At 33.7% G+C, this 72,089-nt stretch overlaps 3 protein-coding genes across 3 annotated transcripts; 2 read left to right on the top strand and 1 right to left on the bottom strand.

Moving 5' to 3' along the window:
- Window positions 1-9,389: 9,389 nt before the first annotated feature.
- LOC120080001 (Endomembrane protein 70 protein family) lies at window positions 9,390-12,240 on the bottom strand. Its single transcript, XM_039034512.2, has 2 exons — window positions 12,010-12,240; window positions 9,390-11,795 (listed from the first exon to the last, which is right to left on the bottom strand). Exon 2 carries the CDS (start codon window positions 11,775-11,777, stop codon window positions 9,789-9,791), a length of 1,989 nt encoding a protein of 662 aa, XP_038890440.1. The 5' UTR covers window positions 11,778-11,795; window positions 12,010-12,240; the 3' UTR covers window positions 9,390-9,788.
- Window positions 12,241-33,169: 20,929 nt separating this feature from the next.
- On the top strand, window positions 33,170-34,040 carry LOC120079294 (uncharacterized). Its single transcript, XM_039033448.2, has one exon. The coding sequence runs from the start codon at window positions 33,375-33,377 to the stop codon at window positions 33,699-33,701; it is 327 nt and encodes a 108-aa protein (XP_038889376.1). The 5' UTR covers window positions 33,170-33,374; the 3' UTR covers window positions 33,702-34,040.
- A 10,055-nt stretch (window positions 34,041-44,095) lies between these two features.
- Window positions 44,096-46,554, top strand: LOC120079376 (Cyclophilin-like peptidyl-prolyl cis-trans isomerase family protein). Its single transcript, XM_039033539.2, has 2 exons — window positions 44,096-44,991; window positions 46,080-46,554. Exons 1-2 carry the CDS (start codon window positions 44,136-44,138, stop codon window positions 46,286-46,288), a joined length of 1,065 nt encoding a protein of 354 aa, XP_038889467.2. The 5' UTR covers window positions 44,096-44,135; the 3' UTR covers window positions 46,289-46,554.
- Window positions 46,555-72,089: the final 25,535 nt, after the last annotated feature.

Genomic DNA, 72,089 nt, shown 5'->3' with positions numbered 1-72,089 from the left:
CATCAAGCTCAATGTGCTTCGTTCGAGCATGAAACACCGGGTTTGAGGCTAAGGCTCCAGCACTGATGTTGTCACACCACAGGATTGGTTTGTAGGTTGTTTAAATCTGTAGTTCGCTTAGTAGTTGTTTAAGCCAGATGATCTCAGTTGTGGTATGAGCAAATGCTCGATATTCAGACTCAGTGCTGGATCTTGCAACTGCTATTTGCTTTTTAGAAGACCAAGAGACCAAATTGTTGCCAACATACACACAATACGCTGCAATAGACTTTCTGTCATCAACATTGGAGGCCTAATCAGCATCCGAGTAAGCTGTGAGTTGTAAATCAGTGCTTGGTTGAAAAAGAAGTCCATGATGTCTGGTGGCACTGAAATACCTGAGTACCCGCTTAGTTGCTTGCCAATGGACATCTGTAGGTGCCTTAAAGAATTGACTCAAGTGATTAACTATGTATGTTATATCTGGTCTTGTGTTTGTCAAGTATTGAAGGGCGCTAATGGTGCTTCGAAACAAATAGGGATCAGGCAATAGTTGTCCATCAGTTAGAGATAGGTGTTTACCTACTGTGCAGGGGGAAGATACTGGTTTAAGATCAGTGAGTCCAAGTTTGTGGAGTAAGTCTTCCACATACTTTGCTTGATTAAGTATGAATCCGGACCTAAGATAGTGTACTTGGATTCCCAAAAAATATGTGAGACGACCAAGATCCTTCAGTGCAAACTTGTTGTCAAAGAGGTTGATGAGTTGAGATATGACTTGAGTATTATTGCCTGTTATTATCATATCATCTACATACACCAGCAGAAATATGACAGCTTCCCGAGTGTGAAATGTGAACAAGAAGTTGTCTGCCTTTGATGCTTTGAACCCCCAAATGATTAAGGCACTGCCAAGTGTGTTGCTCCATGCCCGAGGGGCTTGTTTCTAGCCATAAATTGCTTTGTTTAACCTGTATACATAGTCCGGATGGTTAGTGCTAACATATCCAGTAGGTTGTTTCATATATACTTCTTCTTGTAAGCTGCCGTTTAGGAATGCGTTATTAAAGTCAAGTTGGCAGATTTCTCATCCCCTTGAGACAGCGATGCTAAACAAAACTCTAATGGTAGAGACCTTGACAACAGGACTGAACGTCTCAAAGAAGTTTATCCCTTGACGCTGATGGAATCCCTTTGCTACTAAACGAGCTTTGTACCTGTCAATAGAGCCATCAGGATGTTTCTTTAGCCAGAAGATCCACTTGTTACCTAAAACATTGTATGAGTCAGATGGTGGTACGAGCTGCCAAGTGTTTCTTTGAACTAGTGCTTGATACTCATTGTCCATAGTTGCTTTCCATTGAAGTGTACAGAGTGTTTCTTTGACTCTTGTTGGTTTTGTGATGGTCCAATCAGTTTTGTTGGTTGGGAGTAGAATTTTGGGCTTAAAAATTCCAGCCTTTGCTTTAGTGATCATTGGATGCGTTGGTTGTATTGGAGTTGTGGGTTGCTGGTGTTCAATAAGAGTAGTGTTTTGCTGCAGGGGTGTGATGGAAAAAAAGGCATGCGCAACGGAAATGAGAATCGATTTTACTCTAATTACACAAATTAAACATGCAACCCTAAATAAATTAATTAGGGTTATTTTGAAATATTACCTTTGAAGCTCCTGAAACTCCTCTATCTCCACTCGAACACAAACTGGACAACCACTAGAGCTGACCTACTATCCTCTAGAATCAGAACCGGGTTGTGGGACTTGATGGATGAAGAACCCGAGAGAGAGAAAGAGATGGAAATAGAAGAATGAATTTTGGGTTGGGCAATTTTTAAAACTAATTTTTGCAAAATATCCAAAAGTTTTTTATCCAAATTCAAAAGCCCATATTTATAGAAAAAGGTCATGCAAAATTGCATGAAACAACTTCATAAAAACCCAACACCTAGAATCCACTATCTAAGTAGGCTTAATGTCTCCACTACAAGACAACACCTAGCCCACTATTTTGTTAGTGGAATTATCCAACAAAAGCTTGGATTTTCCTACTAACTTTAGTCAAAGAGCAAAATAGTCATTTGGTCAAAGTCAAACTTTGACCGAAAAGTCAATATTTTGACTTTTTATGATTTTTTCGTGTTGACTAATTTTGACCTCCCAAGCATGAATCCGCATTCATTTTCTCAAAATTCAAATCACATTTGAATATAAGGTCGGTCAAAGTTTGACCATTTCCAAAGTCAAAAGTCAACTCTTTGACTTTTTATATCTTTGACCATTTCCATTATTTTCGAGCTTCCAAATATGAATGTATTCATATTCTTGATATTTAAATCACATTTAAGTATTAAAATTGTATCTCTAAACTGAAAAACTGACCACTATATCACATATACTTGTCAGTTTTTCTCTCTTCACCTAATTCAAATAATTCAAATTATTCTATCATACTGTTCTAAGTTTATTCCATATGAGCTAGTAGGGGAACCTAATGAACCTATAGATCATGGGCTCCAAAGATCCAAGATTAGCTGGCTAAACTCTTTAGATTGAGCTAATCAACATTCGTTAACTCACAGGTCATTCCACTATAGTCCCGTAGTTGCACTCCCTTCACTATAGATATATTTGTGTCCATATGATATAACCATGATTAGTAAATTAATCCTTCACAGGTTGTTCGTAATCTCGGCTAGGTCATAAAAACCGTTTTACCCCCGAGACTACATCTTATTCCTTAAGTTCTACTGATCTTCTAATGAACAATTGGTTTAAGGTCCAACCTATAAACCAAACCCTTCTTGGGCCAAGGAGAGGGTGGGGCCCCTTGTTCAAGACCTGGATTCAGTACTAAAGGGAACAACCTATCTACTATCCCTATAACGGGTAGGAGTGAATTCCGTCTTGCACCCTATGTTCCCAACTATCCACCTGATCTTACCTCTGAAATGGGAGGCTTATTGGGCCAGCGATAATGAACTGCCCTCACCTATGCAGATCTAAAGATAATTCCGAGTGAAGAATAGTTCATAGTTAGCTCAAGATTAAGTTTAAGTTACCTAGGTCATCAATTAACGAAATAGTCAGTTTTATACATTAGACGGCATTTAGAACGTAAAAAGTATTTTATGATTCAGTCTTATGTAAACTCTTTACATAGGATGCCCCCATTTTCATGTCTCCACATGAACGGTTTAGGATCACATCATTTGTACTAACTACAAAATGGTCCGCATCCATAGTTTCCCCATAATAAGGCGCCCAACCTTATTCATATACTATAGACCATTTTGACTATATATTTGAACTTGATCTACATTTATGTCACTAATAAAGTTCAAACTTAAACTTAATAGCCTCGGATCCTTAGTTTATTGGATTCATGAATATAGAATTTAAATTTACTAAAGATTTTCAATAACAGCTTTATTGAACAAGAATATGATATTACAAACTGCAAGTTTTAGGATATAAAATTCAACAAATCCCACTTGGACTAAAACTCCTAGTAGGATCAAACGATGATGAATTTAACTGTGAGAAATTAATATTACATATGAGTACAATAAACATATGAATACAATAAACTAGGGCATATACCCAAAATTTCTCCCACTTGTTCTAGTTTACAAACACCGTAGACCTAAACTCTATAGGTGACCCTAAAAAATTTTAGCCATGAGGGTTTTTGTAAAATGATCAGCAATGTTTTGCCCAGAAGGTATTTGGGTCACTACAACGTCACCATGGTGTACGATTTTCCAGATAAAGTGGTACTTGCGTTCAATGTGTTTTCCCCGTTTATGGCTTCGAGATTCTTTTGAGTTTGCAACCGCACCGCTATTGTCACAATATAAGGTGATGGGTAGATGCATATTTGGAACAACTTCCAAATCTGTCAAGAATTTCCTCAACCATACTGCTTCACAAGCAGCTATGTATTCAGCTTCCATTGTGGAGTCAGCTATACAGGTCTGTTTTACGTTTCTCTACACTATTGTTCCTCCGTTAAGAGTGAACACCGATCCAGATGTAGACTTTCTAGCATCTTTATCAGTTTGGAAATCAGAGTCAGTGTATCCAGTAAGGATCAGATCCTTAGTACTATACACGAGCATGTAGTCCCTAGTTCTCCTGAGATACATTAAGATGTTCTTAACGGAAGTCCAATGATCACATCCAGGATTAGACTGGTACCTACTGACGATCCCTACTAAGTAGCATATATCAGGTCTAGTACATAACATTGCATACATCAGGCTTCCAACAATGAAAGCATAGGGAATATTTCTCATATCCTCAACTTCTTGAGGCGTCTTAGGACATTGTTCATTTGACAGATGAATTCCATGTCTGAAAGACAACAGACCCTTTTTGAAATTCTGCATTTTATATCTAGACAACATTTTATCTATCTAAGATACTTGAGACATGGCTAGTGTCCTATTCTTGCTATTTCGAACAATTTGGATCCCCAGAATATACTGCGCATTTCCTAAATCTTTCATTTGGAATTGTGTATCTAGTCATTGCTTGACGTCAGTAAGATATCCTACATCATTCCCAATGAGCAGAATATCATCGACATATAAAACCAAGAACACTACAATAGAATTAACGATCTTTTTGTAAACACAAGGCTCGTTCACATTCTGTTCAAAGCCATAAGATTTGATTGCAGTATCAAACCTTATATTCCAAGATCTAGAAGCTTACTTGAGGGACTGGTTGATGGTTCTGGCAAGATAGACTGATTAGTAGGGTTGGGAAATAGGGTTGAAAGAGGATTGATGTTGGATGTAGTAGGATTGGTTTGCAACAGTTCAGGTAGGGCTTGGACAAGCAGAGGGGGACTTTGGATAGGCAGCGATGGAGAGTTGGTTTTGGAATAGTCATTGGTCACCTCAAAACTAGCAGAGAAAGGAAATTCAGTTTCATTAAACATAACATTTCGAGATATGTATATTTTTACCTGACTTTGCTTGGCACCAATGTCCTTTATGAAGTATACTTGGGCTAGATACACACACTTTTCAGAGTGATACTGAAATTTGCGATGTTGATATGGTCGAATATAGGGGAAGCAGGCACACCCAAACGTTCTCAGCTTTGTTATATCAAGTACTCGTTTAAATAACATTTGAGTTGGAGACTGTCCTTGGGGGTGAGTAATCCATTGATCAAAATGTTGGCATTGACAAACGCATCCCACCAGTACTGGTACGGTATGAAGGCTTGGGCTAGGAGAGTGAGTCCCATTTCAACTAAGTGTCTATGCTTTCTCTCCACTCTTCCATTCTGTGCTGAAATGTATGGACAAGAGTATCGACTTAGGATCCCAAGAGAGGAGCACAACTGATGAATCTTTGTAAACTTATTGCCATTGTCTGATTGAAACATTTTAATTGTGGTATCAAACTGGTTTTTAATCACTTGAATGAAGTGCTGGAAGGCTGCAAGTGCATCAGACTTTTGCTTAAGAGGATATGTCCACAGAAATCTGCTATGATCATCTAAGAATGAAATGTAATAACGAAAGTCTGAAGTAGATTATATTGGAGTTGGTTCCCATACATCAGAATGAATTAAGTCAAAGCTAGTTTTAGCCCTTAATTCAGATTGAGGAAAAGGGAGAGAGTGTGATTTGCCCAACTGACATGAGTCACAAAATAACTATTTTTCGTTAACTTTGATGGACTGTTTACACTGATTTAGTATGGATTTCAAAACTTTGGGGGAGGGATGGCCTAATCTTCTATGCCACAGATCGGTTGCCTCAACAACATTTACACTGATATTGGACAGGAATAGTGATTTTGAGTCATTATTTTTGTCCAAGGATCTGGGGTTGTCTGATCTTCTATACTTTGAAATATCATATAGTTGAACTGTTGTCTCCCCAAGCTGATAGAGGCCATCTTTAAGTGTGCCTTTCATCAGAGTGTTGCCCAAACGCTTGTCCTTTATCAAACAGCAAGTTCCATGAAATTCCAAAAATATATTACTGTCTTGAGTTAGTTTAGAGATGCTTACTAAGTTCTTTGCAATCGATGGTACATAAAAGACATCTTCTAAACTAAGTACATATTGTCCTGATTTTAGACTTGAGTTACCTACAATAGAGATGCATAACTGATCACCATTATCAATTGTCACAAGAGTAGTACCTGAATAGTCGGTTGGATTGGCAATGTGAGTTGGATCTGCTGTGACATGATTAGTAGCACCACTATCAACATACCAGTTGACATCAGCTGGGTTCTCAAGTGTAGCAGTGAACGGATTGTTGGGGTATGAAGTCATAAAGGTTGATGGAATGTTGTTGGGTGGTTGCTGATGTCCAGATCCCCTTCTTTGACTTACATTGGGTACATATTCCCTATTGAAACGTTGGTAATATACATCAACTGAGTGACCATATTTGGAACACACTTGACATGTTGGGCGATTGCCCCTACCACGACCTCTGCCTCGATTACCTTCTCCATTGTTGGAGTAGTTAGGTTTGGAGTTGTTGTGTTGGTACTTCCCATTGCCTTGGTTTACATTGTGATTATTAGGTTTGACAGTGCCACTCCTCCTACCAAACGTTACATTCACTGAAGGATTTCCTACAGAGGCAACAAAAGACTTGGCAGAATTTTGATGCTCCAACATTTTCTCAAAGGAAAGAAGCTCTGACTAAACCAAGTAACACTTATGAGATTAAGTTTCGAGATGATATCAGACTTCCTACTTGAGCCAAATTGTCTGAGTGTAGGTTCATGAGTTTGAGGTATTCGGACATGGTTGAGTTTCCTTTACGTGTTTTTTGAAACACTTGTCGAAGATAGTTCTCCTCAGCTCGTAATTGGACACCAAAGAGGGCATGGATGGTATCCCATAGAGCCTTAGCATTTTCAAATCTCATGAGCTGCACGGAAACCTGTGGTGCCATCGAATTGTAGAGCCACCCTAACAATAGTTGATCTGCTGTGATCCATGCCTCATAGAGAGGATTCAGCATTTGCTCACCTGTGGAGCTAGACGAACTACCGAAGGATTGAAGACAGTGGTTCCTACCTCATGAACAGGTAGACTTTCAACTATGAGGGAAACAAACATGGTAGGGCAGACTTTTGTACCTGAGAGATGGCCTTCTAGTCGATACCCTGAGAGAATCAGCAATGCCAGTATCTTCCAAAGCATAAAATTCCCTTGTTCGAGCTTAGTACTTGTGATTTGGTTAAGAATTTGATTCAAGGGCGGCATGCTAAATTTGGTGGTTTCAGTCCTTATGGTTGTCATCCCTGAGCGAGCGGCATTGGCTATTTAAAAGCTCTGATACCAAGTTTGAAATAATGAAGAAGACAAAGAAGGGCAGCTGAAGAGTTTTTCTCTTTTCTTGTGTATTTTCTCACTGATACAGAGGCATATTAATGGTGTTTTTATATAGATAAACCCTTAGGGTTTATACCACAAAAAAAGGGGAAAGAATAAAGAATAATTATCTAACAAACAATGGACAAGTGTCAGCTTTATACAGGTTACCAAATAAACCGAATTTGATCGGCATAATGGATCTTTTCTTCCTTTTATATTCTTCAAATCCTAGTTGGATTTTGTGACTTGGTAGGGCCTTGCTTAGTTGTCTGAATGCTTTTGTCTGATTGGTTCTTGCATTCCTCTATTCTAACAGCTTTAGACCAAGCCCGACTACCTAAACCCTGTTGTCCAGTCGTCCTACTCCTAACATGCCAGTCAACCTATATTGGCCTTATTAATTTAATATTTAATATTAATAAATAAATAAATATATATATATATATATATTATTATAATAGAAAAATAATATAACTTTTTATTATATTTTCAAAATTAATCATTACCTATTAAATTATTTTTAAAAATTTTCTTTTCATTACAAATTACCATTTTTATATTGTTTCATTTCCTTCCTCTCCTATCTCTTCCTTCGATTTCCTCCCTCATTTCCACCATCTTCATTTTCCCTTTCTTCTACTCTTTTCTCTTTTTCCTCCTCTCTCTCACTCTAAGTTAAATACCCTGAAATATTCATCACGTCGGTAACTCGAAAATATTCATTTTTAATTTTTAAGTTTAACAGTCAAAGGTCCCTTTTAAATACTACCCGAAACCGACTGTTCGCCCGAGTGTTTGGCTGACCGGCATCCCCATCCACTCTAAATCCGACAGAAGCCGACCTATGCAGTGTCGGCGATGGTTTTTGTCCAAAATCGATGTCGCTAGACTAATGCTCACCCCTAGCCATAAGTGGTGGGTGATGGAGAGAAAAAAATGTGGTAATTGAGGAGTGAGAAAAATAAATAATTTTGGAAAAAAAATCAATTTAATGTACATGTTTTCCATATTTTTCCATATTTGTGTATTTTCGATTTTTAAATGGTCAAAAATTAATGAAGTATTATGGACTTTTGGACTTTATTTTTTATGTAATATTGTAACTAATTAGTCCATTCATGGAAAAAAATGATAGATTTGAGACATTCTTGTAATTTGGTCTACAATAAAACTAGAAAAGAATGAGAACCAAATTAAAATTATGTCTCAACCCTGAGTTCTTTTTCCTCGCTAAATACTATTTTTGTAATTGTACTTGTGGGTCCTATTTTATTTTAACCCACACACTTTTAAAGGTAAGAAATTAGTTTTCGATGGTCTCATTTCATAACTAGCATTTGCTATCTACTTTTGAAACATTTATTTTGGTTCATTTATTTAATTAGGAGTATTGTTTTCAATTCTCTGTTTCCTTTAATCATCATTTCAACAAAACACTACGATACAATCAATAAATTTCTTAAAATGTTATCATAGTTTCATATTAAATGTGTGTAAATTTATTGTTACAATCTTCTGAATATGACCAACCTACTCATTTTTAAAGAGTACAAACCAAAATGAAGATTTTAGCATTACAATGACATACGGACAAAAGATAAAATTATATAGTCAAAACGAATATCTCAAAAGTAACCAAAATGACCAATAGTCGAGGAATCAAAATAAGATTTAAACCTAAGTTTTCCCCTCTGTTCAAAACATTGACAACCTTGTTCTCCATTTTCAATTGATATTGAATCCGTACATATAAGATTGTATTCTAGCAATTTTTTTTAAATTAAAAAAAATCACTTCGATCACTTAAATCACTCAAAAAATAATTATGTTCTTTCCAAATCAATTTTAATCCTATGAAGTATGTGTTAAACGTGTAAAAATTAAATATTGAATTTATTTTTTAGTATGAAATGTGTGTTTAGGGATGTTTTTAAATGTGACGAATAATTAACACAAAGCATATAAATATATGTGTGTCTATTTTAAGGTAAAGATTCTCAACCAAAAAAAAAAAAAAGAAAAAGAAAAAAAAAGATGTAAGCAGACCAAGGAATCAGAATGAATGAAATATTATATAAAAGGGCAGATAAAATTGTACCTTTTTTTGCATTCAACCATACAGATAGATCTCAGCAATTAAAAGTACAAACTAAAACCCACATAAATGTGTTACATACTACCATTAAAATTAAAACATCTATAAGTATGAGAGCCTAATGTGCCAAAATGTAAATGAGAATCTGTTGTATCATAATCCAGGCAACAATCTCCCTTAAAACACAAAGAAAATACATCAAAACTGGATGGTATTATTGTTGTCGTCTCGTTGAAATGAATCGACGAAAACTAATATATCATATCATAGTAATAAAACAATCCATACAATTGTATTCTTTGATCACCCTCCTCCCCTAAACTGCCACAGATCTTCAGTTTCTAAGAAACTCCATCAATCCAACTTCACTGAAGAGAATAAGTAATGCACAAACCAGAATGAAGACAGAAACCCGATTGTTCCAGTTGCGAGCATGATTGCAAACACCATTAGAAGGGAGTATCCAAGGTAAAGGGTGGAAGAGACCGGTCCGCTCAAGCTCTTGAGATCAAAGATTAGATAGTTGATGGAATACAAAAAGATGTATATGGCAACAGAACCGGATGCAAAGAAGGACTTCCACCACCATTTCCAATCCTCCACACAGAGATGCATATAGGTAAGAACCAAAGATACTTCAGCACAAACGACCACGAGAAGGATCAAAACAATGAAGAGAAACCCAAAAACGTAGTAGACACGGCCCATCCAGATACTAGACATGATGAAGAACAGCTCAATGAATAGGGTTCCAAAAGGAAGAGTGCCAGCACCAAGAACTAACAACCAAGATGGGTATTTTTGAGCAGGAATTTCGCGAGGAATTTGATTAGTACGAACTGGATACTCGATATGAGGTGCTTTGGCACCAAGATAACCGCCGACAAGTGTTAGTGGAACCGAGATGCAGAACCAAAGCAAGAGCAAAATAACAAAAAGGGAAAATGGAATGGCTCCAGTGCTGTGACTACCCCATAAAAGGAAGTTCAGAGTGGTTAAGATCAGAAAAGCAATACCAGGAAAGAAGCATGAGACCTTCCATGAGACAGAAATCCAACCTTTGTTGTCACCACAACCGATTGTCCTCCATAAACGAACAGCGAAATATCCAGCTGCAACACCAAGAATCATATAGAAAAATAGCATACCAGTAATAAGGGTTCCACGAGAGGCTGGCGACATGAATCCTAGAGCAGCAAATAATATGGTCACCACTGCCATTCCAAGAATCTGAACACCATTACCAACCATAATACACAAGAGTGCAGGATTTGAAGGAGCTCTAAAAACATCTCCAACAACAAGCTTCCAGCCAGATAACTCCTCATTCATCTGTGCTTGGGCCTCCTTGTCGAGCTCCTCATACCGGGTCAGATCCCGCCTGACAGTCCTCAAGAAGATAACAAAAACAATACCAGCAAGAAAAGTGATCACCATCATAGAATTCATGATTGAGAACCAGTGAACTTTGGATCCTTCCATCTTAAGATAAGCATCCCACCTAGATGGCCATTTGATATCACTCTCCTCGAACATAACTTCATAAGTAAAAACAATAGGCTGGCCTTCCTTGATAGGCATCGACACAGTAGTGGGATCACACTGTATCGTGCTAGGATACGTTTGGTACATGTTCAAGTTCTTCACCTGATCCACATTGTGCACAATGCTACAAGGTACAACCTCAAACCCAACAACCATATATCCAGGCACATCAGATCCCTCTTTCCCAATCGTCGGGATCAACTCAGCAGCATCACCGGTCCCCATTACACGTGCCATATTGGCCTCCTCATATTTATGAACAAGGACCTTGAATTTCAAATGGTTAAACACATAGTAAGCATCTTTAACCTTAACCCCAACTGGATAACCAGTCCACCTCAGGACATAACCTTCCTTCTGAGTATAACGGATCGCAGGTAAATTATCAAGAATCAAATTGACCTGATACATTTCATCAATTCTCTCCTTCATGATCTTAAACTGATCAGAATTCAATGGATCTGAAGAACACATAAAGATATCCGTCTGATTTGTGAACATCTTAAACTGATAAGGCGAATTCTCAATTCGATCTCCCATCAGAAGCTCACCAAGATTCTCAGCATTGTCCTTAACACCCTCTGAAGGCTTACAAAACGGTAAACTGTAATACCCAAATGGCAATTCGGTCTCGATAGATGTAAGAGAATTAACCTTCACTGACAACAAGTCGCCAACAATGTATTTGTGGGGATAGCTACCAGGAAGGTAAAACCCATAGCCAAGTTGAAAAATCAGAGAACAAGTTAAAACCCAGATCCGAAATCGACTGAACAGCTTCATTCTCGACAAACCCATATTCGATTTGTATCGGATCTGAAAACCCCAGATCAGGAAAAATCAATGTCGAATCAAAACAAACGAATACACAACCGTTTAATCAAATTCATATAAATTTCTAGAGCAAATGCTATAAACATACAAGAAACTTCAAATGGGATGAACAGAAATCAGGCATTGAAATAGCAAAACAAACAAAGTTAAATCAAAATGGCTCAAAATGTCCTCTGCAAGAAATGATCCAACTAACCTTTAAACAGAGATCGATACAATCTCCCACGAGAAGGGAAATGGGCAGCGGCAGAAGCAGAGGAAGAAGGCAGATTTGGGAACAGGAGAAAAATGGTTGTGGCGGAAGAGACAACTTTGTGGAATGAGAAACGTCTCTATATAATGAGCAATAAGAAAAATTTCCGTTTCTGGAGCCTGCAAAGGGTCGGACTCGTTTCACGTTTGCCTTTTACATTTATTAATTTTATTCTGATCTTTGAAAAATAACCCCAAATGTTTCATCTCTTTGATAAATAGTTAGTTTTCTAAAATGTGTCTTAAAAATTGCTCAAAATAAAATTAACCCTTTATTTATTTTATAAAAATTATTTTCTTTTCAAAATACGTGGATGAACCTAACTCGGCTTATTAATACTTATATTTTTGACTTAGAAGGAAGAGGTTCAAGTAAGTATGAGATTTGAACATCTAACATATTGATCGATGACATATACTTTAATTTGTTAATTTATGTAGCTTCTTTTTTAAAATGTTGTATCAACAGTTAAACATTAGATTTGATATCAACGTAGATATAATATTTACATTATGTTGAGTGGAGGGAATTTAACATTTAATTTTGAGGTTGATAGTATAAACTTTAATTTACCAATTGAGTTATGTGCATATTGACATTTTCATCTATGGATCATTAAAAGAAAAACAACAATAAACACGTTTAATTTTTTTTATGACAAAGCATGATGTCATCAAATAAAATGTTGAAAAGTTCCTTAGATAGGGCGATCTATTCTTGCATAGCTTTAAATGTGTTGATAGTAACCAAACAAAAGCCATTTTTTCTTTGGTAAGGGTGGGTTTTTTTTTTCATTTTTCTATTTTTTAAATAAAAATTAATGCATGAGATATAGATTTAGAAAATTAAAGTGTTTAAATTAATAAAAATACAACAAATTTCAATTTGGAATTTATGTTTATATTTTTAACATTTCACCCCACTAGACATGATAGACAAATAAGTATTACACAAACTAGCTTAGACCAGTTGAATTTTAGACCTTTAAAATTTGGAGATTTAGCATTAATTGAGAATTATGGTTTTAGTAACTCGTTATAACATTTTTTTTATAGTGGTAAATTATTTATTAGTTAATAAATTTGTAATCATGAATAGCTCCTTTGGATTGACTTGAGAAAAAAATGTTTAAAAAAAATCATTTTTATTTAAACATTTTTTTTTAAATGGATTAAAATACATTTGAAAAGTTACTTTGAGTGATTACTAAATACTTCAATTTTTTCAAAAAATAGTTTATTTTCTAAATTAAACACTTGAAAATGTAATCTAAATACAAATCTAAATACATTCGAAACCTTTTTTCCTATTAAAATATAAAGTGAATTATATTATTATGCTTTGAAAAGTTATAATTTTACTTGTTAAAAGAGTTAGAGAGTAAAATGAAAAAAGAAAAAAATGGTCGAGCCTTTATCTTTCAACTAATTTTTAAATTAAATTCTTAACAACAAAGAAGGGGAAAATGCTTTAAAATGTTAAAAAAAAATGTTGATTTTGAATGTGATCCAACCCCACTTAAATTCCATGACAAATATAAATATATAGACATTTAGAAAACTTCAAACAAAGAACTTTCCAAATTATTTTTTCAAACAAAATGTTAACATTTCAAATTGAGCACATTATCATGGTTACCCACTTATAAACTATCTAAATTTAATCAATAGTTAAATAAAACCATCTCTTTAATAAAGAAAACTGCATTTTGAATGTTAAAAAGAAAAAGAAAAAGAAAAAACTCTATTTTGACGGTAAAGAAACAAAACACAGTTTTTTTAGTTCAAATAAACTAATGTCCAAGTCTAATCATAATTTTTCAAGAGAAGTTACGAGGTTTTTCTCGTTTTTTAGTAATCCAGTACTTTTAAGTAATAAAGAGCACATTTGATTATGATTTTTTTAAATAAATAAAAAACAATTATTTTTTTGTTTTTGTTGAAAAAATTTAATTAACAACCAAAATGTATCATGTAGAAAATCACAAGTGAATAAAATTATTATTTTTTTAAAATATGAAACTAAACACATTAATTGTAATAATAAAAGAACTTATAGAATTAATAAGAATACATTAAATTTTGTATTGAATAGTGGGTTTGACTTGCATAATTTTTGGATCTATGTTACAATGGATCCACCTATACTTTTTTGGCATTTCTCTTAACATGTGAGCAACTTAGCCTTGGAGAAAACTAAGTAGTCTTATAGCAACCTTTTCTTGTTCCTTCTTTGAAGAGAAGTCTTATAGCAACTTAGATCTTACTCCTATTCCATATGGTCTAAATACAAAAAAAAAAAAAAAAAAAAAAAAAAACCAACATTACATTATTACCCCTAAAGAATTTTACAAATATATGTCAATATCATATATATTCTCTTTTATTAAATACATAAAACGAAATAATACAAATGTCCAGAAAAAATATATGCAAAGTTTAAAAATTAGAAAGCAAGTATAATAACTAAAATCAACAGCGACTATAGCCAAAATCAATGGTAATTGACACATTACTTCTCCAAATAGAGTTTAAAAATAACTTAGAGATTAAGAAAATATTTTACCATTACTATTTATCTTTTTTTTAAGATGGTCTAGTTAAGACTTTTTTTTTTTTTGCGCGCGTTCAACATATTATTTATTTATTTGAGTTTTTTTAGTATTATAGTTTCATTTCATCTCCCTCAAGTATGGAAGAGTTTTTTTTTTTTTTTTTTTTTTTTTTTTTTTTGAGTTTTAAATAACATGGAAGCATACTTAAACTTCTTATTCTTTTGTCAATGGTATATTTCTTATTCAATTAAAAATATTATAATTTTGTTTTTAGAGAGATAGTACAAATGAAGTGACTAAGGTTCAAAGATAATAACAACATTTCTTAAAAATAAATAATAACATGCTAACTTAAGCATAATTCATAGTATTTGACATAGATTTTCCCCTCTTTTTGAGACTAGTTTATAATGGCTTAGAATACGTATGTAAAAGGAAAATTTTCGTAGATAAAAAAAAAATTGTCAAACTATTAATAAAAATAGTAAAAAAATATCGATAGACTTTTATCAACATCAATCAATGATAGATTTCTATCAACTTCTATTAGCCTCTATCAAAGAAAAATAAAATTATGTTATTTTATATAAATAATTTTTCATATTTTTTATTTTTGAAAGTTCTCCTATGTAAAAAATATATATATTTTTCCTTTTTATTTGTTTACGACATTCTTTATTATTACTTTTTGGAATATTACAATCTCTTAAATTGGAAGGGGTCAAGAAACTTTAGCAACCAAATTAATTTTTTTTAGTTGATATATAGATGGAAAAATTGAACATCTGGCCTCAAAATTGGATGTTATTTAATCTAAGTTGATTTTGATAATATTAAAAAAAAAAAAAAAAAATCAACCATGCGTATGATATTATATATATTATTTTGGTATTAAATTGGTAGAACGAAGGGCGGAAGGAACAAAAGAGGGACAGGTAACAAGATGGTCACCGTCCCACAAACAGACATTGACATGAATACTAAATAATCAATGCAACGTGGAAGTAGAAGGACAATAAAAAATAGAAATAAATAAGTAAATTATAATTTTAGTCATTTAAATGTAGGTCCAATTTTCTATTAATAAATACTCAAATTTTAAAAAATATTTATCAGATCCTTAAATTTTTAGTTTCGTTTCTAATAGATTTTTAACATTTCTATATTTGAAATTTATGAATTTACTAGATACAAGAACTGAAAATTTAGACCATGTTTAATAACTATTTTGATTTTAATTTTTTGTTCTTAAAAAATTAAGCTTTAAACTCTACTTTCACATCTAAACGTTTATATTGTGTTGTTTACTTTATATCAATATTTTCAAAAACAAATCGAGTTTAGATTTTTTTAAAAAAAAAATTGAAAATTTGTTTTTCTTTTTAGATTTCAACTAAAAATTTAATCACGATAAGGAACGGAGAGAAAACAAGTATAAACTTAAAAAAATACAAAAAAAAAATATCAAATGGACCTTAAATTTTCATTAGACATTAAATTAGGTTATGACTAATAGATCAATAAAATCAATTTTTGTAATATCTCAAGAGCCATATAAAAAATAAAATGGAAAGTTTTAGGCCACGTTTAGTAATCATTTTGTTTTTTTTGTTAAAAAAAAAATTAAGCATATAAACACTACTCTCGCTTCCAAATTTTTGTCTTTGTTATCTACCTTTCATCAATGATTTAAAAAATCAAGCCAAATTATGAGAACTTAAAAAAAAATAGCTTTTAAAAATTTGTTTTTGTTTTTTAAATTTGGCTGATAATTCAACCATAATCATTGTAAGGAATATATATGAAATAGGCTTAATTTTCAAAAATAAAATCTAAAAACCAAATGATTACCAAACGGAACCTTAAGTAATTAGACATTCTTAAAGTTGAATGACATATTATACTTTAGACATAAAATTAAAATTTTTTAAATTTATTAATTACATTTGATAGTTCAATCAAAATAGTCAATTATTAAATTTCATAGACTAAACTAGTAATTAAAAAATAAAAACAATCACTCTAGTGCATACAATTTAAAGTATGTACATATAATTTGGGTTGGACTGGAATATGTTTATATAATTTAGTTCTTATGATTTCAAAAAAAAATTAATTTGCTCTGCATATAGTTATATATTTTGAAGCGATATATATTATTTTGGTTATATACTATCCACTATAAACAAAAATGTGAACATTATCTAATAATTTTTTTTTTCTTTTTCAAAAACAGCATAATAGTCGGGTAATTGTATTCCGTGGTTGTACTTAGAGTTCAAGTAAAATAATAAAAATAATATTAATGGAAGAAAATAGGTGGATTTTTCAAGTAGGTAATTACGTCATAATTTAGAAAACAATTTGTGATATTTAATCCAATTATAGTCTATATTGGAACTAAATTGCAAAACTATAGAAAGTTGAACTAAAACTTTGGAATTACAAAGACTAAATTGAAAGAGAATATAAGTTATGAGGACTAAACTGCAACTTGTAACATCACAGGTACTAAAGTGAAATTTAGCATAAAAAAGAAAAGAATGACAAAAAGAAAAAAGAAAAAAGAAAAAAAGAACAATAAAGAACCACCGATGGGATGGACTGGTTCGAGATCTGGACTTATGGAGTCCAATTCCATCTTCACATAACGGTGAAATGTCAGATGAACGGAGTAATTACAACGGTGAAACGGAAATAAAATTACGCGAAGTTAAGGTTGGTTTTTATTTATTTTATTTTATTTTAAAAAAACAAATTTAGTTTTCTTTTAGTACTCCGCAAAATAAAGTTAGTTTGTATTCAAAAGAAAAAAAATGTCGGTTTCATTTATTTCAATCAACGAATATTTACGATTATGATTTTTTTTTTTTTTTTTTTTACAAACTTGTTATTAGGTTAAAAATTAGGGATGGTTGAAAATATAGCAATCAGGCTCAAAGTAGTAGAAGATATAGCAAAATGTAAAAAAAAATTACAAATATGATAAAATTTAGATAGTCTATCAGTTAGAGGTAAACAAGATAGATTGAAAAATTGAGCCGACCAACCAAAATCGACTGAACCAAAGGCAGTCCGTTGAAGAGAAGAGGAGAGCTCAGTCAGTGTTGGTTTGGAAAAAATCCAAACCAACAAATTTTTTTTTAAAAAAATTCAAAGAATAAAATCAACCAAAGCCAATTGATCGATCGACTGTCGGTTTGCACTCCTTGGTGGTTGAGATCAGTTTGAACATCTACTAAACTGACCATAATCGATTTTGAACATCTACTAAACTGACCATAATCGATTTGTTGGCAATTTGGACGAAAAATCGACCCTGATCGACCGTTATACACCCCTACTTCCAATGATAGACCATATTGCTGGTAGGAATCTATAAATGATAGACCGTATCACTGGTTAGAGTTTATTAGCGATAAGTTTATCGCTTATAGACTTTGTTATATTTGCAATTTTTAAAAAATATTGTTATATACTTTGTTATTATCCATAAAAGTGCTATCAATGATAGTTACCCTAAAAATTACTTTTAGTTAATAATATTTGATAGAAATAAAAATTTAGTCTCTGAACTTTGGTTTGCAACGATTTAGTCTTTATACTTTTAATTTTGTAACAATTTAGTTCTTGAACTTATTATGTAACAATTTAGTCATTGTAATTAAAATTTGTAACAATTTATTTCCTACCGTAGATATTCATATTAATATTCCATGAGATTTCTTGAGAAATTGATAAACTAATTAAAAACTCAATATTTTTATAAAATAATAAGTCTACATCATAAAATGATAACAAAAAAAATTGACATTGAATTTTGATATTTTTTTACATTAGGGATTAAATTGTTACAAATTTGAAAGTACAAGGACTAAGTTGCTACAACTGAACTTAAGAGACTAAATTGTTACAAATTTGAAAGTACAAAGACTAAATCGTTACAAACCAAAGTTTATGATGAAATTGTTTTCAGAAAAGCTTAAGGACCAAAAATGTTTTTAATCTATTATTCAACCATGGTAGATGGAAGATTTTGATTGTGTGCTCATTTCAGGTTCGAAATTAAACCACTATGCTTAAACTCAAGACGCACCCGCACCTTGCTACAAATTTCCAATTGAAATTGTGAAATTGAAAATCCACGAAAAGGAACACCCTCAATAAAATTGGGAGATGAGAGATTTTGCAATTAAATAATAATTTATTTTTGAAGAAGATGATTGGTGAGATTCAAAGAGATTTTTTTGCCCAAAAAGAATATTAAAAGTAGGATTTAAAATGGCCATTGGATGAGGGTTTAAAGAAATAAAGGGTGGAGATAAAGTAGTAAAAGAAGGAAAGTATATTTTAAATGTAATAATAACAATAATAAACCATATTATTTTTTTTAAAAAAAAACAAGAAAGTAGCCGTTGGAAGGTTTTCTTCTTTTTATTTTATTTTATTTTAATTATTTTTAAAATTAAAAATCAATTCTTTTAATTTCTTTTTAATTTGTTTAAAAAGGAATATTCATAATAACGCCACATATCATGATTTGAGACGTCCGATTGATTTATTCACCATGGGTATACTATCTCTTGAACTCGTATTGTCACGTGATTTGTCCATATGTACCATGTCATCATCACATAGAAATTTTTTTTCTAATCCTCTTTTGACCACAACTTCTTCATTTGATATCCAATTTGAGCTATTCAAATGCATTGGAATTGACTCTCTGAGCTTTATGCTATGAACACTTTAATCACTAAAATCATCAGTAAAGAAGAGTTTTTATCATCAAAACATATAGTAAGATTAAAGTTCATAAAGCTAACACCAGTTTCAATAAGCTTTGGTGCTCCATGCAAAGAAAAGATATCATTTGTAAGGATGGGAAGAAAGATAGTCAAACATTTTCAGCAAACTTGCACTCCCGAATTATGTGCACCATTGTTTCCTCCGAAGACCTGCAAAACATACAAGAAGGGTCATCAATAATCCTTTTTTCCAGAGGTTTTCTTTTAGAAGAATAATATCTTTTACAATCAGCAAAGCAAAAAATTTAGCTTTAGGAATTTAGCTTTAGGAAGAACTTTTGCGTTCCAAAGAGGTCTCCAAAGGCCATTTGCAAGATTGGGATTCGACGAAGACGCCATATTGGGATCATCTATTCTAGTGGCAAGGTGATAAGCACTTTTGACAGAGAAATGATTTCGTTATTAGAAGTTGAGTCCCCCAAAGGAATGTTAAGAATTGTCTTTGCATCAGAAGGGATAAAACTACTTCTAATAATTTCCTCTTTCCAACTCCCAGACTCATCAATGAGACTAGAAACCCGCCTCCCCCCTAAAAAAGCTCATCAACCCATATCGATCCTCCCAGGCCCTCCTGAGGAAATCATAGATCTTCATCAATGGTGATATATCTACCGTTAACCACCCTCCAATGCATACCTTTCAAAAATAAATTCCTTCCATGAACAATATTTCTTTATTGGTATTTATGCTCTAAAGTCTCGTAGTTAATTAGTTATTTGATATAATAATTTATTATTTTATATATGCAATAATTAGTTGTCCATTAAAAAAAAATCCAAGGTTATACTTGAAGGGTCTATAGTATATAGATTAAGATTGGGTACCTTATCTTGTTAACACTATGGATACGACTCACTTTGTAATTGTTACAAATGTTGTAAGTGTTATAAACGATTTATTCCAAATCATTCATGTAAAGACATGCGAGTGGAGGTAACCTATACAATGAGTTTGTATACTATTGGACAGCGATATATTTAATTTTTCCTTGTAACACCTTTAACGGAAGAGATTAATATTTTAGAGGATAATCATGTAACTCGATCTCAATCCTGAGTGAGTTATGGACCCGTGTCTTTGAGGGCAAACCTTTAATTTGTATGGGTGAGAGTGACCCGAGTCGCCAGCTCAATAGGCCTACCATTTTGGAGACTTGTTCGAGTAGGGAATGAGAACATAATTACACAAGATGGAATTCACTACTTCCTGCCTTTAAGGTAAGTAGAGGAGTAGTTTCCTTAAATGCTGATTATGGGTCGTAAACAAAGGGTACACGCCCTCTCATTGGCCCAGGAGGGCCTTAGTTTATGGTAGGATCATAAATAGATTGTTCATTAGAGGGATTAATGGTACTTAAGGAGTAAGAGGTAATTATAGGGGTAAAATAGTAATTTGAACCATCTGTAATTACGAACTGCTCGTGAAAGATCAACTTATTGTAATGGTTAAATCTATTGAAGCAGAAATATTCTATAGTGCGAAGAGTGCAACGATGGGTTTTTAGTGGAGTGACCTAAGTTAATGAATGTTCATTAACATAATTAAAGAGTTTTAATTTGTTGATGTCGAGTCATTAGAGTTTCTAATCTGTAGGTCTATTAGGTCTCCTTACTAGAGTAAACAAAGACTAATAATTTTAGAAGAATTTGAAAATTTCAAATTATTAAAAGTGAATAACATTAATGTATTTGATACAATTAATATAATGTATATAGATACATTATAATATAAAGTTAATTTTGAATGAGACTCAAAATTAAACTTTATAATAAAAGGATATTTATTATTTGAATATGATTCAAATAATTAATATGAGTAGGATTTATATTATAACTATAGGTTAAAATTTAATATGAATGTGATTCATATTATAACTATAGGTTATGAGAGAGATAAATATTTGAATAAGATCCAAATATTTAATAAATTAAATATAAGGTATTTATTTTTAAAATTTAATTTAATTTAATTAATAATTATTGTAACTAATAATTAGTTAAAATAAATAGTTTGTTTTAATTAAGTGGGAAGTCAATTTTTATTCAACTTCATTTTTTAAATAAAAGAAGGAGGGGAAGTTATTCAAATATAGTTTTTTGGTTATTGAAGAAAAAACTGGTTCTCCTATCTTCTCCTTTACTCTCTTAATGCTTTTATAGAGAAATGATTTCTCTGTAATTGAGATCTCCATAATTTGATTCCCTTCTCTTTCAAAAGACAGTTTCTACAAACCGGCCTTTGCCAAAAGAATAGTAAGGAAGGATGGTACTGTCCAGAGTTTGTTTGAGGAAGATGCTTTGCAGAGTTTTTCTGAAGACCGGGAGAAGATTTGAAGAGTGTCTTCAAAGGTATGAATTTCTTCTTCCCTCTAATTTCATACTTAACTTACTACATATTGATGGATGTTTCTTCTTTTCTATGTTGTAATTTTAAAACAAAATCGAAGCAAAGCTATCACTCACTTCCAATGTGGGGATTTGATCCCTTCAATTGGTATTAGAGCCAAGTGGTGCTTTTGATTTGTTTTAAATTTTATACAGGACTGAATGGTGGGTAATTTACTGCATTTTGAATGTGGGATTTTTAAACTAGATGTTCACAAATATTGGCACATTAGATTTACCGAATTTTGTTGATTTGATCAATGTAAGGGCTCGATATTTTGGGTATTTATTATGTAGATCAAGTCTGTAAGTCTGGGTCGTTCGTAGTGAAGTGTTTGCTGTGAAAAGACCAAAAATAGAGGTGAAAGACAGACTTCGAAGTGTAGACCCGAGAGGTTTCCTTGTCTCAAACCCTATATTAAAGAGATGATAGGACTTTGGCAATAAGATGGAAAAGGTATAGGTATAAAGGGTCTCCCTGTCTCATACCCTTTTCTGGAAAGGAATACCCTATAGGAGAACCATTAATCAACATTAAAAAGCCATAGATTAAACAAAAGTCATAATCTTGAAAATCCATCCCTCAGATAAGCCTAATTTAGTCATGATCTTTGCAAGAAACCGCCATTCAACAGGATCATAGGTTTTACTCACATCTAACTTGAGAGTTAAAGCTCCTTTTCTTCTATAATTTTTCGCTTTAAGAGTGTGTATGCACTCAAATCTCATAAGAACGTTGTTAGAGATCAGCCTGTCTGGAATGAAAGTTGATTGATTAAGCGATGTAATTTCATTAATGATATTTTTCAACCGGTTAGCCAAAGCCTTCAAAATCAATTTACACACCACATTGTAAAGGTTCATAAGTCTGAACTCAGACAACCTCTTAGGATTTTTCACTTTTGAGATCAAAGCAAGAAACATATGGTTTATCTCATCTAAACTATCACACTAGTTCAAGATTTTAAGACAAAAGTGAGCTATATCATTGCCTACAATATCCCAATAGTGCTGGAAGAATAGACCACGCGCTCCGTCAGGCTCGGGAGCTTTCGTTGGCTTAATATCTTTAAGAGTTGTAAACATCCTGTCAAGGATCGTATTGTTCATTAGAGGGATCAGTGGTACTTAAGGAGTATGAGGTAATTATAAAGGTAAAACAATAATTTGATTCAGTTACAATTATGTATTGCTTGTGATAAGTCGACTTATTATGATGGTTGAATCCATGGACGCAAAAATATTCTACCGTACGAAGAGTGTGGCTATGGGTCTTTAGTGGAGTGACCCACAGTTAATGAATGTTCGTTAACATAATTAGTGAGTTTAATTAGTTGATATTAAATCATTAAAGCTTCTATTCTATAGGTCTATTAGATTCCATTACTAGCTCACAACGGGCAAACAAAGATCAATAGTTTTTTAAGAATTTGAATTGTTCAAATTATTAAAGGGAATAACATTAATTATATATGATACAATTAATTAATGTATATAGATACATTATAACATAAAATTAATTTTGATTGAGACTCAAAATTAGACTTTATAATAAAACAAGATTTATTATTTGAATATTATTCAAATATTTAATATGAGTAGGATTCAATTTATAACCATAGGTTAAAATTTAATATGAGTAAGATTCAATTTATAATCATAGGTTAAAATTTAATATGAATGAGATTCATATTATAGCTATAGGTTATGAGATAGATAAATATTTGAATAAGATTCAAATATAAAATCAATTAAATATAAGATATTTAATTTTTAAAATTAATTTAATTTAATTTTTATCTATTTTAATTAAGTGGGAAGAATCCAATAAACAAGAGGGAAAAGAGAAGTTATTCGGTTTCCAACCACGTCTCTGTGATGAATTTAACCTTCGAACAATCTTCGATCTCTCTAGCATCAAGAAAACATATTCTGCTCTAAACCCTCTTGTTTATTAGACCTTTTTTTTTTTTCCATTATTGATTTGGTTCTGTCTATGAAAGCCATGTTAGACTAAATTTCTCATAGTTCTGTGGGTAGATGAATTATTAGATTTAAATTATTGGACACTTTGTTTCCTGAATGCTAATTTATATTTATGCTTTCTAGCATGACCACTCTCAATGCTTTTGAATATTTGATCAACATTTGAATGATTTTATGATTTAAATCTTTCTTGTGAGAGTTTTTTTAAAAAAAAAAAAAAAAAAAAAAATTAGATCATGCATGCTAGACTATCTTTTGAACACACTATTGTAGTCGTATAACGGTATAGATTGTTGATGAAGGAATGTAATGCCATGCTTCTTAATTTGGTTTCACGATGTTAGTTATCATTTAATTACCATCAGAAAAGATTCAATCCAGATAAAAGGCTTCTAGATCTAGGTGTTGTATTAATTACTTCAAGAGTCAAACATGTGTGTTCAATTATATCTTTGATGAAATTTATTCTCTAGAACGTCTCTTAGTTGATATTTCTTCATATTTGATCACTTTTATTGCTTTCCTAGTTAGTTTCTTTATCTTACATCACAAGTCGGTCCCTAAATAAAATTGGAACGATCTCTGAATAGGTAAAAGAATAACAATTCGATTCCTAGAGGATGATACTCAATCTTTCACGTGTTTTAATTTACTATAACTTGACTGCGTTCACTTGCATGCCCTATCAAGTTTTTGGTGCCGTTTTCGGGGATCAAATAACAGTTTGTGCTTACTATTCAAGAATTGAATAAATTTTAGATTAAGGCTTATTTTTGCACTAATTTTGTAGGAGTTTTCTCTAGTGCATGACTCGTGACAAGGACAACATTGTTCTACCTTTTGATTCTGATATTGAACGAAGTTTGAGGAGAAATCTTAGAGATACACAAGAAAAAGAAGAGGAAGAGATGGCCGAGAAAATGGAGAACGCTATTAGAGATTATTTCCAACCACCCTTTCCCGTCACTTAACCTGGGATCGTGAATGCACCTATAAATGCAAATAACTTTGAGTTGAAGCCAGGGTGACTTGAAACAATTCCATCGGAAAGCATTGCAACTTGGGAGGAACTAGCTTAAGTCTTTTTGAACAAGTATTTTTCACTCACCAAATCTTCTAAATTGAGATATAAGATTAAGACTTTCTCTCAACAGTTCGACGAACACTTATATGAATGTCAGAAAAGATAAAAGGACCTTTTGAGGAAATGCCCACAACATGGATATCCCAATTGGTTACAAATTCATTTTTTTTTTTTTTACAATGGATTGAATAATAACACTAAATCCATCCTTGATGCTACTATTAGGGGATCGATCTTTGGAAAGACTGCTACTAAGGCCTATGCTATCTTGGAGGACATGAACATTACAAGTTACAATTGGCCAAGTGATAGGGATTCCACCACGAAAACCGTCGGAGTGCATGGTGTTGATGAGGTAAGTGTCATTAAGGCTTAGTTGTCCACAATTACTAACACTTTAAATATATTGATTGCAGAAGGTTAGACTTTGAATTCACCATCCATAGCTCCCAAGCAGCCATGGTAGCTAAATCTCAACAAATTTAGGAAACATGGGAGAGTGAGATGACCAATTATGTTGGCAGAGGACATTATAGAGGCCACCAACGAATTTCTACTCACTATCATCCTAGTTTAAGGAACCATGAGAATTTTTCCTATGCTAATAATGAGAATGTTTTGCAGGCACCCCCTGGTTTCTTTGCTGCAGGTTCATCATATGTGGAAAAGAAATCCTCTATAGAGGAAGCAGAAATCACACTATCCTTTTTCCCCAACAGATCGCCGATCGGATCCCTTTTCAACCTTTAAGGTTGCCCGCGTGCGTATAGAAACCCTATAAGAGAGAAACTATAGCTCTTCACACATTCCTAAATTTTAAAAATCTGAACTTTATGATTTTTACGATAAAAATAACATACTTTGATCCATGAAAATGACTTGTTAGGGATTGTGCTTCTCTCTTGGTCTTTCTTCAAAACTTGATTTAATCTTCTTGATGGATAGAAAAGTTACTTAAAGAGATAGAGTGAGAACCAATCTATATGATTTTATTTTTATGTAGAGACACTTCTCATCAAGGTGTTTAATTAGGAATTTATCTTTTACTTAATTGCTTTAGTAATAAGGCAATATTATATATGGATTATATTAGTCTACAAAATTTGATTACAAATGAGTAGGTGAACCTCACACTTTTCAAATAGCTATTTATTTATAACCTTTCACCCAAGGTAAACGTGGCCTAATTTAAATTAAATCTAATAGGGTTCTCTCAACTCTAATTCTAAACCTCGTATGTACACGTACACACAGTTTGTTATCCTGATAATGTATTAAATGTATTTATAAATGTCAAAGATGTTATATAGTTAATTTGACACTTAATTTGGATATATTCCTTTAAGGTAAGAATAAAAAATTTTACAAATTTTAGTGTGCAGACTTTTATTTCTTTTAACAATAACTAAATTATTATATACTAAAATTCATAGAGCAAACACAATTGAAGAGTATAGAAACAAATTTATTATAACTTAAGTTTGAGCGTAAATTTTTTATTTTCAAAAAGGTTTAGGGATCAAAAGTATTTTTTTTTTAATCAATTGTCTACAGTATTGTAAATGAAATTAGGCAATTTATAAGTTGTTATACTTATTGTGGCAAGGTGAGCACAGTTCAACAATGACTTGTATTACCTCTCTCTGAAGCCGAAGACTCAAGTTCTCCTACTCTCATCTGTTGTACTAAAATAACTCGTCGTAGTGGATAATTTCTTATGATATTTATTTCAAATTTAATAGTTATAATATATAATAGAAAGACTCTATGATTATGGAGCATAGTTAAGGGAAGTAATTGATATAATTTTATTTTTGAGATCCAAGAATCAAATTCCCATACGTATGATTGTCGTACCAAAAAATTACAACATAATAATAATAATACATTTTCTTTTACAAACACATGTTAAGTTTATTTTATTTTAGCCTAAGAATTGGAGGGTGAAGTATCAAACTATGAACTTTTGGAATGGTAATTGATACTTTATTTGATGATCAATGTCTAAATTGTTACTCTGTCAAATTATTGGAATATCAATATTATACACACACATATATTACTTGTTAAATAATCTTAAAAGGCCTATTTGGGAGATTGGAATATAGTCACGATTATTGGGAATCAGGATACAATGAAATGTTAAAACTGGTGTTAGAATGGGATCGTGAAGTGTGAAAACAGTGAAAAAGAGGGTTGGGTTGATAACAATAGGAAGGAAATATAATAGGGATTACAAATTGGGCCTAAAGCCCTCAATCCAAATGTGGGCTTAGAATTACAAACTCATATTCCAACCTCTCAAATAGGCCCCAAAATTCTTCAAAAAGTTTTATTATCCTTCAAGAAGTTTCTTGGAAGAAAATTTGAGTTATTGGATCTTACACTTTGTCTAAGATCAATTTTGAGCCCTTAGATCTTTCACATTGATCAAGGACAATTTAAAGCCATTGATCAAGAACAATTAATAGTCATTGGATTTGCTTGATGACTAAGTTTTTTTGGATTATAAATAGGTGGAGATCCTGGTTGTCAAACCATCCCAAAATCTTCAATAAGTGAGCAAAGTGTGAGAGAAAATAGAATGTTTCTTCTTATGAGAGAGTCTTGCCTACTCCTCTATCAAAAAGAAAGTTTGCAACTCATATATTATATAATGGAATTCTTCTATCATTTTTTACCTTAGTTTGTATAGAGTTTTTCCACGTAGAATCATTATGTTATGTTATCTTTTCTTCTTCTTCCATTATTACTCTGAATCTATTTTAATTACGATTCTATTCTATTCCGTCACAATCTGTTTATAATATTACATAATTGAAAATTGTAAATTACTTAGTACTAATATTATTTCTTGGAATAGTGAAACATAGAAAACAAACAAATAAAAGAAAAACACACATATGTATGGCATCTAGAAGAACATATATGGGTGTAGGTATAGCTGGTAAGAAAGTTTGTTAACAAGAAAAGAGGAAAGTGAAGGAATGTGATTTTGTGGGTTCTCTCTTTAAAGAAAGTAAAGATTATGTCTTCTTTCACACTCTTCTTTTTTGGGGTTTTCTTGTAAATTGCACACTTTAATTTTGAGATGCATATTTATCCAACCAAAAACACACTATAAATAACATAAAAATACATTCATTCTAATAAGTATTTTCAAACTACTTAAAATAGAAATGTTTACTATAAAAAAGGGATTTTCAAAAATAAAAAAATAAGAAAAATTATTTACACAAAATAACAAAATTTTAATCTTCTTTGATAGAAACTAATAGAAGTCTATTAGTGTCTATCAGTGATCGAAATTGATAGAAGTTAATCACTGATAGACGTTGATAAAAGTCCATCGATGTCTATAAGTGTTTTTTTTTTCTTTTTTGATATTTCTCTAAATAATTTGGTATTTTTTCTATCTGTGACATTTTTTTCTTTGTGACATTTTTTTCTTATAAAAATGTGAAATATATGATGGAATATGTTTTTAAAAAACGTATAAAATGTGGATATGGAGAAATTGGACCGTCATAGCTTTATTTATCAATCCAAACATGTTTCTTCATTAATAACGGAGTTTCATGCTTTAGAGTAAGTACCAAAATTTGATATTCTTTTTCCTCATTTAAAAAAATAAAAGGAAAGAATATGAGTGTTCCCTAAACATATTTTATATACGCTAGATTATAGGTGGTTCCACCCGAAAAGAATCTTTTGATTTTTTCAATTTATATATGAAAAGAATACAGAGACAAAATACAATATAATTACCCGTCACTATATATAGCTTAGTATTTATCAATCAATTTTATTCTTTATTGGCATATATTAAATGTGACAAGTTTTCACTGTGAAAGACTAAGATATGAAAAAAAACCTGATAATTTTTTCAATTTTTTTTTAAAAAAGGAAAAAAAGAGATAAAGTCATATAATTTCAATTTCGCCATTAAAAAAATTCAGGAAAAAAATTATGATTCGAACAAATTCAAAAGCAAAAATATTGCAGGAGGAACATGTTGTATTCCATATTTTTAGTATTCTTTTTAGAGAAAATACCTTTAATATTCTCAAACATATGTTTTGTATCAAATTAAAAAATTGAATCCCAGCATAAAAGATGGTAAAATAAAAATAGCATAGATACCAATTAAAAATTTATAATTTGAACATCATATACTATCATTAGTTTTTTAAATAAAATATTATTGTTATTTATTGAATATATTTTATGTTATAAAAAGGAGTATTTTTAAATATAAAAAAATATTTAAATTTGATAGTAAAAAGTTCCAAAAATATTTAAACTTTTTTCTATAAAGTATAATTTTCTTTTTGAGATTTTTCTATTTACAAGGATGGTATAATTGCTAGTTTATGTTTTACGATGCCATATAATTTATAATACAGAGTAAATGAAAAATGAATTTATAAAATGAGACGAGATGAGTACTTTCATGAATTTTGCACAAAACCTTACTTTTTTTTTTTACAACAACAATTATAAGAAATAAAAACAAATTCCTTGTTAGATGGATTATTCCTATAATCTAAGGATACGGTCATGGATTGTCAATGGCAGAGTTATGAATTCTATATAGGGACACTATGTACAAGTCTAAAAAAAAAAAAAAAAATCTATAAATGAATGTAAACAAGTATCTATAACTTCATAAATTAACTAACTTAATACATTACAATTCACATCTACGAGTTTTCATGTTTTGGAATAATCTACGATAATTTTAGTATCTAACTTATCAAATAAATCTTTTCAATATACGTTAGAAGACAACCATTCATCCATTGACCTCCTATTCGATTATGCAAAATCTTCACAATATGCATAGTAAAAAATATGCTCTCTATAATAGTTGTGACAACAGGTAAAATCAATGTCAATTCACCAAGGTGGGTAATTTGTAAACTAATAGATAGACCTTGTCTTTATTCGTCATGACCATTTTTACTGCAAGATCACATATGCTTTTTAGCTCAACAAACTGAATATTTGAATGCATATCAATAATACAATTTTGAAGTTGATCTTCAAGCATAGAGAGTTCAATAGCTTGAAAGTTTTTTGAGTAAAATTGAGCAAGTTAACTAAGTTTTTTTCTATCAAAAGAAACAAATGAATTAATTGGATTTAGAAATGCCACACAGAGAAGCAATTCAATATTTGTTTCAGTAAAATGATTATTCAGCTCCTGAAGTTGCATATCAATAATGACATAGAAAACTTCAACACGATAATGATGTAAATTTGTAATTGGTTGAGAATTTTGTTTTTGTCGTCCTCGAATTAGAAATAGACCATCCATTTTAAGGACTTCAATATCAATATCATGACTATGACAGAAATCAGAAACCATACTCAACAACAAATCCCAATCCCAATCAGATTCTTTCTACGGTATTTCTTTACAAATTTTGACTAAATTCATTGCATTCACATATCATAGACCAAGATCTGCAGGTAGTTCTTCTAGATTTATTTTTGTATAAGATTGATTAGAATCCAAAACATTTTTCTTCTTTGAGGATGATATCTCTAAAGTCTCTATTGTTATTTTTCTTTTATAATATATCTCCATATTAATTTTGAATTAACTCTACAAAAGTATTAATCATAGAAATATACATTCTATTATATAGATTTAAGAGCGTCAAAACTTAAACTCTAAGAATATTTTAAAACTTACTTGTTGAGCTCGTATATCCAAACGAGTGACAACAAGTAATCCTCTAACTTGAACTTTGAAATTAATTTGAAAAATCTGTACGAGTAATGTGAATGTAAAAATAATGTAGAAACAAATAAAATATATATAGTGTGATGTAAATATAAAAATTATGTAGAACGAAACCTTTTTAATAGAATGTTCTTGAGAGTTGAGACTGAAAAGTGAATGTCGAAAGAAGAAAAAAGTTTATAAACTGCCCAGTTCTATTGCCAATAAAAAAAATTGTTGTTTGACTATTTATTTATTTATTTTTTAAAAAAGACACATTATATTTTAAAGGACTTGACCAACTTTCCTTTTATTAAGAAATAATTTAAAATGTTAATAAGCTATAGGATTCAAACCCTTGTGGGTTCAACAAAAATACAACATCCACACCAACAAGCTAGTACCAATATTGTTATTTAGGTTGAACTTTTGTAAATATATTAATACATATCACTTTATAATTTATATTAAAAATATAAAAAACGAATAAATTGAGGAGGCACGTATCTTGACTCTATGTGACCCTGCCCATAGACATCGTTGATTAGCAAAAACATTTATAACCTAATGCCATATTCTCCTAAAGAAAAAAAGAATAATTTGAAAATTACTCTCGAGAAAGGAGAATAATTTGAAAATTCTGCTTAAAAAAAATGGAATAATTTGAAAATTACACAATGTGTGGCTATTTCTCCAAATTCAAATATTCCAAATATTATTTAACATGGTTGCTTTTCTTCTTCAACGTTAAATGCATGGTCAAACTCTAATATAAACTTTCCCTTATATATCAAATTAAATTAAAGCCTCGTTGGATAATCATTTTATTTTTGTTTTTATTTTTAAAAATTAAGTATATGAATACTACTTTCACCTCGAAATTCTTTCTTTGTTATCTACTTTTCATGAATGGTTTAAAAAATCAAGTCAAATTTTGATAATTAAAAGTAGTTTTCAAAAAGTAATTTTTGTTTTTGGAATTTGTTTAAGAATTCAATCATTATACTTAATAAAGATGCAAATCATTTAAGAAATGTAGATGAAATAGGTTTAATTTTAAAAAACAAAAATAAAAACCCCGTTTGGTAACCATTTGATTTTTAGTTTTTGTTTTTGAAAAATAAGCCTATTTGATCCACATTTCTTATTTCTTAAGTACAATTGTTGAATTCTTAACCAAATTCTAACTTCCAAAAACAACTTTTTGAAAACTATTTTTTTAGTTCTCAAATTTTGACTTGATTTTTTAAACCATTGGTATCGTGAAAAGTAGATAACAAAGAAAGAAATTTCAATGTAGAAGTAGTGTTTATAGATTTAATTTTAAAAAACATAAACAAAAAACAAAATGATTACTAAATAGATCTAAATGTTTTGTCTTATTATATATAATATAATCCTAAGAAATTAGAGTATATAATAGATCATTTAAATATCAAATATCGTATCTAAATTCAAAGCTATAAATTTTTAAAAGCACCAATAAGCTTAAGAAGTCTCGAGCTCATGTAGATAAATCTTTAGAATTTAGAAAATGTGTAATAAATCTCAAAGATTTAAATTTTGTAATGCATAGAATTTTACTATACACGAGCTTGAAATTCAACTGCGTAATATTTACATTCAAAGACCTATAAAACAAGCAATGAAAATTTTATTGCTCACTAATATATACGTTTTAAAGTTTGAGAGCTATTGAGCACCTCTCTCTTGTTTTAGAACAAGAAAGAAGAGAGAGAAAAAAATCAAAAAAAATTTTAATAAAAAAATGGTGCGATTGTCTAGTTTGAACCCATATACTATTCATAGGTAGGGACTAAAATGTAATACTCTTTTAATTCCTTTGTTTTGGGTCTAATTTCAATTTAATCCTTAAATTTTAAAATATTATATTTTTAGTCTTTAGTTTTTTTATTTCAATTTAGTCTACAAATTTTAAAATGTTACCATCTTATCTTGAGTTTTGTTTCAATTTAATCCCTGAATTTCAAGATTTACGAGACAAAATAAAATTTAAAACTTCAAGATTGAATTTATGGCATCTTGAAAGATATAGACTAAATTGAAATTTAACTAAAAACAAAGACTTAGAAAAAAGTAACATTTTTGACATTTTGAGAAAAACCTATAGAAAATGTCATGTGTCTTATAAATACACATGCTTAATGTCCAAACACCACGTGTCTCATAAATACACATGCTTAATGTCCAAATACCACGTGTTTCATAAATACACATCATTAGTATTCAAGTCATTCCACATCCTACTTGTAAAAACTCTTATAAATTTATAACTTCATTGTTTTCTTTTATTTCTTTATTTTATTTAAGTTATATATATATATATATATATATATATATATATATATATATATATTTGTAAATTATATAATATATATAATATATAGTATTATATATACAAGAACTCATATGTCAATAAAATATAATATTATATATATATAGAATAAATAAATAATAAAAGAATATATATATATATATATATATATTTCAATTTGCTTTTTAATTTTGTTTCGTGGTTAACGAAATTTGAGTATTTTTCTCGCCTAACATAAACACACACAAAAAAACGTCCTCTGGCCTGTGGCGTCCGCTCCATAAACCCCGCCTTCCATTTCGCTTCCATTCCTCAAATCTCCATTTTTGGCGCCTATAAATTCCCCTTCCTTCTCCCATTCCCTCTCCCTCTCTCTCACGCTTTTCTCCAAACACCTTCCGCACGCGGTGGTCCGATTCCTCTTCTTCCATGGCCGCCGACGGCCTCCTCCGCCCCGTCTACGAGGCTTGCATCGCCGGCTGCGACTCCGAAATCCACCGTCGTCCATACCACCGCAACTGCGGCTGCGCTCTCCACAAATCCCGCCGTCAACCTCCTCACTGCTCCCATTCCAAGTCCAAATCCATCTCCTATCCCATTCGTCGATCCTGGAGCGAAGGCTGCTTGACGCTCGTCCTTGCCTCTGCTTCCTCTTCCCCTTCCTCCTCCCCTGTCGTCGGTAAGACTTCTCAACCTGGTGCCGCTTTGAGCGACGATGATGATGACGATACTCCTATTCTCTTTGCCAGGAATTGAATTCGATCCTTCCTCCTCCTCCTTCTTCTTTCTTGTTTTCGACGATTTTCCTGCCCTAGGTGTTGAATAATTGTGAACCAGATGAGATGATTTATTATTATATTTGTGATTTTTTTTAAGTTTCTGTGATCTGAAAAAAAAAATATTGGATCCGTTCTTGTTTTTGAATCATGTTACTTACATCTTGCCGTCAAATAGATTGGCGAGGTTTGGAAATTGATCTTCTCTGTGTTTGTGGAGAAGTAACTGTTGATGACTAAGATACTTTATCTTGCGTTTTTAGTGTATGTATATATAATATGTAATATATAATATGTATTTTTTTTGTCTTCTTCTGAATTTTTTCCAAATTTCTTGGTTGTAGCATCTGCTTTGGTTGATTGTTTCTTTGTTTCTTTACGGTAGAAATCGGTTATTTTTTCCATTGGAGATCCACCGTATGATCTTCACGAAGAACAGAAAGGAAAAAAATGCGGATAAAGATTCATAAAGAGAAATAGTAATATACTGTTACGGTTTTCTAATTTTAAATCCCGTTTCTATCATTTCACAATTTTTAATTTGATCCTCTAAAAAAATTTGGGATCAGATCTACTGATATTTTTAAATGTTGTTAGCATAGGAGGACTTTTTTTAATAATAATAATAACAATATTGAGGTTCTAAAATCAAATCTTAAATCTCTAGAGATAATGAAGTTCCGATAAAGGAAAAAAATTAATATTATGAAAATGTAACTATAAAATAATATCTCTTGCCATTAATTTAATTAATAAGGTTTATATGAAACAAAAAATATTTAAAATCATATTTGGTTAGTTAGTTCAAAGATTTCTAAACTATATGTAATTTTTTATTTTATAGATAGATGGATAAAATAAATATCAATGTGAACATGATTCAAAGACTTCATGCTCTAATATCATAAAGGTTAAATTATCATTTTGGTTCTATATCTTGATATTTGTTCTATTTTTGTTCATAGTCTAATTTTAACCCCACCATTAAATTGAAATTAAAAAAAAAAAAAAAAAAACAGCTTACTTGACATTAAATAATAATAAAAAAATGTTAAATATGAGAAAATTTCAAAATAAACACTTTTTTTACGTTTCAATTTCTCTCTTTCCCCTTCTATCCTCTTTCCTTCTCCCACTCTCTCACTTCTCTTTCTTTCTTCTTTGGCAGCGGAAAGTTGTATTGATGTCGTCGTCGGCCTAGATACTCTCTCTAGACAAGAAAGTTTCGATTATGTCATCGTCGGGTTGCCATATATATATATAGATTGAAGGGAGATCTTTCGTATTTTAACTAAGGTACTAAATAGAGAGAAATCATGCGAAAAATGAAAACAAACGAGTTATTATGAACCTAAGAGGGTGTCTAGCTCAGCAACATGAGTTGAGTTGAGTTAGTATAATATACTAACCCATTGTTTGATCCATCAACTTTAAATGTTGGTAGCTAACTCTCTTTTCTTCCTATGTTTTCAATGGTTCCACCCATCACCACGGTTGTTGGTAGCTAACTCTCCTTTCTTCCTACATTTTTGAAAAATTGAATTGCTCTCTCCCAATTTTTGGCCTCTTTTCACTCATTTAATTTCGAAAAAATCTCAAACCTTTTATTTTTTTTTCAAATTTTGAAAAGATAAATAAAATATTTTATCACAATATCTCCAAAGATTCTATTAAATTTATAAATCAATTAACTTTTCAAATTATCTTAATTTAGGCTTCAAAAACCAAAATTAAAGGGCAGATCCATCAATTTGATACAAATTAAATCCTTCCAAATATTTAAATCAATTTAAAATCACATGAAATTAATTATCTCTTTTAATATTTTTTTTAATTTGACCCTAAAATTCAAAATCAAAGGGAAGCAAAAATTCAATATTTTCAAGATAATTAATTTGAATATCTAATCAATTAAATTCAATTTAATCAATAAAAGTTTTTCAATTATTTCAATTCAATCCCAATTTTCCAAATGAAGGGAAATTTAAACTCAATAATTTTAGATAATTAACTTAAATTTTTTTGAAATTGGGGATGTTACACTAACAAACCCATTGAATTTCACATAAGCCTTTGTTGGGTGAAAATTTAACTTTCAAAACAAGAGAGAACCATACTTTTGGTTGGCGCGTGTGTGTGATTATTAATTTTTTCATAAAAATATGATTATTAAAAAAGGAAAAGGTCCAGTTTGAAATCACAATTCATTCTTCACTTCATTTCATTTTTCTCTCCTCTTCCATTTTAGTTTTTCGAGCAATGGGTTTAGAAAGAGTGTGTGTTCCGGTCGATAACGGAGCATTTTCGATCGGATTTCTTTTGGCTGTTTTATCCTGGGGACGACTGACAATTTTCAGACCTGCTTGCACACTTGGGTAGAGCCGCGAAATGTCTTAAAGAGAGAGAGCTCCAGACTCAACCTATAATGAGTTTCTATTTTGGGTAGAGCCGTGAAATGTCATAAAAATATGCTTGCACACTTGCTCTTTGCTTGTCCACCGTGACTTGACTGTTTACTGTTCTTCGTTTTGAGGGTCCTACCGTTTCCAGCAATTTTAAGACGTATCCGCCACATTATTAATGTCCCTCAGTAGCAACAATGACGTTATGATATCTGACCTCAACCGTCCTGGTTTGAAGGAGCGAACTTCAAGCGGTGGAAGCAAAAGATACTGTTCTTTCTCACCGTAAAAAAGGTTTCCGAAGTTTGTACCAGAGCTAAGTCGATCGTCCCTTTAGAAGAACCAACTGAACAACAGATAAAAGAAGCTATTGACTGGGAAGAGAAAGAATTTATTTGTAAGAATTTTATTTTAAATGGTTTGACTAATGATCATGACTACTACAATACAATGAAGACAGTGAAAGAGGTCCTGGGATGCCTTGCAAAAGAAGTATGATACCGAGAAGGCCGGGTCGAAGAAATATGCTGTTAGCCGTTATCTCAAGTTCCAGATGACGGATGACAAATCTGTGGAGGCCCAATCCTATGAACTTTAGAAAATAACCCACGAGATAATTACTGAAGATATGCCTCTAGACGAACAATTCCAAGTTACTGTTATTATTGATAAACTGCCCATTTTGGAAGGACTTTAGGAACACTTTGAGGCACAAGACCAAGTAGTTCTCCTTGGAGAGTCTTATAATCTGGCTAAGGATCGAGGAGAAAGCTCGGAAGCAGGACCAGAGGGAGGAGGTGAATGCAGTACCTGGGAAACCCGCCTCTGCCGTGGTAAAACCTAACAAAAAATCTAAGAGGACAAAGAGGAAAGGTCAGAACCGTGACTCCAACAACCAGAACCAACAGAAAAAATAGAAGCCCTCTTTCAGGAGAAACGGTATAGTTCCTCTACTTTAGTTGTAATAAACTAGGGCACATGGCTAGAAACTGTAGGAACAGACGTTGTCCTGCTAGTCAGGCGAACCTAACAGAAGAATCGTTAGTCGCCATGATCACAGAAGTAAATGTGATTGGTGGTTATGAAAGGTGATGGATAGACACTGGTGCTATGTGCTATGTCTGTCACGACCTTAGTCTATTTAAAACTTATACTGAAACTAAGGATAAGAATATTCTGTTGGGAGATCACCACTCCACGAAAGTTACTGGAACCAGCAAGGTGGAACTGAAGTTTACCTTTGGGAAGACCCTCACGTTGAAGGACGTCCTGCACACTCCAAAGATAAGAAAGAATTTGGTTTCGGGCTATCTCCTCAACAAAGTCGGGTTTACTCAAACTATAGGGGCATGCCTATATACCCTTACCAAAAATAATGCATTTGTAAGGAAAGGGTATGCAACTGAGGGAATGTTCAAATTAAATTTAGACCTTAATGAAATGAAATTTTCTGTGCATATGCTGTATTCTATGAATATTTGGCATGCTAGACTCTATCATGTGAATAAGAATTTAATTAGTAACATGATTAAACTAGAAATGATACCTAAGTTATCCACGAATGATTTTGATAAATGCGAGTATTGTAGTCAGGCTAAAATTACTAAAACTCCGCATAAATCTGTACTTAGGAATTCTAAACCTCTAGATTTGATTCATTCTGATGTTTTGGAATTTGATGACAAATTGACTAGGAATAGCAAAAGATACTTCATTACCTTTATTGATGACTGCTCTGATTTTACTTTTGTATACTTGCTGGAAAAAAAAAAGTGATGCTTTTGATGCTTTCAAACTTTTTGTTTCTGAAATAGAGAATCAGTTTAATAGAAAGGTTAAAAGACTTCATAGTGATAGGGGAACCGAGTATGACTCGGACAGTTTTAATGAGTTCTTTAACTCACATGGAATAATATACAAAAAGATCACATCTTATTCTCATAAAATGAACGGAAAAGCCAAAAGGTAAAATAGAACTTTAGCTGAGCTAGTAGTTGCTATTTTACTTAGTTCAGAAGCTGCGTCTTATTGGTGGGGTGAAATCATCCTTACCGTATGTTATGTCCTAAATAGAATCTCAAAATCTAAAAACAAAACTTCACCTTACGAAATTCTTAAGAATAAGAAACCAAACTTTTTCTACATTAGAACATGGGGTTGTCTAGTTTTTGTAAGGATTCCAGACCCAAAAAGGAGAAAGTTGGCCAGTAGAGCTTACGAGTGTGTCTTTATAGGTTATATCTTAAACATTAAAGCCTATAGGTTCTATGATCTAGTGAACCAAGTGATCATTGAGTCAAATGATGCCGACTTTTTTGAAGACAGATTTCCTTTTAAATCAAGGAATAGTGGGGGCTCTAGATCAAGTGATATAACCCTAGTTAGAAATCCTAACTGTCACTTAGAATTTATATCTTTAAGCATGTGGACAAATATGCGATACTACTTCTAGATATGCGTTAATTATGAATATTCTTGTAGTATGCCTTGAGTTGTCACAAGTTTCCTTACATTGGAACCAAGTGTAATTCCACCACAAGTTTCTCAGTGTGATCCGAGATCGAACACAAGGACTGTTTGAGGTTATTGTGGTATGTTCGTGGTATATGCGACCAGGTTTTTCAATATTTAAAGAGTGTTTTGTACAAGTATATAAAATTGCGGTAAAGTAAAGGAAAGCAGTAAAATGCGATAATAAAATAAGTACAGTAAACCTAAGCTAGATGATACAAGATACAGGCTTCATGATACAAGATGCTGGGGTCCAGGCTGGCTGTGAAGGTTATGCAAAGAACATAGAATGCGGTGGCAAGTCTTATGTACCAAATAAAGAGAGAGAAAGATAACTATATAAACAGCGTAAGTTTCTTAATTGCGTTGAAGTTATAAGTACGGTGCTGTTTTTCTCTTGGCGTACACCTTTCATTGATCGGTTGTGCTTCCACATGTCTGTGGTAAATCAGAGACGAACGTAATTAACGCAAGGTTGCTTCCATGTCTGGAAGTACTACTCGCTTTAGTTAACGCATTCGTCTAACCTTCTCTCGATAGATCAGAATGGCATCTTCACTTCTGCTCTCGCAGGTGAAAATGTTGTCTAACATACTTTAGCTAAACGCAGTTATCTCTTTAACACAAGTTAAGTACTTGTTTAATTCATATTAACTACCAGGGGATTAAGAAGACAGCATGGAGAAAGTGATTCACGGAGGAACGAAAGTAGACAGAAAATGGAATATGAAAGCAATCGAAACATTTAATATATCTATTAAGCGTTTGATACATGATGTGTGAATGAAGAGATAAAGAAAGTGAAATATAATGATGAAGAGATAGAACAGATACAAGCAAGCGCCAACGTCTTGGCACTGATTTGAGTGGAGATCTGCTTGCCGGATTGGATGGATCAGATGGATGGATGAGCTTCCCTCTCAGGCTTGCTCAACCGGTAGCAGGGTTCTCAGCACAGAGCTTCTCGACGGGTATTCGGCAGAATAAAACTGAGACTCATCTCTCGGCCTTGTCTCTTCTTCTTCCCGGATTTCTTCAGTTAAGCACCCAGCTCAACCTTTTCTCTCAAAACTTTAGCAGCAATTAGCCCCGTATCCAGTAGCATAAGTTTTCTCTGAAATCTATTGGGTATTTATAGGTGAGGATCTTTGACTCCGACCTTGTGGTCCCCACTTGTTGTTATGAAAATTTCGAAGATGAAGGGATATTATCCCTTCTGTTATGCAATCAGACCGTCAATTCTGCATAACCGTTAGTTGTACACGTGTCTTAATCCTCCGCTTTTGCGTTGCTCAGCTACATCTTTTGAATGAGTGTTCGCATGCGATGTTTGTTTTTATTACCGCATGCGCTTGAAAGTCAACTCTGGATCGACTATCGCATTGCGCCGTCATTGCGTTAATCGTCTCTTCATTGTTGATTGACGGGCGCAATGTGACAGAGATGCGTTGATTAATTTCTCTTGAGCCTTGAGCGCAAGCGGTGACTCGGTTTCCTGCAAAATAGAGTAAAATTCTCCTTTCCTTCCATCTTAAAGATGTTAGTGGGTGTAATTGCGATAATTCATAATTATTATATTTCGAAGCTAATTTTCATACAATTGATGCATATTTATTCTCTTTTGGTCGCAATATCTAGATAAGACAGTCTAAATAACTTGTATTTCTACAAGTTATCACTAACCCTAGAGAGGAAACTGACCCAAAACCTAGAAGAAGCAAAAGAGCTAGAACTGCCAAAGATTTCGGAAATGACTTCCTGACCTACAATGTAGAAGAAGACCCTAAAGATCTGAGAACTGCCTTGTCCTCAGTAGATGCCAACTTATGGCAAGAAGCCATAAATGATGAGATGGACTCACTTGAGTCAAATAGGACTTGGCACTTAGTAGATCTATCCCTAGGCTATAAGGCAATAGGGTGCAAATGGATCTTAATGAGGAAACTTAGACCTGATGGGACTGTCGACAAATTTAAAGCCATGTTAGTAGCAAAGAGCTTTAGAGAAAGAGAAAACATAGATTTATTTTACACTTCTCCCCTGTCACTAAAATTACCTCTATCCATGTCCTGTTCTCTCTTGCTGCCCTTTATAACCTTGTAGTACATCATATGGATGTAAAAACCACTTTCCTAAATGGTGAACTTGAATAAGATATTTACATGAGAACCTGAGGGTTTTGTTATCCATAGTCAAGAAAGTAAGGTTTGTAAATTAGACAAATCTCTCTATGAACTAAAACAAGCTCCTAAGCAATGACATAAAAAATTTGATAACCTTATCCTATCTAAAGGCTTCAAGGTCAATGAAAGTGACAAATGCATCTACTAAACAAGCTCCTAAGCAATGTATCTTGTATCTATATATAGATGATTTATTGATCTTTAGGTCAAAATTGCACGTCATAAATGATGTAAAATCAATATTGAGTGCAAACTTCGACATGAAAGACTTAGGAGAAGATAGTGTAATCTTAGGCATAAAAGTAAATAGGTCTGAAAAGGGAATTCCTTGGATCAATCTCCCTATATAGAAAATATTTTAAAGAAATATAATTACTTTGAGTGTAAACCAGCCTGTACTTTTTATGACCCTAGTGTCAAGTTATTCAAGAACACTGGTGACAATGTTAATCAATCTGAGTATGCGAGCATCATAGGTAGTCTTAGATACGTTGTTGACTGCATTAGGCCTGATATAACTTATGCTGTAGGATTACTTTGTAGGTTTACAAGCAGACCTAGTAAAGAGCATTGGAATGCTATAGAAAGGATAATGAGATACTTGAAGAAAACCCAAAACCTAGGATTACATTATCAAAAGTTTCTCACTGTCCTAGAAAGGTTCAACGATGCTGATTGAAACTCTCTTTCGGAGTTGTCTCTTGGAAGTCCAAGAAACAGACTATTTTAGCCCAATCTATGAGAGAGTCATAAATGATAGCACTAGTAACAGCTAGTGAAGACGCAGGCTGGCTTAGAAGTCTTCTATCAGAGATTCCTTTATGGTAAAAGTCGGTACCAACCATATTGATCCATTGCGATAGTATTGCAGCAATCGCAAAAGTTTAGAACTGTTACTACAATAGAAAGAGACGTCAAATACATCGTAATCACAGTACCATTAGAGAGTTTCTCACTACTGGTGCAGTTAGAGTGGATCACATACGAACTGATGAAAATTTGGCAGATCCTTTGATGAAAGGACTGGCCAGAGAAAAGGTTTTCAGAACCCCAGAAAGAATGGAACTCATGCCTATAGAAAGATGAATCACAGTGAGGCAAACCCAACCTATTGATTGGAGATCCCAAGAAACAGGTTCAACGGGTAATAACTGATCACAAGTGATATATAGTGAATCATGCTAAACCAAACTAGAGTTCCATTCCTATGTCTTAAAGTTTGAGCATGATATCCTAAAGTGTAAGAATGGTTGAACTCAGTTCTTAATGAGATCTATACTTGATGAAAAGTGGGATACCTAGCTATAGGAGTACGCTTGATAGACTCAACTGTGTGAATGTGGAAGTGAGGGCCGCTTCCTATGGAGTTTTTAGGCAAACTCTCTAGAGCATTCACTAAACCGGGATACACGTGCTAGGCCTTAAAGCACGGGCTTTCGTATTACACCCTAATAACATTCTGTGTGAGATGCTGTTCGAGAAATAGTTCAAAACCAAGGTTACTCTAGTATATTTTGAATCATCTACACTATGTAAAGGTTCAAGTCGTAAGACACCTTTGCTTATGCACAGTGTTGTATAGACTGAAACTGCTCGATGAAAAACTTTTCTCTCCTTTTTTTGTTTAAATTTCCAAGTGAGGGATTGTTGGATGAAAATTTAATTTTTAAAACAAGAAGGAACCCAACCTTTTGGTTAGAGAATCCCACATTGGAAAATTTGGTATTGGAAGCTTCTCTTATGTACTCCAATCTTGAGTTTTGGGTTTGGGCCCCAAGGGGTACCCATGTTTTGGAGGGAATGGGTTTAGAAAGGGTGTGTGTTCTGGTTGGTAACGCAAGTTTTGCTCTTTGCTTGACCATCGTGACTTGACTGTTTATTGTTCGTCGTTCTGAAGGTTCTACCGTTTGGAAACGGATCCATCTCAAATTCCATTTTTTCCCCTCTGCTTGTTGCTGTCTGAGAAGAAAATAAAGGAAAAAAAAAAAAGAAGAGAGAAAGCAGGGGAAAGTGAGAAATGAAGATGCACCAGAAAGAGAATATGGGAGGGGAAAGAGGAATTGTAATAATTGATTTTTTTATAACCCAAATGTGTGTTTTTTGAAATTTTCTATCCTATTTTATATATTTTTAACTATTTTTATTTGTCAAGTCAACTTATATTTTATTTAAATTTAATGGTAGGTACCATTTTTAAGCTTTATTTAAGGACCAAAATTTGATATTGAAAGTATATTGATCAAAATGAAAGGGGTTGTTTGGGGGCCCAACATAAACATATCCCTACATCTTATATCATCTCAGTGTTTTGAGGTCCATTATCCTATCTCACCGATTTTAATTATTTGTGGGTCCATTTTCGGAACATGTTTTGTATCTCACCGTCATTTTCATTCCGTATATCGTATATCATCTCAATGCTTGAACATGCTCGATCATACTCGATCAGAACTCCCCAGACATCAGAACTCTTCAGACATCAGAACTCCCCACATCCTATATCATCTTAGAGCCCCAAACAACCTCGAACAAACATCAAAGTACATGATCAAAATGGTATTTTAACCTATCATAAATCATCCTACCATTCATCTCAAAGTTTTTCTTTAAGAAGCAACAATTGGGAGAACAAAACATCCATCCCAAAGCTTAAGTTGATAGGTTATGATAGATTTAATATTATACATCTCCCCTCCCACTTTCCTTCCTCCATTTTCCCTCTTGCATTTTCCCTCTTGGCATCATCTTGTCCCTTGTTCTTGCCTGCCAACCTCACTGCACGTGGAACGTCCTCCTTGCTTTTCTTTTCTTTCTTTTTTTTTTTAAATAACAACGAATATATGTTGAAATTGTCGTCATTGATGATAAGGAGAGATTATGTCGGCTTCTCCATAAGAGGGTTGAAGGAAAAGAGAAGTTTTTTTTTAATTATATTTTATTATTATTATGATAATTAGTTGGTTAAGATACCATTTTGTTGTCAAAGTAAGTTGACTCAATAGTATTGACATAACTTCCATCCCAAAAGGTAAAACCTCACTCAGAAATCACCAATGTTGGGGGACTGATGTGTTTAAGGTTAATTTTTTAAAGAAAAATTTTAGAGAAAATAAGTGTAGAACAAAGTTACCCATAATCTCGGTGTTTTGGCAAGTATAGTGTTTAGGGTCTTCTTGGTCTTGGATTTTAAATAAATAGAAATCCAACTAAAAATGTCACAATATCCAACGGATGACTAACTCAAATATCATGTCCAAAATTAATTTATTTTTTAAAGAAAAAATAAATTTCATTGGAGAAAAGGTGATATTTTTAAAAATGGGAAGGGCCCCACTCTCTTGTCTGTGGTCACAAATTCTTCATTTCCTTCTTACCTCCTCACAGTCTCTCTCTCTCACAATCCACATTCCACGATGCTCCTTCTTCACTCATTTCCCGACGATGGCCTTCCCTCTCCTTTTCACCTCCTCCTCCGCCGCCGCCACCACCACCACCGCCTTGCTCTTACCTGCACATCACCACCACCACCGCCGCCGTCTCCCCTCTGGAGACATCGCACTCCCTCGCCGCTCCCTCCTCTTTCTCTCCACCTCCCTCTCTCTCTCCACCGCCGTCAATCCCCCTCCCTCCCCGGCTTCTCCACCGCCGGACACCACTATCACCGACCGCGTCTTCATTGACTTCAGCATTTGCCCTACCAACTTCCTCCCTAACCGTGAATCCACCGATGATGGTGGCGATTCCCTCCTCTGCTCCGATTCCGTTCTCCTTGGCCGCCTCGTTATCGGCCTCTACGGCCATCTCGTTCCCATCACCGTCACCAATTTCAAATCCATGTGTACGGGGTCCTGCGGCTCCTCGTATAAGGGCACTTTGGTCCACAAAATCTTCCCCGGCCAATTCTTCCTCGCTGGCCGACAGGGACGCCGTGACAAAGGAGAAGTTCGGCCGCCATTGAAATTGCCGAGAAATACGGAGTCGGTGAAGTCTGACTCGTTCTTGCTTTCGCATTCGAGAGGCGGCGTTGTTTCTCTTTGCCTTTCGGAGAACGATGACGACGACGAATTGAAATTGGATCCGAATTATCATAATGTGGAATTCTTGATCACCACTGGCCCTGGCCCCTGCCCTCAGCTTGATAGCAAGAACATTGTCTTCGGGACCGTGCTTGAAGGTACAAATTCGAACTCTACATTTGAATTCTAAATTTGATCTCTATGATTAGTTTCAAAGGTTTCAATTAATCAGTTTCATAATCATGTATTACCCACTTGATCACTCTCCAATTTTCTCCTCTTTGTTACTTACTCTTAAACTCTATTTGATATCATTATATTTACTATGATTCATGAACTTGAGCTTTTAGGTTGATGGGTGATTTAACCTGATATTAGAGCATGAATTTCTATGTTTGAACCCATGTACTATCATTCTCTACCAAATTAATTCTGATTTCTATTTGTTTAATGTTTTACTAATTTTCACATACACAACTTAGGGAGTGTTAAATTAGTGACATGGTTAAATTTATTGCAGTGACCCACCCATTTCAACTTTTAGGTAACAATGGTCACTTAAGTAGGACATTATTAGCTATTCAAACACAAATAAGAAGAAGATAGAACTATCAAAATGAGCGTAATTCAACTAATATAAAACTTGTACTGTAGACTTAAATGTCAAAGATTTGATTCTCCCACACTATATATTGATAAAAAAGAAACTATCGAGAAAAATTACAATATAACACTGATTTTGTGAGAGGGCAATGTATTCTCCTACGAACCACCTACTATGGTAGGTATTCTCTTACAAGTGAAGATGATTTGTGAAGTTTTACTCGACTTTAAACCTCTTATACAATATGTTAACACGTTAGTTCTACCTTATTGGGTGTTTCATGTAAATCGCATCGTCTCTATTTACTTTGTGGATTTTACGCAGCTTTAAACTCTAATACACTCCATTCCACACGTTAGCTCATGATCAAGCATATAAAAAGATGTCCCTTTTCTCACTAGGAATCACAGTCTAGATGATTTATCAAGTTTTTGACCAAATCACGAAATAAACTATACCTTTTAAAACCAAGTTCAAATTGAAAAACTTCTAAATTTATAGTAGGAACCAAATTAACGGTAAGCAAAAAGGCTGAAATTTTTAATTTAAATCAATACCCAATAATCAATACCGATATTCTTGGTTGTGGAAAGTGAAAAGGTTATTGATATGTGTGTGAAATTTCTGGGTTCATTTTTTCAGGTCTAGATGTTGTGGCAGCCATATCCTCAACTCCAACATACAAGCCATCTGAGAGAATTAGGCAATTCAATGACTTGGCTAAGTTTTTAGGAGATGAAAGAGCTCAAAATGCAAGAACAATATGGAACAGACCTCTCCAAACTGTATATATCAGCGACTGTGGAGAACTTAAAGTTGCAAAGCCTTTACTGTCTCCAACTCTGCCTTAAACACAGACCACATCCACCCATTATTGTCTCTCAAGGTTCCATTTCTTTATCTTCTCATCTTTCATTTGTGTTCTTCTTCAGTGAAAATGATAATTCCATCCCCATGTTTTTGTTTTTTTCCCTCACACGAACAAAGGGTTAACCAGGCCTCTGTTATTGTTCTGACCATTGTTTATGTTCAAAACAATCAGAAATCAAATTTTGATGTCAATACCGTTGATGTTTTTACATATGCTAAAAAGAACAAATTCATTGTTGTTCGCTCATTCCTTGTGCTATAGCTCTTTCTTTCGATGTTTCCATTTTAGAAGCGAATAAGTATTTGATAGTTTGGAATTTGGACGCTCTACTAGTTTGCATATCTAACCATTTGTTTAAGTTAGTGTCCATTACGTGTTCAACAAATTCTAGAATCATATTGAATTTGTCTAAATAGTGTTTCATATGTTTGACTAAGTCTCAACAAGAACGTAACAGACATATTATCCCAACCTAAAGTATCCCCTATTCACAATTAGGTACTTTATCTAGTGCTATTTAAGTTCAATCTCTTACATTACGTAATTTTTCCTCCCCACAATTATGATCTTATTAGTCTTTTTTCTTTTTTTTTTTTTAAAAAACAAAACCTTCATAGAAAATAGGAGTGTGCTTGTATTGCAATATCAAGGAGAATAAATGAAGAATATGATGGGTTAATGTAGATGAATATGTGCAAGTTCGATACTTGAATAATATCGAAAAATAGTCACTTTTTTAGAGTTCATTTTTACTATCATTTTCTAAGACTTTAAAGTCATAAGCGTATAATATAACATCTTAAAACTCTGAAATTCTAAAAATTAAACGGGCTCATATCTTGCGCGTAGTTAACAAAATGAGTTAGATTTACTATTTAGTTAATGAATATGAAGAATATCTGCATGTTTGAGTAACCCACTTTTTGTGGAAAAGAGTTTTGAAAAAACTAGTATACTAGGTATTTGAAAAGTATTAGAAAATGGTCATATTGATAATTTTATTTTCCGTTCATTTTTTTTTGGGGTTAATTAGAAGTATAATGTAGTTTTTTAAAAAATATTAGTAATACGGGATACATTTCAAACTATTTAAGAAATTAGGATGCATCTCTTCGAAAAATATATTCATCTTGAAAATTGTCATATTCAAAAGTATTGAAAAAGGTAACCAAAAAATGTAACGAAACAGTGTAACGGAGGTTGGATGGAGTGTAAATTTTAGAGACTTTTTTTATGTTTTTTTCCCTTTGCACCAGGGTTCAGATCCGGCCAATAACACATCATCATTTTTGTGAGTATATATATATATGTAATTTTCTAATTTAATTTTATACGAGTAAAATTATAAGTTTTATTTTATGGGTAGCTATAATATATTAGGCAATTTTATATTAAATTCAGAAATAATCTCATTATATTCTATTATATGAAATGCATAAAAATTTTACATTGAATTCAAAAATAATATTTAATCTATTCTTTTTGAGTATCACGTTAAATGCATAATTTTTATTTTTTTTTTAAATCTCATATCTCATCATATTCACATTAAGTACATATTGAGTTCTTTTCTTTTTAGGAGACATTAAATTAAAAAATAAGGCAGTCAAATCTAGATTAAAAAACCAACAATAATATTGTTTTAGTTACTAGACGATTCTTACGGCTTTTGGAATACATGTTCTTTTAAAGATATTTTTTTAGTGCTTCTTAAAATTTGATATTGTAATGAGGGTTAAAGTTTACTTTAACTTTAAACACTATACATTAATCATTTAATTTTTATATCATTAACAAAAAATATTTCTCTTAATTTAATGTGTACGCTACTTTAGGTCAAAATTTTAAATTTAACGATCCGACTTTCTAAGACATCTCATAGGGTCATTACTATATGCGTGCATAAATATTTACATTGAAAATAAGAAAAAAAAAGGGGTAAAATGGACTATTTTATTAAATAAACAATCTGAACAAAATTTCATCTCAAGAGTTCATATCGTTTAATTTGGAGTACACCTAAAACATATATTTTAAAATAAAAAAAATTAACTAAAGATGAAAATCTTGACACCTAAATTCTATCGAAAAACAAGTTCATGAAAAAAAAACTGTAAAATATGAAAAAGATATATGAACTAAAATGTGGAATAATTGATCCTATTATCGGGATTAGGCTATGCATTCACACAGTGAATACCTGAGCTAGTAGGACAATCATACTGTAACCGTTCCTAAATGACTAACTAAGGGGTAACCTGCCTTGCCCTAACATGCATGTCTAGTGGCATGATAGTACACCGTCAAATAAAATATGATAGTGAACCTGTCGATTCACGGAGTCATAGCAAGCAAATGAACCCATTGGTTCACGCTGCCTAGCGGCCTGATGGCATATTGTCAAATAAAACATGAAACTAGGCATGTCGATCCTTTGTATCAAAACACGCATCAAGGCAAGGCGGTATATCACCCCCACTGGTTTAACATGCGTCATATACAAAATCTCATAGGAGGTTCCACAACATAAAACATTATATAGTACCTAATGCAACATGCTCATAATCCACATAAATTTCATGCATTAAATGGGTAAAGCATAGTTCAATTCACGCTACCAATAGTTCAATAAATAACAGGAAAATTCTGAACTAGGGCGTCTGTCATGAAGGCATTGGTAGTAGCATCATTTACCTCAAAGCTTAAGCTCAAATACATACAAAAATAATCCCCTTCTTGGCTTGAAAATTCTGGATCAAGGTCCTTAATGCCAAAATACAACATTAAATTTCAACTTTTGGGACCAATTCCAAAACACACAAATTTGTTCTCACAATCTCCAAATAACTTATCCAAATCTTGCTAAAATCACCTTTAACAGCACTTGACCATCTACTAGAAATGCCTAAAAATTATCAACTTCAAACTCCTAAATTAAAGTAAAACCAACCAAAAACTAAGAATTAGAATTCCCAAATTTTAGCAATTACTGACGACATCGAATGGTCTCAAAATCTTACTACTTACCAAGAACGTGCCAAAGTGCTTCAAATTTTGTTGGGCCACGACCTTAAACACCTTGGAATTCAATCAAAATCAAATGGCCCAATGAAATGAGGACTTAGCTTCCCTTCCTGTCAAACCTTAGGACATCTTTCATGGGTGCCACCTCCAGGAACACTTTATCACCTACCTCAAACTCAAGGTCCTTACACCGAATATCGACATATCTCTTCTATCTATTCTGGGTTGTCTACATTCGAACTCTAATCTTCTGTATTGCTTCATTCGATATTTGCACTAGTTCGAATCCCTACAACTTTTGTTCACTAACCTCATCCCAATAAACAGGGGATTTGTCCCTTCCCATATAGGGCCTCAAATGGCGGCATGCCAATAGTAGCTTGATAACTGTTATTATAAGGAAACTCGATCAAGTGCAAGTGAGAGTTTCAACTCCCTGAAAACTCCAACGCACTAGTGCGTAACATATCCTCCAACGTTTGGTTCAAACACTCCATTTGTCCATCTGTCTGTGGGTGAAAAGCTGTGCTGAAATCTAACCTGGTGCCCAACGTAGTTTAGAGACTCTTCCAAAAACTAGATGTGAAATGAGAGCCTCTATCAGACACGATAAACATTGGCACCTTATGCAATCTCACCATCTCTTTCATGCATAACAGTGCCCACTTATTCACTGAATAAATAGACTTCCCCATAATGTAATGTGCTAACTGGGTGAGTTTATCCACTATAACCTAAATCACTGTAAAGCCCTTTGCTGTCCGTGGCAACCCCACTATGAAATCCATAGAACATTTTCCCCATTTCCACTTTGGTACATTCAATGGTTGCAAAAAGACTACTGGCTTTTGTCTCAGGGTCTTCACCTGTTAATACACCAAACACCTACTAGCAAATTCAACTATCTCTCTTTTAAAATCATACCACTTGTAAGCTGCATCAGGTCTTGATACATCTTGATGGTGCTAGAATGAATTGAGAATGGGGAACAATGAGGTTCTATCAACAATTCATTCTTAACGTCACTACCTGCAGGTACACATAAATGCTCCTAATAAAGGAGGTCGTGATATGAAGATACTAAAAATTCATTGTCTTAACCTAACTTTACTTGACGAAATTTCTCAATAAGGTAAGGGTCACCTCATTGAGCATCAATAATTCTTCGTCTCAAGGTTGGTTGTACTGTCAACTGTGCCAACTATGAAGTGATGGTTGTATTGTCAAATGTGCCAACTATGAAGTGACTTCCCCAATTGCTATTGTAATCTCAGCTCGTTCGAAATCCTAGCAGAGATAAGCCTGTCTAGTAATTAGAGCTGCTGAATGGGTTGTCTTTCTACTCAGAGCATCTGCCACCACATTCACCTTGCCTGGGTGATATAGAATCTCACAATCATAATCCTTCACTAACTCCAGTCATCTGCGTTGTCACATATTTAACTCCCTTTGAGTGAAGAAGTACTTTAGGCTCTCATGGTCTATGAAAACCTATCTCCTCTCTCCATACAAGTAATGTCCCCAAATCTTCAAGGCAAAAACCCCTGCTACCAACTCCAAATCATGTATGGGGGTAGTTTCGTTTATGACTCTTTAACTCTTGAGAGGCATAAGAAACCACTTTGCCCTGCTGCATCAACACACACCCAAATCCTTCTTGGGGACATCACTACAGATAATAAAATTTTTTATCTATCGGTACCGTAAGAACTGGAGCAGAAACCAAATTCTGTTTAAGATCATGAAAACTGTCTTCACAAGTCTTACTCTAAACAAAGGAAGCTCTTTTCCTAGTCAACTGATTGAAAGGAGTGGCTATGCAAGAAAAATTCTTCACAAAACGACGATAATAACCTACCAACCCTAGGAAACTGTGTACCTCACTAACCGTGGTTGGACAAGGCCAACTCGTAATTGCCTCAATCTTTGTAGGGTCAATAGATACTCCTTCCTTTAATACCACATGTGGACACTTGCCTCAACCAAAACTCACATTTAGAAAACCTGGCATATAACTTATTTGCCCTCAAAGTCTCCAAAACCATTCGCATCTCTGCCTCTGTCTTGGAGTAAACCAAGATATCGTTAATAAAAACTATCACAAAAATTTCAAGGAATTCCTTGAACACCCTATTCATTAGGTCCATAAAAAGTTTTGGGACATTTTTCAGACCAAACGACATTACAATGAACTCATAATGTCCATATTTGGAACGTATGTAGTCTTGGGAATATCACTGTCATTTATCCTCAACTGATGGTATCCTAAATGAAGATCAATCTTGGAGAAAATCATAGTCCCCTATAACTGATCAAACAAGTCATTAATCCAGGGAAGAAGGTACTTATTCTTAATGGTCACTTTGTTCAACTTCCTATGGTCAATGTATAGGCCCCCATTCTTCTTCTTCCCAAATAACATTGGTATACCCTAAGGTGATACACTTGGTCATACGAAACCCTTACCTAGAAAAGTGTGAAGGAAAGAAAAATGATTATGGTCTATAAATTGTGACTAAGTTCTAAAATTCGAGTGGTTATTATTGCAATTTTCAAAGTTTAGGTTCTCCCTTTTATCTAATTTCTATTTATATATATATATTTTTTAGAATAGGTAATATTATTTTACAACAACAAGAAGGATCCCACAGCCTAGAATCAAGGCATCAAAGCAACAAAGCACAAGCAAAAACAGGGTAACAAAACCAAAGCAAAGCCAATAGGATAAGACCAAAACAAAACCAACACATAGACGCAAACTCGCAAACCACCAGGAAGACTGGCAGAGAAAAAACCCAAAACCTCAGATATTAGGGGCTATAGCAAAACAGAGAACAACGTAAAGTTCAAAAGTAAAAAACATCCGTACACACACTAGACAAGACCAAGAAGGTCAACCCGCTAGGAAGTAGCACGAGCACGAACCGTAGAGACCATAATGTGAACCAGAGTAGACACTGACCTCGGTCAACCTCTATGAAGCCGCCGATTACGCTCCTGCCAGATGTAGTATATGGACGTACACCAGAAAACACGGAACAATTTACTACGCACCCTCTTATTGACCCCACACGGCACAACCAACTCAATTCTACATCCCAACCAGCCACCCGATGTGTCAAACCCAACTGACGCAACACACTAGACCACACCTCTCTCCCAAACCCACACTCAAAAAATAAATGATACTACGAATCCACACCTCCCCCACACAGAAGACACCCCCCTCCGAAAACACACCCCAACTCCTCAACCAATCACGAGTACCCAACATGTCCCTCACTGCTAACCACACATAGAAGGAGTGATGCGGAATACCACCCCCCGCCCACAACATACCAGCCCAAAACACCCTAGGACGACGAGGACGTATACTCTCTCAAGCACTAGCGATAGAAAATCGACCACTAGCATTCGACACCCAAACCCAGTAATCCTCTCCCCTCACCCTAGACCCCATTACCTGGATAAGACCTCAGATCTCAAGCAGCTCCCAAGACACTGTAGGCCACCTCTAACCTCCCTCACCATCCAAAAACTCTGACAATCGTGCTTCCAAACTACTCCATGCATCATGAACCACTGTAGACTGTATGAATCCAAAATCGCGCCCCCCGGCAGCCAAGGATCCCACCAAACAAAACAAGACCGTCCATCGCCAATCATCAAACGAACCAGATGCTTGAATCTATATCTACTTCGTAAGATAGCCCTCAAGCACCAAGACCTCCCAACCTCACTCCGAACAGCCCACAACGACCGCCCACACAAAACATACTCCTCTACCCATGCCACCCAAAGTGACCCCGATTTAATTAAGAGAAGCCAGAGCAACTTCATAATAACAGCCTGGTTCCAAGAGGCCACATACTTCACACTCAACCCCCCTCCCAACGGCAAGTATACCTCATCCCATGCCACCCGTGCACCTCCCCGACTCACCACACTACCTTTCCACAAATAACTACGTAACATACGATCAACGTCATGAGTTATACACGTAGGCAACACGAATATGCTACACCAATATACCTGAAACAACTGTAAAACAGACCTAACAAGCTGCAACCTCCTAGCAAAGGAGAGGGATCTCGCTGCCCAACTTCTAATACGAGCTGTAATCCTTTGTATCAAAGGCGCACAATCCACAGCCCTCAACCGACCCACCAATAAAGGTAAACCCAGATACCTAACAGGCAACGAGCCAAGAGAGAGTGAAACCGAATCGAACCGAATTTTTCGGTTTCACTGAGTTTTCGGTTCGATTTTTAGAAATGGTTCATTTTTGCAGTTTGAATGACCACCCCTACTATCGACCTCAAGGTCTGAGGTTCGATTCCTCTATCCCACATTTTAATTACAATATCTTAAAAAAAAACCAGGGGGAATTCTAAAAAAAAAAAAAACTTATATGTTATCTAATTCACATTTGATCTCTAATTAATATTTACTTCAGATCAAATAAAATGAAAAATATATTTTTAAAAATGACATTTTATCTTTAACTAATATCTACTCCACTTTAAATAAAAGTAAAAATAACTTTTTTAAAAAAAATGACATTTTATCTTTAAAAATAACTTTTTTTAAAAAAAATGACATTTTATCTTTAACTAATATCTACTTCACTTTAAATTAAGGATTTTTCTTGTTTAAAAGGGGCACATGCACGTTTAGTAAAAAAAAATTACGGAAACTAAAAACATGTCACTAATTTATCTATTTCTGTAAATATAGTAAAAAGAAAGACAAACCCACACAAAAATTGGAGAATGACCAAAACATCCTTAAACCATAACAATATGTGGCCATTCAAGCCGAATGAACTTTAATGTTGATGCTTGTTGATTGATGTTTGTTGATTGATGTATGAATCTTTTCTGATATACTTTGAATATTAATACCTTTATTGATAAACATCTGATATTATGATGATGTACTTGAAATTTTAATATGTTTGTTAATTGGCATTTGATAGTCTGTTTAGTACTTGGAATTTTAATATGTTAATAGTTGATGAACTCACAACTATGATGCTAACTAGTTTGGCAATCATCTTAATGATATACTTGTTGGAGTTAATGTCCTAAATCGAGTGTATCTTGTAGTTTGTAAACAAAAATTATATATCTAATAAAATAAGAAGTATTTTATTAATGTTTAGACTTATTAAATCAATCCAATAAACTAAGATTCAATGTTATTTTATGAAACTTAAACATGTATGCGGAGACATACATGTGGATCACATTTAAATAATAACCTAAACGATTTGTAGTAGATGGATAAGACTGGGTACCTTATCTTGGTGACACTACGAATATCGTCTGCTTTGTAGATGTTACAATTATTGTAAAGTGCTACAAATGATCTAATCCTGATCGTTCATGTGGAGATTTGTGAGCGGGGATATTCTATACAAAGAGTTTGTAAGACCGGACCGCGAAATGAATAGTCTCTCTATATAACACTATTGCTAGAAGAGACTTACATTTCACTAGGATGACCATAAGTGACTTCATCTTAATCTTGGGTGAGTTGTGAACTCTTGTCTATGAGTACAATCCTTTGATTTGTATGGGTGAGAGTGACTTGTTAGCCAACTCAACAAACCTACCATTTTGGGGACATGTCCGAGTAGAGAGCTGAGAACACAACTAACAAGATGAAATTCACTCATTTTCCAATCTTAGGGCAAGCAGATAAATTGCTCTCTTAATAGCTGATTCCTGGTCTTGAATATTGAGGCCTTAACCTCTCGCTGGCCCAAAAGGTCTTAGTTTATAGTTGGACTATAAATTGTTTGTTCATTGGAGAGATCAGTAGTATTTAAGGAATTAGATGTAACTACAGAGGTAAAACGATATTTTGACCCAGCTATAGTTATGGGCAATTTGTGAAGGACTGACTCCCTATTGATTGGTTATATTTGTGGACTAAAAAAAAAATAAATCTACAATGCGAAGAGTGCACCTATTGATCTTTAATGGAGTCATTGATAACTAATGAAAATTGATTAATTTAAATAAAGAGTTTAATTAATCAATCTTATATCATCGAGGCTTCTAATCTGTAGGTCCATCAGGTCCCCTTGTTAGCTCATTAAAGGATATATAAGAGGAATGATTTGAATTGTTCAAATCAATTACATATTAATGAAATTAATATAAAATGGTTAATTATAGATGTGATCTATAATTAAGAGAGAAAAATATTTGAATAAGATTCAAATGTTAAAGAGATGTATACATATAAATATGTGATAATTATATGTTGATTAATTCTATATTAAATATGATTTAATATAGTCGTTTAATTGATTAATTAATGGTTTTAATTAATTTTGGAGAAATCGAGATAAATAAACATGTGATGTTAATTATATATATATATATATATATTAAATTGGATTTAATATATATTATTATTTAATTATTGGATTAATTAGTTAAATAAAAGTTATTTAATTAAATTAGAACTAGAGTGGGAATAGGGAAGACTAGGAGAAGGGGTTCACCCCTTGTTCGGTGGCTAAATAGGTGTCGTTAGTTCTACCCAACCCAAAAAAAACAATATTTGTAAAGCTCGAACAAAAAACTAATTCGTAGTTAAAGTGGAAGTAAGAGGTAGGAAATAGAGCATTGGGATCGGAACAAGCAAAATTTAGTGCAAAATGACCAAAATACTCCTAGGGAAGGTCAAACTTTGACCTAGGGTAAAAAGAGGTGAGAAAATAGCATAAAAAATGTGAAATAAGCTGAGCATGAAGTGTAATGGTGTTGTGCTCAAGGCTACAAGGTAGTAGCTGCAAAATAGAGGGAGCGTCACGGTGTTACCTTAGTGTGTCGCAGTGCTTCGAAAAATTTCACGTCCATCTCTAGTGTAGCGCCGCTGCACGGCAATTTTATAAATATTGATCCTTGCCGAATGAGGATGAGGATGAGGATGGTTCTTAGGGGGTTCTTTTAGGGTTTAGGTAAGAGTCCGTCAAGGCCTTCACGGGGAGCCGATTTCTGAACAAAAGCGACATCTCGGAGCTTCTAAATGAGTGGAGATTTGAAGAGATCGTTGAAGTGCAATCCCAAGCTTGAGGATGACAGTCAATAGCATGACTTGCATTTTCTTCCCTCTTTTATTTTCTGTTCCTTTGTAATTTGGTTAAAATATGAACGGTCTTTATTTGCATCGCTACCAGGAATAACTGATTTATAGTCCTGAGGGTTTTTTTTATGTAACCTCTGGGTTGTGAAACTTTGTTGATTATTCTTGAATTTATTGAATGCATAAACTATTTTGGCATGCTTTTGTTTAGTGCATTTGAACAATTAGCTACTGTTTAAATGATCTTTATTCGATGTCATGCTTAAAAGAGAGGGCATTATATTTGGATTAGTTTGTCAAACTATTAATCAACTATGCATGAGGATGATAATAGGTTAATAGAGATCGATATTAGAGGAACGTAGTGTTGCACCTAGTTAATTGATTACATGAGAATGAGTTGATAATTAGGCGTGAGAAAGAGTTGAGCGTGATAGGGGATATCTGGATAAACGATTCTTAGCTTTATAGTTAGCATAAAATGAATTCGAGGTCTAAATAATTAATTTAGTGGATCCATCAATGAAATCATCACCCTAGGTCATGTCTTTAACTGTTCACCTCGATGTTATCCTTTATTTGTTTTTTAGCACTAGATTAGATTCAAATTCATCGGTTCAGTCCCCTAGATAAAATTAGAAGAACCTCTAAGTAGCTAAGAGTGAGTCAAACCAATTTTTTAGAGGACAATACTCAATCTCTTGACCACTTTATTATATTACAATTTGTCGCGTGCGCTTGCGCATTTCAAGGTTATAGCGACGTTACCGAGGAATTGTGTTTTGATTCCTTTTACTATTCAAGAAATTTGACTAATTTTAATGTAGGGTGTAAATTAGTTTTATTTATTTTATTCTATTTTTTATTTTTATTTGAGTCTTCTCTAGGTTGATTCCTTGTGGTGTTTGCATTATCATGTCTTAGAATAACTTTGGGTGGCCTTATAGGTTTTACTAACCTAGCTTAGGTCCACCATCACCACCAATTCCTTTCAACCTATACCCTTATCCAATTAGTTATTCTTCCCATGACCATATGAGTTATTATGTTCATCCAACCCCAATAGAAGATAAATCTTCATTAGAGGACCAGTTAAAAGAGTATATCCTAAAGTCCAAGCTTAGGAGGTTTTGTGTGTCTGAGATGGAGAGGTTGGATAGAATAGAAGCCCAAGTGGTAGAGAATGAGACAACCCTTAAACATATAGGAGATAAACTTAGTCTGATAGTTGACTCATTTAGAGCCTTGCATGAGAATAATTTTTCCAAAGCCACTGAGGTAGGGAGGTTTACTATTTTAGATTCTGATGGTGAAGATGACTTGGAAGCATTAGAGTCACACCAAGAACAGGTTTTTGAGATTGAGAGGGAAAGTGTGCTTAATTTAGATGAGGAAGCTCAAGTAATTAAGGTTGAAGTTGAAGAGCCTTATTTTCCATCTCTCGAAAGCCTTCCCATTGTTGAACTTTCTCTTTCTCACGAGCCTTGTAAATATGAGTCTTTTTAATTGTCAATCTTTTTATTTTTCAAAAATTAAAAATATCAAAAATAATTTTTTGCTTTGAGGTGCCCACAAAAAGACAGTAAGCCTACAAGACTTTGTAGATTATATCGATTCAAGCAAGAAGGGGTCTGAAAAATGGGAGAATTTTTATGTGTCTTGATAAACAATCTCTCATATTATCTAGCTCGAGAAGTTAAACCCAGTGCTTTTTGAGAGGCAACCCAAGTTTTACTTTCTTTTAGTTGTCTTAAGTTGTTTGTTTTTGTTTTTAGTTCAGCTCTCATGGTGTTCGATCATGTATATTTTGAGTCTTTGTCTTACAAGAGCACTCAAACAAAGTAGTTGTTTGTAGGCGTGACACATGTGGATTACTTCACTAATAAGGCCAATTTTGCTCACTCCTTGTGTTTTATTTTCTTTACATTGCAGTGAGGATAATGCATATTTTTAAGTTTAAGATGGGGGAAGTGAAGGAACTCTATTTACAGAGGACCTTTTGAGCGGAAGCGAATCGTCCAAATCTCATTGTGAATGAACTCATATGTTTACAATCATACAAAGCAAATTATGCAACAAATTTAAATTATAGCATGTTTTGAAATTAAAAACTAAGGATCAAGAGACTATACCTTTGAAGAACCGTTCTTCAAGTAAATCCCTCGATCGTTCACAAACACATCAAACAACATGAACACCCTCGAACAACAACAAGCAACAACCAGGCACTACCACTCGATTACTTTGGTATTCTCGGTCTGAGAATCCAGAAGTGGTGGGTTCTAGCTATTTTGGTTAGAGGGATGGTTTAGAGTTTAAAGAGGAAGATGATCGAGTGGACGACGAAGTCTATCACATAGACAAGTTACTCGATCGTTTAGATAACAAAGGTATCGTATATTATCTGAAGCTATCTTGTAGTAACTTGATAGTATATCTGATATCTCGTCACTCTTAATCACGTCTATTGGAATAATTAGAAATCAATTTTCTTTTATTCCACTTTTTTTCATAAAACTGTATAACTACCCACTAAGGGTGGTTATGGAGAAAAATGAATTAATTATCATATAATTAATAAATTATAAATAAATATGAAAACTAACTTATCATATTATATTTATAACCTATAGTTTTAATATAGCATCACATACAATATATAAACCATAGTTCTTTTTCTCTATTTTATGTCATCTAATATCAATCATATTTATATTAAATTTGATAACTATGAATCTTATTCATAGAAAATATATTTGAATCATAATCAAATATTAGTTCCTCCAAAATAAATAATAATGTATAAAATACATTAATATAAATTATATCATATATAATTGAATTCCCTCTTATTAATTTGAACATTTCAAATTAACCCAAACACTAATTCTCAACTTAAATCCATTGAGATACCAAGGGGACCTTATGGACCTAGCTTAAAGCTCCAACGGTACGTGAATAACTAACTAAACTCTTTAATCACATTGTCTACCATCCGTTAACTACCAGACACCCTACTAAGGATCGACAGCTGCACTTTTTGCACTACAGATATATTTCTGTATCCATTGGATATAACCAATCAACAGTACGATGACCCTTCACAAATTGCTCGTAAGTACAACTAGGCCAAATTATCATTTTGCCCCTGTAGTTATATCTAACTACTTAAGTACCACTGATCCCTTTAATGAACAATAGATCATAGTGAAGGAAATCAGACATGAAGATTTCCATGAGCAGTGGAAGGATCGTTCTAAATTTCAATCCTATTCGAACATTAACAATTGCAGTACACAAACAGAAACAACATGTTATGCGCAAAACAAAAATTACATCATACTTTACTAAATGATCAAGGAAAGGATTAACAAACCTTTGAAGACTCATCTTTAAAACCCTTAATCACGAACACTTGAGTAATCAGCAACACTGCAACACTCGAACACTCGTATAACATGATCGCTGCACTACACAATCACAATGAACTCGAACAAAGCGATCACCAAGGTCACGAACACAATGAACGCAATGAATGGCCTCCACAGAACCTCAACAGTGTCGAATTGAGTATGACAACCACCAAAAAGGTTACCTTGATATTCTCGATGTGAGAATCAAGAGTGTCGACTCTATGTGGACTTGGTTAGAGGATGAGACCGGAGGAAGAAAAATTGTGTAAATGATTGAGCAAGTGGGAGATGTCAAAGCTTATCGTATAGGACGATGCCTAATCGTTTAACAAAATCTATGCGATCGTCTAGCTAAAGCTATGCAATCGTTTAGCTCATCGGCCAGCTGAGTGTCTATCGTGTAGAAATACTCCATGATTGTCTAGTCTCTCCAGGCTGTCGTTTAGTAAATCTTATTTACTTGACAGCCTTTCCGTGAGAACTTTCCAAGAATTGAATTCTCAATCTTACTAAATTTAGGAAAATATTTTTCCTTTTATCTCATGGTTACCATGAAACCACCAATAACCTCCCACTCAATCGGTTATTAGAGAAAAAAAATAATTATCAAATAATTAATATTATTATAAATATAAATGATAACTAACTTATCATACTATATTTATAATCTATTGTTTTAATATTTCATCTCATGAAACATATAAACCAAAGTTCTTTTTCTATTTCATGGTACTTAATGTAAATCTCATTTATATTAATCCTCCATTAGATATATCTCATACATCATACCGATCATATCATATATAATTGAATTACCTCTTGTCAATTTGAACATTTCAAATCAACACCAAGAACTGAACCTCAACTTGCATCCATTAAGCTACCAAGGGGGACCTTATGGACCTGTAGCTCGAAGCTCTAACGGTACGTGAATAACTGACTAAACTCTTTAGTCATGGGATCCCCAATCCGTTAACTGCCAGACACTCCACTAAAGACCAACAATTGAACTCTCCTTACTACAGATATATTATGTATCCATCTTAACCAATCAACAGTGCGACAACCCTTCACAGATCGCTTGTCAGTACAGCTGGGCCAATAACCGTTATGCCCCTGTAGTTACATCTAACTCCTTAAGTACCACTGATTTCTCTAATAACATAAGTCATAGTCCTACTATGGCCGAGTCCTCTCTTCCAAAGAGAAGCTGTGGCCACTATGTTCAAGACCCAGAATCAACCCTTAAGGGAGCAATTTATCTACTTTCTCTTGCTTCGGGGAAGAAGTGAATTCCATCTTGTGTAACTGAGTTCTCAGATCCCAAATCAGACAAGTCCCCAAAAAGGTAGGCATGTTGAGTTGACAATCTGGCCACTCTCACCCATACTAATCAAAGGACCACCCTCAAAGGCAGGAGTTCCCAAAATACTTAGGATTGAGGTCATGTCATCTAAGATCGTTTAGGTGAGATGTAAGTCTCTAGTATCAACGATGTTATATATAGAGAGGAATCATCCCGTGGTCCGGTCAAACTCTTCGTATAGGACACCTCCGCTCGCATGTCTCCACATGAATGGTCGGGATCTACCATCTGTAGTAGTTTACAACACTTACAAACCTCTACAAAACGAATCGTATCCGTAGTGTCACCAGGATCAGGAATCCCTAAGCAATCCTTATACTACAAACCTATTTAGGTTATCACTTAAGGCATGATCTATTTGTATATCTCATATACATGCTCAAGTTTACATACGATAACCATGGAGCTTTGTTTATTGGATATAAGTAAATGTCAGAATGAAATAACTCCTATTTATTCATAACAATGTGTATATTACAAACAACGAGACTCCGGGAGAATTAGGACACGAATCCCAACACATAGTCCCACTGTGACTAAACCTCTCTTGGACCAAGAGAAGGTATAGTGCCACATTGTTTAAGTCCCCGAATCAACCCTTAAGGGAGCAATTTATCTACTTCCCTTAAGGGAAAAATTTATTTACTTATCCCTGCTTTGAGGAAAGAGTGTATTCCTTCTTCTGTAGCTGAGTTTCTAGCTCCCTAATCAGACGAATCCCCAAAATGGTAGGCTTGTTGAGTCAGCGATTTGACCACTCTTACCCATGCAAATCAAAGGACCTTTCTCATAGGCAGGAGTTCACAACTCAATCAGGATTAAGGTCATGTTATCTATGGTCATCCTAATGAAATGAAAGTATCAATCATGAACGACGTTATATAATGAGACTAAACATTTCGTGGTCCGGTCTTATACAAACTTCCTTGTATAAAATATCCCTGCTCGCATGTTTAATACACAAATGATCAGGATCAGATCATTTGTAGCACTTTACAACATTTGTAACAGCTACAAAGTGGGCCATACTTGTAGTATCACTAGGATAAGGTACCCAACCTTATTCATATACTACAGACCATTTAGTTTATCACTTAAAGCATGATCCACTTGTATGTCTCCACATACATGTTTAAGTTACAACGATAACCATGGATCTTAGTTTATTGGTTTGTGGTTAATGCAACAAAAAAAAAAAAAAATCAAATACTTCATAGACAATGTGAATAAAATATTATATATTACAAATTACAGAATGTTTGTTCATACAATTGTTTATAAACTATAGAACCCTATGAGATTTAGGGCATCAATCACAACAGGAAGTACTGCGTATTTTTGCTTGTCTTGCTATTTTTATCCTGTTATGCACATTATTTAGGAAAAATTGACTTATGCATGTTAATTATATGAATATTTTGAGTGACTGAATTTCTTGATACAATTTTTTTTTTTAATTTTGAATAGGAAATATGTTATTGTGCTTTAATTGAGAAATTTGATGAGCATGTGATGATTATGATTGCCTATGTGTTGTTATAAATTTGTGTATTAGATGATCTGATGTGGAAATAAGATGACATATTTCTGAAATAAGTTATCTATAAGTCCCTCTTTGAATCCCCTGCATATTTGAGCACGTGACCATTTTCTTTTAGCTTCTTATTAGTGAAGCATTTGTTTAATTGAATTAATCAAGTTGTCCCTCGAAAGGTCCTGAAATGAGTTAGAAAATTATATATGCATTGTGTAGTTATGCTACTAGATTGCGTAGAAAAGAATGGTATGAAAATCAAAAGAAAAGAAAAGTATGGAAAAAGAAAATTAGTTTTTTTTTTCAAGAAGAAAAAGAAGAAGATTACTCCTCCTTCCATTGCATGCTATCTTAGTGAAGTGAGTAAGCTTAGGCACTTCAATGAGACACTGCTCGTAGTTGGTTATCTCCATGCACCCCATAGTTGGAAAGCCAGAACGAAGGTGGTATGTCATGAAAAGTTCTCCTTTTGTTTGAAAAAAAAAGAGAATAAATTACCAATCTAGTTGGCTTTTTGCTACACAAGAAAATAAATTCTAATGAGTTTCACTTAATCAAGGTACGAGAAAACTAGAGAGCTTCATTTAAAATCATGACAAGTTAATTAGGACTTAGTTAAAAAGGCTTGCACACACACACTTGTGAGGAGTGATAAGATTTGGCCCTGAAATCTATTAATGATAGGATGTACTTGAAAATTTCTGTTAATGGATCTAACGTGCCTATTTTGAATGATGAGGTTTTGAGTCACTTGGTATGCTTGTTTGAATTTTCCTATAGTCTTGTTCTTTCTTTGTTCGAGATTAGCAAAGTTATAAGTTTGGGGTGGTGAAACGCACTCCAATATTGCATTGTTCAGCTTATAATTCATTTAGTTTTATGCTTAATTTGTTATCTTTGATGCTTTTTATGTTTAATTATAGGAAATCAAGCATTGGGACCGAAACAAGTAAATTTGAGTGTAAAGTAACCAAAATACCCCAAAGGAAAGCCAAACTTTGACCCGAGGCAAGAAGAGATGAGAAAAGAGGTAAAAATAGGTAAAAAAAAAAAAGTAGAATAGGTCGAGCACGGAGCGCATTGGTGTCGTGCTCGGTGCTACAAGGTAGTAGCTACAAAACAGGGGAGCGTCGGGTGCTCCAAAAATACTGGTTTTATTGCTTGTTGTTTTGTCTGGTTCAATATTACTGCTTATCCGAGTGAGTTTTACGGGCCGACTGGACCTGAAGCTTCTCAAGCTCAAGCATTTACTTTTCTAGTTAGAGTCTAACGTCTTGGAGTTAACGTTGGATTCGCTCAAGGACCTACTAGTTTAGGTAAATATCTAAACCCATTGCTAGTGTAGGTTGCTGCACTATTCACGAGGTGCAGCTATGCTACGACTATTTTATAAATAGGACTAAGGAGAAGGCTGGTTCTTTAGGGTTCTTTTACGGTTTAGATGAGAGTTTATTAAGGCCTCCACCGGGAGCCAATTTTTGGATAGAGGCAACATCTCGGAGCTTCCAAAGCAATGGAGTTTTGAAGAGATTGTTGAAGGCAATCCCAAGCTTGAGGACGACAGTCGATAGCACGACTTGCATTTTCTTCCCTCTTTTATTTTCTATCCTTTGCATTTTGGTTAGGATATGAATAGTCTTTATTTGTATTGCTACCATGAGTAATTGATTTGTAGTCCTTAAGGGTTTTTATGTAATGTTTTTAATGTGAAACTTTGTTGATTATTCTTGAATTTATTGAATGCATAAACTATTTTGGCACGCTTATGTTTCGTGCATTTGAACAATTAGCTACTGTTTAAGTGATCTTTATTTGATGTCGTGCATTAGAGAGAAGGCATTATATTTGGACTAGATTGTCAAACTATTAACCAACTATGCATGAGGATGATAGGAGTTTAATAGAGATCGATATTAGAGGAACGTTGTATTATACCTAATTAATTGATTGCATAAGAATGAGTTGATAATTAGGCATGAGAAAGAGTTTAGCTTGATAAAGGATATTTGGATAAAATATTCTTAGGTTTATAGTTAGCATAAAATGAATTCGAGGTTGAAATAATTAATTATTTGATCCATTAATGAAATCATCACTCTAGGATGTGTCTTGACTAGTTTTTCCTTGGTGTTATCTTTTATTTGCTTTTTAGGATTAGATTAGATTCAAATTCATCTCAGTTCCTTCCCCTAGATAAAATTAGAACAGCCTCTAAGTGCCTAAGAGTGAGTCAAACCAATTTTCAGAGGACGATACTCATTCTCTTGACTGTTTTACTATATTACAATTTGATGCATGCGCTTGCACATATCAATGGCAAAAAGTGAGAAAGTTTCTTCCTAATCCACTCCATCAACCTGGGTATAACCCTTTGCCACTAATCTAGCCTTAAAGGTTTGCACATTACCATCTATACCTCTTTTCCTCTTGTAGATCCATTTGCAACCTATAGGTTTTACTCCAGGTTGATATACAAGATCCCAGATAGAATTGAAGTACATATACTCCATTTTCAGATCTATGGCCTTAACCCATTCATCTTTATCAACATTATTCATTGCCTGATTATAAATCAATGGATCCTCAACTTTTCCATTTGACATGATGATGCGTTATTTTATGAGGTGAAAATGTGGAATGAAATGCGGTGATGAAAATGCGTTGAGCAATCAAGTTTTCTCAGTGGAATCCAAGTGTAAACCCCCTTGAGTTTCTAAGTTCAGGGTCGAACTTAGGGACTTGGGAAAGTAATATGCGGTGGAAATTTTCAGAAGACTTTGCGGTAACCAAATAAATCAATAGTTGTTGGATTGTTGTTGCGGTAACAAAAATAAAAAAATGCGACGGATTTGAGAAGAGTTCGAGTATGCGATAGTTGCATTGAGTATGCGGAGGAATAGGTTGAGAAGGTCTTTAACTAGCATTACCTAAGAATGCGTCAAACTATGTGCTCATGCTACACTCATGCACATCAAATCATTTTCCAATGCAAATGCGGTGATCCTAAGTCTAGGATGCATGTGTTGAATGCAAAAGTGTCCATAGAGCTTATTCCTAAGTCTTTACTCTTTTCCTATGCGATGATGCAAGATGCACACAAAGACAAGGTGATAGCACACAATCATTTCCTATCTCTAGGATGCATGCGATGCGTTAATAGAAAACGATACTTATTCTTAAGCTTCTATTTCTTGATCATGCGTTCTAATCTGACTCTCCCGAGCCTAGATTCTAACCTGACTTTTTCAAGCCTAGATCATGTTCTTAGACTACCCTCCCGAGTGTCTTTAATGGACGAATGAAGCACACATAATACAAGATAAACGCATAGAATGAAGATCCCCAGTCATACTAGCTAAGTGCCTCTCAACCCATTCAACAGATTTAGCTACTCATGCGTAAATAACAGAGAGTGAACAGATATAGAGAAGTAACTTCCATTTCTATATATGAGTTTGAGTAGAAAATAACAATGGAAGATAAGGGTAGAGAGCCTGGTAGCAATCCCTTGATACCCAAGGCTTTTACACTGGCAACTCTATTCGGTTCAAAAGATAATCCTGCTTCCGCAAGAGCTGGCTCTCTCTCTGATCTTGAAGCTTTTGGCGATCTCCCAAGCTCACCGGAACGATCTATCGACACAATCTTCTTCTCTCGCTTCCGCCTTAAAATAAAAGAAAATCTAAGAACAAGGCTAAACTATCTAAGTGTTACTAACTTGTTGAACTGCTGAACTCCTTTTCTGAAGGATGCCTTCGGTATTTATAGAACTTCGGGGTGAAAAATGGCTTCTCTCTTATGATTGCACAGATGGGATGGATTTAATCATCTGACTGATGCGCCAAATATTTGTCACTGAAAAACTGAGTGTACTTGTTATCATTAGCAGCTTGTCAACTTAATTCAAATTCGACTGTCATCAGCTTTCTGTCCCATTGTGATTAATTGTGCTTTTCACCCAGATGCGCCCACCAAGTTGTGCCGGCTCTATGCGGTAATCCTTCTTGAGTAGATGTTTGCGAGCCCAAATCACCGCAAAGACTTACGGTAATGCTGCACTCGACCATTGATTTCTTGTGATTGCACTTTCTGCCTTGCGTAACGCATATTCTGCATAAAAATACAAAAATTAACTGTTTCTATGTAATGAACGCATGCGGCCGCAATGTTATTAACTTAATGCTTTTCAGACGCAATCTAACATATTTTATCAACACAAACCTTCATTGTTCAATAATGTGCATTTCTGCCCGTTATTATATGATGGCTAGAATTTCTGTTAAACCCATATAGTAAGTAGGTTGGTTCGTTACCCTCCCACTACGTCAAGGCATCCTCCACTCTTGAGGTGGATGTGCTTGACTAGATGAACAACCATCAACAAACTCTTGTTGATGTACTAGTCTCTTCAACACTCTTGTTGAAGTTTCAATAGATTCATTGGAAAGCTCATCTAACACGATTTTACCGCGCAATTTATGCTCCCTGATATGGTCCTTTTAAAAAAATATAGCATTTTGTCGACACAAATACTTTATTTTCTTTAGGATCAAAGAAGTAACCACTTCTCGTTTCCTTGGGATGGCCTATAAATATGCATAATTTTGAACGCGGTTCTACTTTCTTTGGATTTACCTCAAGCACATGTGTCAGACAACCCCGAATCCTAAAATATCATAAATTACCTTTACGACATTTTCATAATTCCAAAGGAGTTTTATAAACACTTTGAGATGGAACACAGTTCAAAATATAAACTGCAGTCATTACTCATCATAGACCGAACCATGTCAAATAAGGTTCTATTTCTCCTTTTTAACACATTATTTGCTAAGGTGTATCAGGTGCTGAGAGTTGAGATGCGATTCCATGTTCTATCAAATAATTCTAGAATCTTAAATCAATATACTCTCCACTGTGATTTGATTGAAGTATTTTAATCATTTTGTCTAATGAATTCTCAACTTCAACCTTATACTCTTTGAACTTTTCAAAAGCTCAAAAGTTTCATACTTGTGTTGCAATAGATAAAAATACCCATATCTTGAATAATCATCCATGAAAGAGATGAAGTATTCATACTCTTCTCTTGCCTTAACATTCTAAGGGCTCTTTGGCTTTACAACCTTTACCAGTAAAAGGTCTCTTTATCATTTTGCCTTAAAAACATCACTCACACACAAGTAAAGAGTTTTTTTCTAACCCGCTTAAAAGTCCATTCTTAACCAATCTCTCAATCCTATTGAGTTTATGTGATCTAATCTTAGATGCCAAATATGAGCATTTTCTTTAGGAGAAATCTTTTGTCTTTTATGTTGAGTCGTTGCAGTTTTGAACATTTTAGTATTTAGAAGCGCTTTAAATGCTAACGGTCTTAGCACATATAAATTACTCTCTAAGTTTGCAGAACAAAGTTGAACACCATTTTTATAAATAAACAATTTATTTTCATCAAATGTGGTAGAATAATACTGTTCTAATAAACATTTTACAAAAATTTGGTTCTTTTTTAAACTAGGAACTGCATAAATATTCTTTAACAAAAGAAAATATTTCTTGAAGAATAATTTCACGCCTCCCACTAGCACTGCCAAGACGACCTACCTAGTTCCAACCAGGATCAGTGTTCACTCTTAATGGAGGAGTAGTAGTTTGGAGAAGCAAAAAGCAAAGTTGCATTGCAGACTCCACAATGGAGGCATAGTATGTAGTGGCTTGTGAAACTGCCAAGGAGGCTGTATGGCTCAAGAAGTTTTTGAAAGATCTGGAAATCGTTCTTGACATGTCCAAGCCCATCACTCTTTATTGTGATAATAGTGGTGTTGTGGCAAACTTCAAGGAGCCTAGGAGCCATAAGAGAGCGAAGCACATTGAGCGCAAATATTATCTCATCTGAGAGATTATGACTCAAGGGGACGTGATCATCATGAAGATCATTGGAGCACAATGTTGTTGATTCATTTACAAAGGCTCTCATGGCTAACGTGTTTAAGGATCACCTAGAGAGTCTAGAGAGTCTGCATCTACGAGATATGCATCATCTAGTCTTGGGCAAGTGGGAGATGTTATTGGACGCATAATGTATGCCTTAGTTTATTGTTTTGTGTTCTGCACTCTGTTTATACTTTGTATTTGTACACCTCACTAACTTTAGAACAAGTGGGAGATTTTTAGGGTTGATGCCCTAAATCTCGTGGTTTTGTAGTTTGTAAATTATTTGTACAAATGAATTATTTATTTAATAAAATAAAGTGTTATTTTTTTTTTTTACATTTAGTTGCATTAACCCAAAACCAATAGACTAAGATTCCAAATTATTTAATGTAGCTTAAATATCTATGTGGTCACATACAAGTGGATCACATTTGAGTAATAATTTGAAAGGTCAATAGTAGATGGATAAGGCTAGGTACCTTATCCTTATGACACTAGGGATACGACCCACTTTGTAATTGTTACAATTGTTGTACAAATGATCTGATCATGATTATTCATGTGGAGACATGTGAGTGAAGGTATCCTATATAAAGAGTGTTACGAAATCGACAATTAAAGAATACAACAAAGGAACATAAAGATAGAGAAGATCGACACACAGATATACACGGTTCATTAACAGTGTGTTAATTACGTCCTCGGGCAGAGGGAGAACAATATTATTTGAGAGAATGTTTTTAAGAAATTACATCAAAATGGCGCCTCTAGGGTTAGAGAGTTTATATAGTGCACTACTCTAAACCCTAGGGTCAAAAACATAAATAACTACAAATAAATAAATATGCTGAATACGAAATCTCCACCTTGACTTGAATTCTCTCCCAGATAACAGATGTACCAAATGCAACATAAATCAATATCGCCAGATGTACCCAGACCTCTCCCTCATGCCACAAAGTGTTCCACAAAGAGAACCACTAATAATTCAAACATTCAGCAAGTCCAAACAATGTTGGAACTTGCCTTGTGGAACCGGTTTGGTGAACATATCAGCAGGGTTATCAACAGTACCAATTTTCATCACTTTAACTCTCTACTCACCTTTTAAGAATTGATATCTTACATTTATGTGCTTAGTTCTCTCATGATGAACTTGATCATTAGCTAGGCATATTGCACTCAAACTATCACAATATACAATAGCTTGGTCATGATGCAAACCAAGATCACTAATTAACCCCCTCAGCCATATTCCTTCTTTAGCAGCTTCTGTCAAGGCCATGTACTCTGCTTCATTAGTAGACAAAGTAACTGTAGGCAGTAAGGTTGCCTTCCAACTAACAACAGAACCACCTAGAGTGAACACATAGCCAGTCATAGACCTCTTACTATCAACATCTCTAACATAGTCAGAATCAGAATAACCAGTCACCAAACATTCTGTGCAATTCCCATAAACAAGACCAACATCAGATGTACCTCTAAGGTAACGAAAAATTCTTTTAACGACTTGCCAATGCTCCTTCCTAGGTTAACCCATGAACCTGCTGACAACACTAAAGACATGGGCAAGATGAGGCATAGTACAGACCATAGCATACATCAAACTTCTCACTACACTAGCATAAGGAACTCGAGACATGTACTCCTTCTGAGCTTTAGACTGTGGTCAAAGCACAGATGACAAACGAACAATTACAGCACTAGGAGTATCTATAGGCTTAGCTGATGACATACCAAACCTGGACAATATTTTCTGAATATATCATTTCAGCGACAAGAAGAGCTAATTCTTATCTTTGTCCCTATAAATCTCCATACCCAAAATTTTTTTAGGAGCACCCAAATCCCTCATATCAAACTCAGCACTGAGAAGATTCTTCAATTTTAGAATATCAGACTTGGACTTTGCAGCTATGAGCATATCATCTACATATAAAAGTAGATAAATCATCAAACCATCATCAGCTTTGTTATAATATACACAACAATCATATGGACTCCTGTTATAGCCAAATCCAATCATGTAGCTATCAAATCGTTTGTACCACTACCTTGGAGACTACTTTAACCCATACAAAGATTTCTTCAACTTGCAAACATAATCTTCTTTACCTGGACATTGGAACCCATCTGGTTGGGTCATATAAATCTCTTCCTCCAACTCTCCATGTAAGAAAGTTGTCTTCACATCTAGTTGTTTAAGTTCCAAACTATGATGTGCTACTATAGCTAGTAACACCCTGATAGAAGTATGTCTGACTACTGGTGAGAAGATCTCATTATAATCAACTTCTTCCCTTTGTGTGAACCCTCTAGCAACAACTCGAGCTTTATATTTAATGCCCTCTGAAGGTGATATTTCCTCCTTTTTCTTGAAGACCCATTTACAAGTGACAATTTTTCTCTTCTTAGGTCGTTTAACTAATTCCCAAGTCTGATTTTTGTCAAAAGATTCCATCTCATCCTCCATAGCAGCAAGCCATTTAGCAGACTCACCACATGACACAGCTTTTCTATAAGTGGATGGCTCATGAGGATCTACCTCTTCAGCAACCTGCAACGTAAAAGTAACCATATCTTTAAAACCATACCTCATAGGAGGTCCAACACCAACTATTCTAGTTCTATCATGAGCTATACTTGGTTGATCTACTCATGATCTAGAATTCTCAGGCAAAGCAACTTTGGACGTTCTAGGCACATTAATTTCTGGTTGCACATTAGTTTCTGTAGTAACGTGTTGATCTTTTCCACCTTGATGTTTTAATTCATTCACAGCTGAAGTGAATTGCATCTCCACCTGTTTATCAACATTACTACTTTCTCCCACATTAGTAGACGTCACAAAAGGCTTTACAGTTGAGTTAAGCATGGAATTTTCATCAAATATCACAGTCCTACTAAGTATGACTCTATTCTCAGAAGGTGAATAGACTCTATATCCTTTAACTCCATCCCCAAAACCCACAAATATACCTTTTTTAGCTCTCGGTTCTAATTTACCCTTATTAACATGATAGTAGAAAGTACAACAAAAAACTTTTAATAAAGAATAATCTGCAGGCTTACCAGACGACATCTCATAAGGTGTTTTACAATCAATAGCTGTGTGAGGTCCACGATTGATCAAATAACATGATGTATTTACTGCTTCTGCCCAAAACTTTCTAGCCAACCCTGCATTAGAGAGCATGCATCTTGCTCTCGCCAAAAACATCTTATTCATATGTTCTGCAACCCCATTTTGTTGTGGAGTATTCCTAATAGTGTGATGGCGAACAATCCCCTTAGCTTTACAGAACTCATTAAATTCAGATCCACAAAATTCTAGACCATTATCAGTTCGCAACCTTTTGATCTTCTTCCTAGTTTGAGTTTCAATCAGTATCTTCCACTGCTTGAA

This window comes from Benincasa hispida, chromosome 6 (assembly GCF_027475165.1).
Source record: "Benincasa hispida cultivar pf3 chromosome 6, pf3_genome.v1.1, whole genome shotgun sequence".
Classification (NCBI taxonomy): Eukaryota; Viridiplantae; Streptophyta; class Magnoliopsida; order Cucurbitales; family Cucurbitaceae; genus Benincasa; species Benincasa hispida.
The sequence above is the reverse complement of the archived record's forward strand: the minus strand, read 5'-3'. Positions and strand labels throughout refer to the sequence as shown.

Coding starts and splice junctions, on each gene's coding strand:
- LOC120080001 (XM_039034512.2), bottom strand. CDS start 11,777: ATGGGTTTGTCGAGAATGAAGCTGTTCAGTCGATTTCGGATCTGGGTT.
- LOC120079294 (XM_039033448.2), top strand. CDS start 33,375: ATGGCCGCCGACGGCCTCCTCCGCCCCGTCTACGAGGCTTGCATCGCC.
- LOC120079376 (XM_039033539.2), top strand. CDS start 44,136: ATGGGAAGGGCCCCACTCTCTTGTCTGTGGTCACAAATTCTTCATTTC. Junction 44,992..46,079: donor CTTCGGGACCGTGCTTGAAG/GTACAAATTCGA, acceptor TCATTTTTTCAG/GTCTAGATGTTGTGGCAGCC.